At 33.2% G+C, this 72,089-nt stretch overlaps 1 protein-coding gene across 1 annotated transcript; it reads left to right on the top strand.

The window, feature by feature from the left end:
- Nucleotides 1-17,075: 17,075 nt before the first annotated feature.
- Nucleotides 17,076-64,585, top strand: LOC123664008 (NGFI-A-binding protein homolog). Its single transcript, XM_045598639.1, has 8 exons — nt 17,076-17,202; nt 56,894-56,995; nt 59,060-59,817; nt 60,377-60,504; nt 60,829-60,901; nt 62,594-62,655; nt 62,949-63,024; nt 64,107-64,585. The coding sequence occupies exons 1-8, from the start codon at nt 17,076-17,078 to the stop codon at nt 64,215-64,217; spliced, it is 1,437 nt and encodes a 478-aa protein (XP_045454595.1). The 3' UTR covers nt 64,218-64,585.
- The last annotated feature ends 7,504 nt before the right edge of the window (nt 64,586-72,089 follow it).

Genomic DNA, 72,089 nt, shown 5'->3' with positions numbered 1-72,089 from the left:
TCTTTTTCTCTTTGTCTCATAGCTACATTTTGTATATTTTCGTACAATAATTCGTATTTAAAGTAAGTCAATATTTTATTCTTAAATTTTTTATTTGTGACCTTTTCATTATTTAACCGTGAAAACAAATAGCGGCGAGAGATACATGATAATGGTTTTTACTCTTGCTAACTAAATTATTGTATAGGTTGTTCAGAAAGTGAATTCGTCATGTTATAATATACTAAGTAATGACTTATTTGATTGTCAAAAAAAAAAAAAATACGAGTCTGCTTTAGACCACACGACTGAAGTAAAACTTCTTTAGCTCCATCTAACTTATATATCCCTCTCAACTTCCGTTCGCCACACCCGATCATACTTTTCGTAACGCTCTTGTCACGCATTCACCAGCTAACTCCCCAAGTCAAGCGTGCGTAGAGAAGTTTTACTTCGATATAAAATTCCGTGTTGTTAAGAGATTAAAAATTTAAATTATGATTCAGAGAATGGTAAAAGAAAAAGAGGGTGTGTTAGATGTAGGTATTACGAGTAGCAATGAGTGATAAGCCGGCAGGTTATTTGGTTAAGGTATGGCCGGAAAGATTGCATGTTTTGATACTGGTTGTATTGTAACATTTGTAAATTACGTCAGATGAAAAAATTAAGTTACCATCTTTTTATTTGGGTGTTTATTTAATATTATTCTACACAAAAAAAAACAATTAAGTCTTTTTGCCAGCAATTACTTGGTTTCTTTTAAAATATTTTGTTATTAAAATAAGTTAAAAGGTAAAGGTAGCTATTATTAAATTTTTTTCAAAGTCAAGTGATTGGCTGAAAATATTTTTGTGCCAGTAAAAATTGCAAACGAAAAATATTTTGTCATATTATTGAAAGCACTCTACCTACTTTTTTATGTATTCTAAAATAAAAATATACGGGTAAACACTTACAAATTACTCGAATTTTATATAAATTATCAACGCAATTATATAATTCAATCAGATTTTTTTTTCAAGTTATCTAAAAAGGGCCGAATCTGTTACAACTCTATATGGGGCCGCTGTGCGTGTCGATCTACGAAATAGGCAGTGGAATTTACTCGTAAAATAAAATAAAACGTAATATATATAGCTTAGTATGGGAATATTTACCTTTAATATATTTTCTCAAATAAGTACTTAACTGAAAACATGGAGGGTTCTTTGAGAAACGAAAAAAAAAAACAAAAAAAAAAACAAAGGGAATATGGATACATAATATACAAACTGTAACTGTACTGTGTGGCTACGGTACTAAAGAATATAGCCACCCCCTCTCTGCCCGTGGGTGTCGTAAGAGGCGACTAAGGGGCAACACAGTTCCGCTACCATCTTGGAACTTAAAAAGCCGAACGATGGCGGGATAACCATCCTACTGCTGGCTTTGAAACACACAGGCCGAAGACGGGCAGCAGCGTCTTCGGTGCGACAAAGCCAGTACTGCGGTCACCAACCCGCCTACCCAGCGTGGTGACTATGGGAAAAACACATGAGTTCATGTTATTTTTGGCGTAAGCTTGTGGAGACCTATGCCCAGCAGTGGATTGTATAGGCTGTAATGATGAATATACAAAAAATCTGTTTTAATATATTCACTGAATTATTGAAAGAAGTTTTTTTTTATTACTACTAGGGTGGCAAACAAGCTTACGGCACACGTCCACCAGATGGTAAATGGTTATCGCAGCCTATAGACGCCTACAACACCAAAAGTATAGAATGAGCGTTACTGACCCTACCTCTGATCCTCCATGAGCTCTGACCACCTTACTCACGACAGGAACGTACCACTACTTGAGAGAAGAGTTATTAAGATACTTCCTATGTCTGGTTGCTCCAGATTTTAAGCAGAATACATAATTCCCGCTGTGCTTTACCTTAGTGAAATAATTAAATGCCTTAAACTTAACGGCTTCTAGGAAAATTACAAATCTATAACTTTATTCATATAGGCATCAAAACCACCATCATCTATTTGAATTGTTTGAATCTAGAATTAACATATATTTTAATAAATTTATATATAAAAGTAGAGTAAAGTAGAAATGAATGTACTAAATGGTACACCTTATAGGTATTACTTATTCACATCAATGTTCTAAAAAAGATTCAAATGCAATGTCAATTTTTTTATAAAAAAAATCCTGATCTTTGTTGTAATAATAATAAGTCGATAGCTTCGTTGGTTCATTTGTTAGTATTTTGGTAAATATAATTTTATGCGTTATTAGTTTGTTTAAAGATATTTTATAATTTCATTTTTAACTGAGGTAGGGCACAGCAGGAATTTCCTGCTCAAAATATGGAGCAGCCAGACTGGGGTAGTACCTCGACCTTACAGAAGATCACAGCAAAATAATACTGTTTTCAAGCAGTATTGTGTTCCTGTTGGTGAGTAAGGTGACCAGAGCTCCTGGGGGGATTGGGGATTGGTCGGCAATGCGCTTGCGATGCTTCTGGTGTTGCAGGTGTCTATAAGCTACGGTAATCGCTTACCATCAGGTGAGCCGTACGCTTGTTTGCCGACCTAGTGACATAAAAAAAAAATAAAAAAAAAAATGAATACATTATCGAAGTTTTTAGGTAGTGGCCAGTATTGTGAAATGTTATCTACCTAAAACCACCCTATTAATTAATTCTGCGTTCTTAGTAAAAAATCTATGAAGTTATTAAAGCTAGACGTGATTTAAAGTATTCTAATTGTTTGTTTCAATTTTCCATTCAAAAAATGCACAATATTTACTTTACTGTAAATATTAACTAATGTATAATTTATGATGTAATATCATTTCATTCGCAGAAATAATAAAATAAAATGACAAGGTAATTTAATCGAATACAGTTTCAAATAGGTACTAAATAATGTAAAAAAGTACGATTGTAATGTTACATTTTGATCGATTTCTTAGGTGTCCGATTAAATTATTGAGTTACATATTTGGCAGCGCATATTTGTCCCGCGCTTGATAATTTAGACGTATATTCGATATAAATGCTGTAATTAGCCGAACTATGCGAAAAGCACCCGCGTTATGTGCTGGCACGCACATTTAAAATACCATGATTTACTTTTTTTCACGTTAACCAACAAGAAAAGAATTAAACCGGATAAATGAGGAACGTCATTATACAGACAGTTTTTGCGTCTGGCAACACTCATTACACCATTTCCTCCCGCGCTTTCTTGAAGAAAATTAAAGAGTTGCCGCATTAATTCTATCCGTATGTCGCAACGTTTTTGCCTCGGTTAGCCGGCGTTATGGCGGGATCGTTTCGTTTTTGCCGCGGACTGAGTTGCAACGGCGCTGCTCGCTTCCCAGAGTCTCTCAGTGCAAAAAGCGATCGTGCCGCGAACGCGGGAATCTAGACAAAAACAAAACACCGCACAATAACTGGAGACGTCGATGAAATACTAAGAGTTCCCATTTTTTATTTTTTACGAGTTTCCAAAGCGATTTGCATCGGTCGCTCCGCCATCTTGAGTTTTTCCACTCGAAACGATGACGCGTTCCGAAAACTGTAACGTAAAAAAGATATTATTGAAAGTCTTTCTCGGAATGGCGATTTATTAGCGACGGAATTTTTTAACAATTCCGTCGGACACTTTTAACATATCTGCAACAAAAGTATTCGGTCACATTGCGCCTACGTGGTAATTAGACTTGTTTGTTATTTGTAAAAGATTAATGTTAATTATAGCCTACTAATTGGCCTACTAAAATTTATAGGCACTTAATAAATATTCATTCATTCAGACTAATGGCTCCCAACAGTGCCACATCAGTAGATAATTCAGTAAATAATTGATTTCGCCAACGATACGTAGAATGGAGAAGACACACATAATCAAAAACGTCATGTGCAATATTGAATTACTCGTTGTGCTCGCGACTTCGTCTTCGTGGAATTCAACAATAAATTTATTGTTCAGTTCGAAGAGTTATAAAATAAATACATTTCTAAAATAAAAGCAGCCTATGTTACTTCTTACTACATCAGCTATCAGCCAGTGAAAGTCCCGTCAAAATCGGTCCAGCCGTTTCAAAGATTAGCCGGAACAAACAGACAGACAGACAAAAATGGTAAAAAATATTATTTTGGTATAATGTACCGTGTATACATCCACATACTTTTAGTAAAAAGTGGTTATTTTAAAATTACAAACAGACATTCCAATTTCATTTATTTGTATAGATAAAGATATGGACATAAAATGTGACAGATAACCTAAGATTGAGCAATTATAAAGTTGCTAAATGTTAAACATAATATGCAATACAAAATATACTGTTAATTACATTATTAATAAATTACGTAACATAATTAGGTATATAGAGTATCTATTATCTGTTTACGAATTGGTTTCGTCCTATTTTTTTAAAAGAAAAAAAATACAGTTTTATTTATTATCACGGTACTCTGAAATATAAGTGAACAGAGATCGAATTGCTTGATATTGAATCATTTTTAAAACTGCTTTTTTATACACTGCTTTTCTGACATCTGTCGTAATACAATGACAAGCAGAAACAATAAAAATATCATTTCTACTTAATCCTTAACCAAAATTAAAAACCAATTTGCATTAAGTATGATAACGTACGTGATTCAAACTACGTAGAACGATTCCAACAAAATCCAATTAGAATATTCAATGGAATTATCAACAATATAAAACCCAATAACTTGATTCAATTCGCGCCAACAATTTGAACGTCAAACCACTTTCTAATAAGAAATATTTTACAGTTTAAGTCCGGATAACGCGGGTGAAAGGGTTTAGGTTCATGAAGACAAAGTGCCATACGCCTACTACTCAGGGACGGACTCACTCTAACGGCAAATCTAGATCTATAGATCGATCAATTCAGCATGTAACATACAGTGTCCTGTTTTCCGAGCATTGTGGGTTTGATTCCCGTCCCGAGTCTGGATGTAATGTGTTTATTTATTTAAGTTTGCATGTAGGGATTAAGTTACCTATCTTAGTAACTGACAAACGTCAAGAGAGAACTAGACCCTGTTCCTGGTTTTCACGCGGGAAACGAAGTAGTAGTCCTAGTCAGATGCTGGTGGACCAAGGATAGGAAGGGGAAAGGTCGCGTGTCTTGACTATCCTCGAGGCGCAGGGCCAGACGAGTGAGAGTTTCATCGTCATCCAGACGAGGAGTGGGAGGCTGCGAATACACGACAGCGTTTCGCACGCGGTAGTCGCAGTGACTAGACACATCAAGGCCTGTGTCTACTACACCGACGACAGGGATGACGCGATCTGTCGTTTCGTCGGGAGGACGAAAGAAAAAGACATTCTCGAGCATAATCTCAATATGGCGATTCATAATAGAGACACCGCCGTCGTTGAGAGCGTGCTTGCCATGTTAAAGTAAAATGCGAATAGGTTGCTTTTGCTATAAAAATATGTATTTTTAAGAAAATGTTTGCTCTTGTAAATAATGTAGGGTTTAAATATATTATTATTAGAAAAAGGTGTTGTTCGTGTAGATAATGCGTGATATAATTATATAAAATAATTTAACTAAAAAAAAATAAAAAAACAACAAAACAAAAACAAAAAAAAAAAATTAAAAACAGATACATTTATACATCTTGAATACTTAAATAAATGGAATAGTTACAAAAAAATTGCATCTTATACGTTAGAATAAGAACCGGTCGGCGGACTCACATCTCTGTTAGAGACATTAAGATAGTCTAAGTTAAGCAATGATGTTGTTGTATAGCGCCTACTTAGATAAAAAAAATAGCATGTTTTAGGAATAAAAAAAACATGGCTTTCAAAAGCCCGTGGATGTATTTTAATTGTGTAAAAAAAAAAAACTGGCAAGTGTGTGTATGTTATGCCGTAGTCTGAGCGTTTGTGCTTGTGCATTGTGTCATCCAGACTTCTGTAGCAGGAGTAAATCGTTTGGTAATTTTTTACAACAAGAGGGTAAACTATCGGACTGTTATAACCCTGATTAGTTACCCTTATTCCCTATTCAGCACTCCTATTCTGCCTATTCAGTATTTCTATCCTTTAGCAGGTGTTATTACTTATCCGCCACAGTCAGTCTCATTCCCATCTTCCATCCGCGCTAGACGTGTGCTTTAAAATTAATTTTGTTTCCTTTTTTTTAAAAAAGACTCTCGCCTTGAGGCTCCTAACAGGACGAAGCCAACTGATGTTAAAGAGCTACCGTCGCCCATGGAAGTCTGCAGTATAAGAAGAGTTGCGGGTGCGTTGCTGGCCTTGAGGGAAAAGGTGTTCACTCGACACTTGAAAACGCCGCTGAGTGTGAGGCGTTATTTCTTATTTATAAAATAAATATATATAATGTTTTAAAATATTACTATTATTTATTGTATCTCAATCCCAGCTTTGGGGTTAAGAATAATATTTTGTTATACAAGATTACGTTTTTTTATACCAATGTTTCGAATAAGCGTACAGTCCGCATGTTGGTAAGCGTTTACCGTAGCCAATGGACTCGTGCCCCCAAACTATTAGAAACATGTTGGTGACTCTACAGGACATCTCCAGGAGTTCTAGCTACTTTATTCACGACAGAAATATAACACCACTTAAAAGCAGAATTATTAGTTTGACTGTGGTTTTCCGTTAGGTTATGTACTTCTCCAATCAGGCTTTTTCAGATGTAGATCAACATATTTTTAGCTATACCTCATAACAATGGTAATAGCTCCTTGAATAAAGATGAAAAATCTCTTAGGGTTAGATATATGAGAAAGAAAGTTAGTTAACTTTGATGATTTTCTAATCATAATTTTTTTGATCATTTATAAAAATATGTATTAAATTACGGCTAAATCCATCCCTGGCTGTACTGGTCTTCGATTAGTATTGAAAATGCGATGTTTGCGCCTGAGCTTTCGCCTAGGCGAGGCCTACCGTGAGAAAATACTCATTCGAGAGTGTGTTACTATTTGTTAAGGGCTAGGAGTACAGCGGATTATTGTAATTTAAAAATGTATTCATAAATAAATTAACGCACTAAGGACGCTGTGAGGTGAATTGTTGAATTAATGAATTTTTGTTATAGTTTAACAATAAAAAAAAAATATTTGCAAAAACTAAAATTACCTATATAGATAGATTTGATGACGCGTTGGCGTAGCGGTCACAGCACTGGCTGTTGCGCTGGCGGTCGCGGGTTCGATCCCCGCTCACAACAGACATTTGTATTGACCATCTAAATCTTTGTAGTGGTCTCGGCACAAGCTGGCCAACGCCTCGCTTAACATCCGGTATGTCGTACACTTGTATGCCGACCTAGTTCTATAAAAAAAAAAGATTGACTAGGAGCTAAGTTTGCTGATTTAAGTAAGTAAATCCTAGTTTGCTGCATATAAAATTGTACAAATGTGGATTACAATTAGGTATATTTATTTTCTTTCTAAAATCATCTTTAAGAAATTTTATAAAGTAATGTCCCTTTAGAGACAAACAATTGAACATAAGATAACGCGTGCTATTATATAACGCTGTATAGTAAATAACGTAATTTTCAAAATAACAGTATCAATCAATCAGTAGTTGTAAATACGTGAATAACTTGCAAATAAATATTTTTGGTTCTGTTAGAATACATTTCTAAATTTGAAAATTATAGATTTCGTGTAAGAACCGTTTTTATTTTTTATTTTTTTCTTTTCAAGATACTTGTTCCATGACTATAATTTCAATTATCTATAACGTAAACTACGCATGTTTTTTAAAATAATTGAAATTCTTCTTAATTGAAAACTTTGTGTGTTAGATCAAGGCGATTTAATGGCCTAAGTTTTTCTATAACTAATATGAGCAGTGGTTAAGGCAGAGTCGGTTTTTCCTCGAGACGGTGAAAGGTTGTCTGAAGCGGTAGCGGGAAATATGTCGATATGATGGTCGGCTAACGGCCGCTCGTTCTGTGGGAACATGGCTTTTTGTGGAAACCGCGGGAAAAACGCTCGGTTCGCTTGTTAGTAAAGAAAGGGCGATTTGATTACGATTGAAAAAAAGAAATTGTTTAAATATTTTTTAAAATCGATTTAGTAGAGTTTGAGTTTGTCTATTACAAACAAATAAAAGTTAAATATTTTCTCATTATTATATTAGTATATGTATATAATCTATTTTTATGTTATTTATAAGGCACACTAACGTCACATGTATTTCCAATCAATCTGTGTACCAATGTTACTTGCATTACAATCCGTCCATCATCATAATTACAGGATTCCGATTCCGAGCGTCACCCCAATCCATTTTAATTTTAATCTTTCAGTTGATTAAGCTCCAATTCTTCTCCTACGTGGGGAAAGAGGCCTATGCCCAGCAGTGGGATGTTACTGGCTGAATCGAAAAAATCGAATCTCTTAAATCTAGCGACCAAACAATATACTATCTTATATATAAAAATGAATCGTAAAATGTGTTGGTAAGCGTACTCAACAACGCCTGGACCAATTTTACCAATTCTTTTTTTTATGTTCGTTGAAGTCCAAGGATGGTTTTTACGGCGAGAAAAATTCGAATAATTTCCATGAAAACCCTAAAAACAGCCCTTTTCTTTTTTTTTTCTAACTAAAATGTAGAGTCAATTTGAACTTTATTGCTATTCAATAAAGTTCATGTTAAATAATATATTAGGACGCATTTTACGTAAGTTATTAATGATTAAATTGATCTTATTCGTAGACCGCATTTTAATTTAATTTATATACAGTAAAAATTGCATTAACTAGCTATTTCACATTACTGTATTTTCTACATTACTATATTTTCTTTTTCGGTGTAAAAATTTATTTCTCTGATAGTGTACAATAAAGAGTATTTGTATTGTATTGTACTGTTGCGGGGGCGTTAACAATGGAAAATCCCCGTTTTTAAACTATCGAATCTCCTATATGTGATCGATGAGCGGATTTTAGGATAACTCATGCTCAATAAGAATTACGGGGTGGGCGTTAACAATGAAAATTTTAAATGCATGTAACTCCGAAACTACTGAACCAATTTTTATAAAATTTTGTACGCATCTATAATTTTGTCCAACTTGGGAGACAGGGTAAATTTTATCACAATCTGACCTGGTAGGTGGCGCTGCTATCAGTATGCTATCAGTATGTAACTCCGAAACTACTGAACCAATTTTTATCAAATTTTGTAAGCATCTGTAATTTTGTCTGACTTGAAAGATATGGTAGTTTTTATCTCAATTGGACTTGGTAGATGGCGCTGCTATCTGTATGTAGCTCTGAAACTACTGAATCAAGTTTTATCAAATTTTGTAAGCATCTGTAATTTTGTCTAACTTGGAAGATATAGTAGTTTTTCATGAAAACTCTTTCACTAACAGAAAGCTAAACTATTCCGGAGTGACATAGGCTATATTTTATTGTTATTTACAAAAAAAAAATAAGTGAAAAATAATAGTATATGTAAATATGACTAGCCCGTTGGCGCAGTTTGTAGTGGCCATGCTTTGTGTGACGCGGGTTGCGGGTTCGATTCCCGCCTGAGTCTGGGTGTAATATAATATTTGTATTAATCTATAATATATATAAAAGCGAAAGGTCATTCATCACGAAATCTCCGAAACTATAAAACCTAGAAACTTGAAATTTGGCAGATAAGTTCCTTATAGAGCGTAAACATCCGCTAAGAACGGATTTTACGAAACTCGACCCCTAAGGGGGTAAAACGGGGGTTGGAAGTTTGTATGAAAGTCCTATGTTTTTAAAGTAAGAGACTTGAAAATTAAAATGTATACCTTATAGGTGGTGAGAAGGTGTCCAAATAATATTTCTTTAGAAAGCAACTCCCTTTTGGGGTTAAAACGGGGGATAGTAGATTGACTCACTCATCACGAAATCTCCGAAACTATAACAGCTACAAACTTAAAATTTGGCAGGTAGGTTTTCTATATGGCGTAAACTTCCGACAAGAACTAATTTTACGAAACTCAACCCCTAAGGGGATAAAACGGGGGTTGGAAGTTTGTATGAAAGTCCTATGTTTTTGAAGTAAGAGACTTGAAATTTAAAATGTATGCTCTATGAATGTGAGGAAGTGTCCAAATAATACATCGCAATCTATATATATATAAAAGAGAAAGATCACTGACCGGATGGTCCATCCATCCAAGATGGACAAAGGTGAAATTTGGCAGAGAGGTAGATTATAGTTAGTAGACGTACGCTAAGAATGGATTTTGCGATATTCCACCGCTAAGGGGGTTTAATTGGGGTTGATAGTTTGTATGAAACATATACAGCAGCTATAAGTTCGCCTGATAGGTTATTTATACTGCAGCCTGAAAATAAAACTAAAAATGTGGTGTATAGAGAGGTTTTATGAAAATAACTACTAAATTATACTAAATTGTGCCTTTGAAAAAGTTACTCAGAGTGATAAGCATTTCGAGTGACTGAAATAAAAAAATAATTTGCGTTAAGCATCTTAATAGTCGCGGGCAACAGTTAGTGTATTATAAAACAAAGTCCCCAAAAGCGTATGTGATCGATTCCCTCAAAATCTACTAAACGGATTTTCTTGCGGTTTCACCAATGGAGAGAGGGCTTCAAGAGGAAGGTTTACGGAATGGCTAAGCCGCTTTTGATGAGAGTTTCACTGGAAGTTTGCCGGAAAAACTTTGTGTCAAACTGATTTCAACGCGGGCGAAGCCGCGGGCACAGCTAGTATATTTATATATGTATTATTTCTACGTATACTTATTTATAAAAAAAAAAATAGTTATAACAGTCGGCTGTTACCTGTAATACAAGCATTAAGTTGCTTACCATAGGAACAGACGACCGTGTGTGTATGTTACATATATGAAATTTATTATTTATTTATAAATCAAGTTGGAGAAATACGAGCGAGAGGAAAACTTTTCTATACATATATTTGTATCACAAAAATAATAAACGCCCAACGAAGTGGGCACGGCTCGTCTAGACAGTGATACTTTGAAATTTGATTACTAGTAGTTGACAGATTATAAATTAAGAATGTTTGCAAAAAAACAGTTACATAAAAACGTTACAAGATAGAGTTAAAATGCATGTTTTGACATCCAGTTGAAATTAAACTAGAGTACATTGATTAGACCCAGACACCACAAAACTTATAATGTTTACGTATAAAATTACGATTCATTAATAGGTGATATGTGAAAATTAGAGGCATTCGGGGCAAAAGCACGCAATTTTTTTTCCAAAGCTTATAAAATTGATATAGGTGTAATACTGCGTACGCCTTCTATTCCATGATTAAGCACATGCATTAAACCTTATGTAAATAAAGAGTTTGGGACCATTTGGTTCCCGTTAATCCATAATTAGCAATTTTATTTTTTTTTTCCTTCTGCGTACTTTTACCTCAACTTTTGGGTAAACGTACGCAGTCCTTTGGGGTACGAGTACGCGTTGCGGGTAAAAAAACGCATACAGATGCATCAAATAATTTGTAAACGTTTTTTGTCTGAAAGCTCTTTTTATTAAAATCAAACACAGACAAATCTATATCTGATTGATATTCATCAATAAAAAAACTTATTTTAATAATAATCATTTCAAAAAAGTTATGTTAAAAGCAGTCTACTTATAACATGATAAAATATTTTTTTCGATTATCGAAACATAACATGATACTCTTCTAACGATAACGTTTAACAGACGATACATACTATTTAAAACTTGAAATTATCTAAAACAATTAACAAAAGGTTTCTTACAAATAATATGGCAATCAGATCTTAAGTTTAGCAGTCAGTCTCAAAGTTACTTTTTTATTAATTTTTCAGACTCGTTGATAAAGCTTTGAATCTATAACCTATATATCTAGCATATAAAAGGTAACATTATAATCTAACAAAAAAATAAACAAAAAAGTCTCAAAAGCTTTTAAAATAACATTTTCTTACATTTCTAATTGGTGAAAATCAGTCTCAAAAACTTTATGTAATACCTAATATCTAATCAAAACAGGAACTTTAAAAAAAAATCTTACAACAAAATACCATAAAGTTATTCACAAAAATCACAGACGTAATTACTCATGCCTGGTTCGTTTGCTGTGCAATTTTCATGGAACCATCTTCTACACATAATACATATAATCCAGTCTTCGTAAAGAGGCTCTTCAAATTTTTCATCACAAACTGGACAAAAATACTCTTCAACTTCTTTCAGAGATCTTCTTTTAGATCGTGATCGAGATGTTGAAGGTTTCGGTTGCGATACCGTGGCTTTAGTTTTACCCGCAAGGCGTGTTTTGCGCTTTTGAGTACCTGATGGTCCAGGGGAACCTAAATCATCAAAATTGACTTGCTTAACATGGCGTGTCTTTTGTTCCATCAATTTCTTTTTTTCTTCCAATTGCTTTTTATATGGACTGGATGTTATAATTTCTGATTTTAAGCAAGGTCTTGTTCTATTCTTCTTTTTTTTTCATGCGCGGTAATGGACTTAATTGAGCCACAGTAACAATTGGAGCATCTTTTTGTGCCGTTGTTGTTGCCAAATCAGGGTCATCTCTTTGTAAATCAGCAATATTCTGAACGTTGAAATCGTTATCATCTTTTTGTGATAAATCTCCTCGTTCTTTATTGCTGGAAGCATTATTACTAGCCTCGTGGCAAGCAGACATATTAAACCGAGCAGTCACTTCATTTTGGTTCATACTTTCATCATCTATAATTGTTGTATCTGAATCAATACAAGCTTCTATACAATCTGCATCAGATGTTTGTAGTATTGAAGGACTTTCTGGCAAAACTATGTTTTCAACAGAAGTTGGTTGATCACCTCGTTTGTCCGTGATACAGCTTGACAAGGTTTGAATATTATCATTATTATCAATCATATTATTATTTCGCAGAACGGGACTTTCTGGCCTTTCAGTTATTTCTACAACCTGGTTAGTAACTGAAGCCGGAGCAAAATCTGTATCATCAAACAAATCATCTGCGAACGGATATATTCCTGTTGCTTTGAAGCCAGACTCAGCGTTGGCTATAGTCGCTGCTTTTTTAAAAGCATTATTGAATAGACCGGCCACTTGAAATTGGGTTATACCTCTTCCAGGGTGATGGTTCGTCTATTTTTCGCATTCGATTGCATATTTGGTTTTTAAAGGACTGTGAACGGCTACATCTAACGGCTGGAGCTTGTGGCTTCCATGAGGCGGAATAGTAAGCATAATAATATTGTGCTCTCTAGCATAATTTAATGCGTCCAAGCTTATATGGGACGAATGGCTGTCCATAATAAGTAGTACGGGATCTTCCTTAGATGGACGAGCGAAATCTTTAAAATGGGTGAGCCAGTTGATAAACAGAGTTGAGTTTATGTATCCACTATCAGACACCATGCAAATACTTTCTCTTGGGCCACCGTCTAAAAGTTCGGCTTTTGGTCTTTTGCGAGGGAAAATTAATGCTGGCGGCACAAAATGTCCAGTCGCACTCATACACATCACAGCAGTTATTGTCATACCTCTTTCTGCAGACACAATTTTACCGACGACTCTTTTTCCCTTAGGAGCTACTACTTTTGGTGTCTTCTTGGGAACAGTGCTCATTCCGGTCTCATCCATATTATAGATCCGGTGCGGCCGAAAATGGTACTTGTCGTATATCTCTTTGGGGTTGGCATAAAACTTTTCTACTTGCACTCGGTTAAAGCCAATTGCTCTAGCTAAGCTGACTGGAGCTGATTGCCGCACACCAAGAATAGGGTTTCGTTTGAGGAAGCCTTCCACCCAGTCACGGCCAGCTTTTTTAGTCGAGGGATCAAAACGGTGGGTAATATTGTTAGCCTCAGCAAATTCGTAAGCTAACCGACGTAAATCACTAATAGTGATTCCGAAAAATCTTTCATCCATTAACTGGCAGTGGACTGCAAATTCAGCCTCTTGGTCTTTTGTAAAAGTTGGTTTAAATCTACCCAAAGATGTAGGCACATGACCAGTTTTTAACCGTTTTCTTAGTGTTGCTTCATGAATTCCTACGGCATCAGCAGCAAATCTTTTGCTTTTTCCTTCAGCTATAAGTATTTTTGCAGCAATTATTTTTTCTTCCGGCACTAAAGTCCGATTGGGTGTCTTTTTTATATAAGTTCGAGGCATAGTTCAGCATTCTGAAACAAATAAATAACATCAAATTATTATAAACAATTTCAAATTCAAATTTCTTTATTTTGGTCATCAGATTACACTTGAACAATCACACTTGACTCGCACTTTAAAACAATCACGAAACTGGTTATCTGTTAAGGTGACTTCTTAAACTTTGTTCAAAATAATAGTAAGAGGGGTATAAGTACGCGCGTAATACTACCCCCGTCCTTTTACCCCCAAAGACCGAGTTCGAAAAAACACTCAAATGCCTGGTACTAAATAAAGTTAGGTTATAAAACAGCATTGTAACAAATTGTCTAATAATCATTAAAAACAAACGAAAACACGTATCTTCTATAATTGTCTTTATAATAATGTGACACACTTTTCCCTATCACAAAAAACGTTCGAAAAACTTACCGATTTGTGTTTTTTTTAATTTTTTTCCGAACCACAACACGCACTGCGCAATAAATGACTGCTCAATATGGCGGCTCAAGCGCCGTTGTTTTTGTCAAGAAACCACCCTCTCGCCCCTTACCGAGATATTGGTACTGCGTACTTTTACCCAGTGCGGCGTTTTACCCCAAATGCCTCTAATTGATATCAAGTTGTTATTATAGACACTTGATAGTGATCGTTACTCGTCGTACGAAAATTATCCGCCAAACCTCAGTTGCTTGCCATTTTTTGTTTTATTGAAAAAATATAATGATATAGAAACTTTTTCGTATTACACACACACAACATACACGAAACACACACACTAGTTACTGTGTCTACACAAGCTAAACGCACCCAGTCCCAACATGATGATTTGACTCATCAACCCTATGCTAATATTTTTATTCGTCGGAAAGGGTGATTTTTAATTCTGTAGTTTGCTTTGATATCATAACTTACAAAATCGCCATTTCTTATATTGGTAAAATCCGACAGATATTATATATTCATATTTGTTATTTAGTTCATATTTTATATATATATTTTATTAATAAATACAGATTAAACACAACCGTTGTTTAAATTGCTTTTGAAGAATAGCGGACAGAAAAATCTCACGCTTTATATATGTATATAAGAATATGAGTTTCTAAAAACATTAACTTTCCTATTAATCACATACAGCTATTAACATCCCACTGCTGGGCATAGGCCTCTTACTCCATATAGGAGAAGGATTGGAGCTTAATCCACCACGCTGCTGCTGATCGCTATCAGGAGTCTATGATAACAACCGAGATCGACGACTTAGCTCTAGTCCCGATCTTAACCCGCTGGATTATGATTTGTTGTCAGTTTTAGTGAGTATGGCTCTAAAAGTCATGTTGATTTGGAATCCCTAAAACAACCCATACGACTGGCAGTGAAGAATTTTCCCATAGAAAGAGTGCGTGTTTCTATTGATAACTGACCTCAACGTTTAAATTAAGGACTGTAACCAATGGAGACCACTTCGAATAAGCTTTATATATATATTTTAATGGATTTATATTAATGTATTAAAGGAACACACTGTAATATTACTAAATGTTAGGTTCAATAGAATAATTGTGTTTGCAGGCAAACAAAAAAATACCGACTTCAATTATATCGACAAGTAAATACAACGTAGGTAGAAAAAAAAACAGTCAAGTAAATACACATTAATTGTTGTAATCAGATCTCGGTGAAATTTAAATGTAACCACTTGATAAACATCGGCTTTCGATTAAATTAAAAACCATCAGAATCGGTAGATACATCCAGTAAAAAGTTATGCGGATTTTCGAGTTTCCCTAGATTTCTCTGAGCTCCCATCATCAAATCCTGGTTTCCTTATCATGGTAACACACCAGGGATATCTCCTTTCCAACAAAAAAAGTATTATCAAAATCAGTTCATAAACGACCAAGTTATCCCCGAACATACATAAAAAAATATATCTAATGGTCGAATTGAGTAACCTCCTCCTTTTTTGAAGTCGGTTAAAACTGTTTCTTTCTTTGTAATATTATTTAGGGCAAGACTATATAAGAATATATTATAATTTTAGTAACACTATCTTTCGAAAATCGAATTTAACATTCATCAAATAAAATTTAACCCCAAATAATAAAAAACTGCGGAGCCCCACCATACATCTTTCGTGCCGAAATAAATTAAAAATGATAATCAGTTTACAAAAGTTTAATTCGCGGCCGACTCAAAACCCGACCATTTCGTGGTAACTATAAAAAACCTATAAAATGGCCGCCACCAACGGTACCTACCGCGGTACAAAAAACGCGAATTAAAGACTGAAATATAGGTTACAAGCGTTTCGCGTCTACCTGCTTTCATGCTATTGAAAAAAAAGTATGTAATTATACTTTATGTATACCTAAAATAACTGCGCAACCAATTTTCAATTAATGAACTTATATTTTCCCTAAAATGTCAATATAATGGTTTACTTTTTTTGTTTCATATATCTTTTTAAATTTTCATCTGTCAAAAGAAAAATTTTTACTATCTATAACGTTCGTTATTATGAGTAACATATTGTGAACACAATTTAAAAAATTCAAAATTCGACTCGTTGTCCCTTACCCTTTCGATCCCTTCACATAAAGGCTCAAAGGCATACATTAGCAGAAATTCGGTTTGTCCTTTATATTCTTTTTTATGTAAGTGAGGGCAAGGAAATTGTGGGGCCACGTGGAGGGGCTGTGGGGTGCTGGGCGGGGCGTTGCAGCTGCACCGCAACGCTGGGGCTCCACTGTCGCCCGATGCGTTCAGTCGCGACGCGCACTCCACAACGTACACGTCACGACTAACCGAACGCGAGAGCGCGGGAATTCCGAATTCGAACAACTTTACACTTTAATTTTTTTTTAGTTTTTAATCGTGTCAGTCTGGCTAATATGGTTTATGATTGAGTAGTGAAGTTCGTAATTGGCGCGTTAATGTGTGCGAGTGAGAAGGGCGATATGGACAGTCCAGGCGAGGAAACGGGACGTGGTGCTCCCCCGCACGCCCCTGCGCAACCGAACGGATCCAATAAGATCATCGGTCGTAACGTGAATGGGACCAGTAAGTCACAATTGATAAACAAGTTCTTTACATGTACGTTAAGATTATTGAAACTAAAAAACAGAGTTATTTTTAATAACCTACTGTAATGAGCAAAAAATTGTCTCAAGGGTGTAACTTTATTGTGAATAAACATCTTACAAGTATTAAAAAATAATTAAAAAAAATTTATCATTTAAGGCTGACTGATAAAAAAAAACTCCTATAGGAAATAATCATATAAGATATACGCATAGCAATAAGCTGTGTATCGAAACTGTTGGATTATCTAATAAATAAACAAATATACGTGTGTATATCAATACGTTTTAATGTACCGTATAATATGTATATATCTATACCTACAATATTTTAACTATAAAAAAGCATTCCAAATATCAAAGTGAGAGCAGAGTGCTAGCTACTCTCACTTTAAAAAAGCTTAACACCCCCTAAAAGCTTTGGATCTTAGCTTCAGTTTAATAAAAAAAACTGAGTGACATAACGTAATATAAAATCCTTATTCATTCTATAATTTGGAAGTAATGCTTATTATATATTCTTTTTTTTTATTTAAATAGAATACATAGTCCGTTAGTATTACCTACTCTATGATGATATTTACTTAACACAATACAAATATACTTTATTGCACACCCAAAAAATATATTTTAATACAACATGGAAGATATCTATTATTACAAGAACTATAAAAATCCAACAATATGGCAACTCCAATGATAATTTTTTATTTACATCTAGCACCGTAAATTTTTAGCATAACTCATCGCCTTTTGCGTCATGAAAAGTAAATAAAATTTATTATTAGAGTTGAATTAATTAAGAAATTACTTCAGTATTTGTCGCCTTTATAAATTAAACATACCATATAGTTAACACCATAATGTAAACATTATGGTACGTTTAATTTGTTTTCAATGGATATTAAGGGCCGGTTTCACCGGCTATGGAAAGGTTTATCTTGAACATAAGTTACGAATTGACTTTGACAGAATGAGGCACAAACAGGCCATTAGGATCTATTTTGCCTTAATTAATAAACTATAGCTTTTAGATCCATATTCATACTGAAATTCGATGGTAAAAAGTAATATCAAAACTTTTACCTGTTGGTTACCGTCATCCGTCAAATAGCGTTATTCACGACCGGTGAATCAGGCCCTAATTATTATTTTGTTTACAACTATGAGATTTTTTTTAATATATAGGCTTTTTAATGTCAACTATCTTTGTATAGCCATTTTTTCTTATAAACCGTTTTGTTTTTCTTTACATAAACATTTTCTGCCAATAACAAGCGCAAAGAAAAAAAAAAAGATTTATCCAATTCGTTGCAGTCATTCAAAACTTTTACATACATACTTATAAGTATATTACATACATATCGACAGTTAATTTTTGTATATATTGTTTTAAATACAATTATAAATTAAAATTATTATTACGTTATCGTAGGTAGACGAAAAAAATAGTCACGTAAGTACTTTATCGATATCTCGAAAAGTACTCGTTAAATCTCGATCTTTGAACGGGACCACATGAACAGCACCAGCTTTCGAAAGAATCATTAATATCGGTTCACCCAGTAAAATGTTAAGAGGTACATAAAAAATGCATTCGAATTGTGTCCTCCTTTTTTGGAGCTGGTTAAAAAAAATCAATCAAATAGAAGCAGTACTTTAAGAACAAGATAGGTTTAGATGTAACAGACAAAAACGCAGGTACCAGCTAGTTGCTCTGTATAATTACGTCTGTTACCAAATTCGGAACAAAATGGCGTCCATTTATATTTCTAGACATTGAACAAATAAAGATATTTACTACGGCATTTGGCACCTTTGCAAATTAATTGCGTGCTATTGAATTATTAATTAAATATAACTTCGCTTTTTGTTATTTGTTTGTTTGTCTCTTTTACTGTAAAGGTCTCATTTAAAACTTTAAAGTATGTAGGTACTACTTTGTATGTGGTCAAAAAATTACGTTTCGAATAATTGTTTTTTTATCAAATACACTTTAATTATAAAATAAGTTAATTATCTCATCAAAGTGTAAGCATTCAACACGACAATTGTCACTTAATAGTACGGAATCCAATTACGGCTAATATAAAAAAAGTAAAAAAAAACATACATTCAGTTGTTTTAATGTAACTTTCTCTTACAATTTATTAAAATATTAAAAATATAAAGAAACAAGTTGCACGGAATGCAATTACGGTTTATATTGCGTTTCAGAAAAAAAAGAACAAAAGTTGAGAAAAAAAAAATTCAAAGTTCTACATAACTTTCTCCTACAAACTCTTGAGCATTATGAAAAAAGAAATATATATTCATATAATATACTACTTTTCTATATATAAAGAAATGTAGATTCTATTTAAATATAATTTCCCTTACATAATATTATGTATATTACTAACAATAAAAAACGCACTAGATATACAAAAATCAATATATTAAATCAAGATAAATTACAGTAAAGTAACGATTACGTCATTGTAAATAATCTGCAACATTCGAATAATAATTCATTTTGAATTTTTATACGATTAAGATAGCAAACAAGCGTACCGTAGCCTATAGACGCCTGCAACTCCAGAAGCATCATAAACGTGATGCCGACCCTATTCCCGAGCCTCCCCAGGAGCTCTCTACCTTACTCACCACAGTAACACAGTCATCACTGTGTGACTTATGGTAATAGACATTTGACTTTCGAGGACAGTAAAATTAATTTCAACATATTTGTAATTACTCGCTTTGGAAGTTAGAATTAACAAAGCAAATAGTCCAGTGGCGAATCAACCCTTCGTGTATTTAAAATTGATATCAAAATTTTTATTAGAAAACTATCATTTCGAAGGTTTACTACACTAGAATTTGCTTATTAATATATTTAAAAAATTCCACTACGAAGCGTCAAACTATCATGAGTGAAACCGGGAAACACATAATACAAATAAATAGTCGTATTCCACACCACGGTCTCGATTGCAACAAATGAAAAGGCATTGTTTTTGCCCGCATCGCATTTCCTACAACAATCAGTGTGTTTTTTACGAGACGTAATTCCGAATGATAAACATTGAGCAAAAACATGGAACTAGTCGCGGAACAGAGAATCACAGAAGAGACATCGGCTTTATATACGTTTTAATAGTATTCTGACTAGTATAGTTAATATGTTATTTAAAATGTATTAAAAATATTTCATAGTAATTGTTATTGTCAATAAGTCGGCTAGTTACCAAGTTTTCTAAATTGATTTATCTGTGACTGTGGCTTGCCGTGTGTCGGAAATTTATTCTGTCTAATATTGCTAATGTTCTTCCCCTTTCCCTTTCTCCTTATAAGAAGGACTTTATAGAAGTTGATTTATTTAGTGTATTTATTGTGTTTGTATAACTTAGAATAATTTTTTGTAACAATATTTTTATTCAATAGGCTGATACTTCTAAAATATTTGTTAATCGAGAGTAATATTTTTAAATCAGTAGTTTGTTTTTAACAAAAATACTGTCATATTAAAAAAAAAAACATCGTTTTATTTATTTATACTTTATTGTACACCACAACCACGTTTTAAACATAAACATATTAAAGACATTTACAGACTGTGAAGTACAATGGGCGGACTTATGGGTATTTAGCCATTTCTTCCCGACAACCCAAGTAAAAGAAGGCTTAATTTATTATTAGTTCGAGACATATTATTTTACTATAACGTATTAAAATTGAAGCGATTGAAAATACATTTTTATTTTTTGTTTTTTGTACCTACTAACGAAAAAATCTCTATACACCCCGTTAAAAATTTCTTAACTTTTTCTAAATCACCTTTACAAGTATATTTGTAGATAAAGTAATAAAATAATGTCATTTTAGCCTCACTCTGTTCTGTGATACGTTACAAAAAGAATTCACATCACATGCGATGGGATTCGAAGCCGTTGCGAGGTAATTTGTGTTTTTCTGCGCCATCGGGGCCGCTTTGTCTTAGTATGACTTTTTGTGTGCCACTCTGCTTCTTAGTGCTCCTCGGCTGGACGAGTTTTGATATTTGTGTTAGAAGTGAACTATTATAGATTACTTAATTTTTACATAAAATGTAAATAGGCAAGTGATTACACAACACATTAGTATAAATATATATTTGACTAGCTGTGCCCGCGGCTTCGCCCGCGTTGAAATTAGTGTGTCACAAAGTTTTGCCGGCAAACTTCCAGTGAAACTCTCATCAAAATCGGCTTAGCCGTTCCGTAAACCTTCCTCTTGCCAATGGTGTAGCCCTCTATAATGGTGAAACCGCATGAAAATCCGTTCAGTAAATTTTGAGCGAATCGATCACATACACTTTTGGGGAATTTGTTTATAATACACTAACTGTTGCCCGCGATTACGTCTTCGTGGTTATGAAGATATGCATTACTATTGAAGATGTTTAACGCTAATTATTTTTTTATTTCAGTCACTTGAAATGCTTATCAAACTGAGTAACTTTTTAAAAGGCACAATTTAGTATAATTTAATAGTTATTTTTATAAAACCTCTCTATACACCACATTTTTGGTTTTATTTTCAGGCTGTATATGTTTCATACAAACTATCAACCCCAATTAAACCCCCTTAGCGATGGAATATCGTAAAATCCGTTCTTAGCGGACGTCTGCTAACTATAATCTACATCCCTGCCAAACTTTATTTATGTCCAACCTGAATGGATAGACCACCATCCATCCATCCAGCGGTTTTTGAGTTCTCGTGATGAGTGAGTTAGTGACCTTTCTCTTTTATATATATAGATTACGATGCATTATTTGGACACCTCCTCACCATCTATAGAGCATATATTTTAAATTTCAAGTCTCTTACTTCAAAAACATAAGACTTTCATACAAACTTCCAACCCCCTTTTTACCCCCTTAGGGGTCGAATTTCGTAAAACCCATTCTTATCGAATGTTTACGCCCTAAAAGGAGCCTATCAGCCAAATTTCAAGTTTGTAGGTGTTATAGTTTCGGAGATTTCGTGATGAGTGAGTGACCTTTCGCTTTTATATATATTATAGATTACGATACATTATTTTGACACCTCCTCACCATCTATTGAGCATACATTTTAAATTTCAAGTCTCTTACTCAAAAACATCGGACTTTCATATAAACTTTAGGGGTCGAGTTTCGTAAAATCCGTTCTTAACGGATGTTTACGTCTTATAAGGTCTGTCTGCCAAATTTCAAGTTTTGGCTATTATAGTTTCGGAGATTTCGTGATGAGTGAGTCAACCTACCAGCCCCCGTTTTAACCCCAAAAGGGAGTTGATTTCTAAAGATACATTATTTGGACACCTTCCCACCATATATAGAGCATACATTTTAAATTTCATGTCTCTTACGTCAAAAACATAGGACTTTTATACAAACTTCCAACCCCAGTTTTACCCCCTTAGGGGTTGAATTTTGTAAAATCTATTCTTAGCGGATGTCTACGCTCTATAAGGAGCCTTCCTGCCAAATTTCAAGTTTGTAGCTATTATAGTTTCGGAGATTTCGCGATGAGTGAGTCAGCGTACCATCCCCCGTTTTAACCCCAAAAGAGAGTTGATTTCTAAGAATACATTATTTGGACACCTTCTCACCATCTATAGAGCATACATTTTAAATTTCAAGTCTCTTACTTCAAAAATATAGGACTTTCATACAATATTCCAACCCCCGTTTTACCCCCTTAGGGGTCGAGTTTCGTAAAATCCGTTCTTAACGGATGTTTACGTCTTATAAGGTCTGTCTGCCAAATTTCAAGTTTTGGCTATTATAGTTTCGGAGATTTCGTGATGAGTGAGTCAACCTACCAGCCCCCGTTTTAACCCCAAAAGGGAGTTGATTTCTAAAGATACATTATTTGGACACCTTCCCACCATATATAGAGCATACATTTTAAATTTCATGTCTCTTACGTCAAAAACATAGGACTTTTATACAAACTTCCAACCCCAGTTTTACCCCCTTAGGGGTTGAATTTTGTAAAATCTATTCTTAGCGGATGTCTACGCTCTATAAGGAGCCTTCCTGCCAAATTTCAAGTTTGTAGCTATTATAGTTTCGGAGATTTCGCGATGAGTGAGTCAGCGTACCATCCCCCGTTTTAACCCCAAAAGAGAGTTGATTTCTAAGAATACATTATTTGGACACCTTCTCACCATCTATAGAGCATACATTTTAAATTTCAAGTCTCTTACTTCAAAAATATAGGACTTTCATACAATATTCCAACCCCCGTTTTACCCCCTTAGGGGTCGAGTTTCGTAAAATCCGTTCTTAACGGATGTTTACGTCTTATAAGGTCTGTCTGCCAAATTTCATGTTTTCGCTATTATAGTTTCGGAGATTTCGTGATGAGTGAGTAAACCTACCAGCCCCCGTTTTAACCCCAAAAGGGAGTTGATTTCTAAAGATACATTATTTGGACACCTTCCCACCATATATAGAGCATACATTTTAAATTTCATGTCTCTTACATCAAAAACATAGGACTTTTATACAAACTTCCAACCCCAGTTTTACCCCCTTAGGGGTTGAATTTAGTAAAATCCGTTCTTAACGGATGTCTACGCTCTATAAGGAGCCTTCCTGCCAAATTTCAAGTTTGTAGCTATTATAGTTTCGGAGATTTCGCGATGAGTGAGTCAGCGTACCATCCCCCGTTTTAACCCCAAAAGAGAGTTGATTTCTAAGGATACATTATTTGGACACCTTCTCACCATCTATAGAGCATACATTTTAAATTTCAAGTCTCTTACTTCAAAAATATAGGACTTTCATACAATATTCCAACCCCCGTTTTACCCCCTTAGGGGTCGAGTTTCGTAAAATCCGTTCTTACCGGATGTTTATGTCCTATAAAGAGCCTACCTGCCAAATTTCAAGTTTGTAGCTATTATAGTTGCGGAGATTTCGCGATAAGTGAGTCAGCCTACCATCCCCCGTTTTAACCCCAAAAGGGAGTTAATTTCTAAATATATATTATTTGGACACCTTTTCACCATCTATAGAGCTTACATTTTAAATTTCAAGTCTCTTATTTCAAAAACATAGGACTTTCATACAAACTTCCAACCCCCGTTTTACCCCCTTAGGGGTCGAGTTTCGTAAAATCCATTCTTAGCGGATGTCTACGCTCTATAAGGAGCCTTCCTGCCAAATTTCAAGTTTGTAGCTATTATAGTTTCGGAGATTTCGCGATGAGTGAGTCAGCGTACCATCCCCCGTTTTAACCCCAAAAGAGAGTTGATTTCTAAGGATACATTATTTGGACACCTTCTCACCATCTATAGAGCATACATTTTAAATTTCAAGTCTCTTACTTCAAAAATATAGGACTTTCATACAATATTCCAACCCCCGTTTTACCCCCTTAGGGGTCGAGTTTCGTAAAATCCGTTCTTACCGGATGTTTATGTCCTATAAAGAGCCTACCTGCCAAATTTCAAGTTTGTAGCTATTATAGTTGCGGAGATTTCGCGATAAGTGAGTCAGCCTACCATCCCCCGTTTTAACCCCAAAAGGGAGTTAATTTCTAAATATATATTATTTGGACACCTTTTCACCATCTATAGAGCTTACATTTTAAATTTCAAGTCTCTTATTTCAAAAACATAGGACTTTCATACAAACTTCCAACCCCCGTTTTACCCCCTTAGGGGTCGAGTTTCGTAAAATCCGTTCTTAACGGATGCCTACGACTTATAAGGAACCTACTTGCCAAATTTCAAGTTTGTAGGTGTTATAGTTTCGGAGATTTCGTGATGAGTGAGTGACCTTTCGCTTTTTTAGATATTATAGATAAACGAGTTACATCCAACCAGTTATTTCATTCTGTATTTAAGGAATAATAATGATATAAACTGACTATGCTATTAATAGTATATATATAAAAAAAACTTGTATTAAAAAACATTAGATATTTATGCTATTTTTTAATTTTAATGGTTTTTTTACTAAAAAATGATTTCAAGTATTATTAACTGTTAATGTACTAAATAAAATGCACTTAAAAATTATGTATAAGTTAAGTAACCTTAAACGCAAAACCATATATCAACTGCTGTGTACAAAAAAAACTACAAACTTTTTTAATTAAAAATATTTACGACTTGCAACACTTAATTAACTACGTAAAACGTTACAACTATCAAAACTGGTCGGTCGATGTGCGATACAAAAACACGAGTCTGTATGGAGATCGGAAAAACCGTGGAAATGTTGGAAAAACAACGCTCACATGCTACGGAGCAAAAAACTTGCACTCACAAGTGTAGCGGTCGACTGTGTGTGTGTGTGTGAGTTTATAAACACTGCAATTTATGTATTTAACTTTACTTGTATGCGTATATTCTATTTGTACTTGCGTGTATACTTACGCTTTAATTGTGTGTGATAGTAAAACAATTTAATTTTTTAAGAACATATTTACGAGTAATATGAATTGTGTTGGTGTGCGTATGTATCTTTGTTTTTGTGTGTTTAACAGTAGGTACAATTAAAAAATCTGGTGCGAAATTGGGGAGGCCTATGTCCAGCTGTGGACTGTAATAGGCTAAAGTGTGTGTGTGTGAAATAAAAAATTTTTCGTCTTTCTTAGACGGACCGGACTAGGCATGCCTGATCAGGACTAGATAAGGCATGTAACGCAGATAATTGGTCTGGACTTGATCAGGATGAGATGAGATTTCCTGATCGGGTCCAGATCTTTATTACACATAAGATAGTTTGTGAAACCACTGAGTAAAATTGAAAATTAACTCAACAAAATTAGCTCAACTTCCCGAGTAGAATTTTTTTCGTCTTCTTTAGAAGGACCGGACTAGGCATGCCTGATCAGGACTAGATAAGGCATGTAACGCAGATGATTGGTCTGGACCTGATCAGGATGAGATGAGATTACCTGATCGGGTCCAGATCCAGATTATTTATTTATATTTTTACTTTAAATATTAATTATTTTTATGTTATTAATTAATTATTACTATTAATTAAATTTTATTTATTAACTTCTAATAATTAACTATTTCACTGTGTAGAAATGGACTCCCTGCTAGACTATCCTGATAACTGTATATATACTAAGTGTGCTTAAAAACATTAATAGCGCAATTCAGGCTCAGTTCCCGTAATTTCTTTCAGGCTATCCTGATCTGGACCGGACCGGGTCCTGATCCAATATGCCTTACCATACTTGATTATATTTTACATCAGGTTATCCTGGTCTGGACTGGACCGGGACCTGATCCAGTATGCCTTACCATACTTGATTATATTTTACATCAGGCTATCCTTGTCTGGACCAGACCTGGTCTTGATAGAGCTTGCCGGATCTGGCATGCCTCATTCTATCCTGATTCGGTCCAGATACATGATCTGGTTGAGCCTGACCTTTTTTCTAGTCGGGTTGTTTTATTACACGTAATATGTTTTTTTTTTGTCTATACGTGTGTCATTAATGTTTAATCCTTTTATCAACTGCATAATAGTAATTTATCACGTATATAGTGCTATGACCCCCCCGATGACATTCCTCCTTTGATGGTTTTAAAATGTGCTAAAAGCTTTGTTACCCCTTTGAGTATGCTTTTTAGACGATCATTGGATGAAGGCTATGTACCAAACATGTGGAAGTCGGCGTTTATAACCCCTATATATAAAAATGGCGATAAAACTAACATAAAAAATTATAGACCAATCTCGAAACTTTGCATTTTTGCCAAAATCTTTGAGAATATCGTTTATCGACAGGTTTATGCTACAATTCAGGCTTGGTTCATTCCAGAGCAGCATGGTTTTTTGAAGCGTCGCTCGACCACATCTAATCATCTTCTTACATATGACTATGTTAGCTCATCAATGGATTCGGGTGCACAGGTTGACATAATATATACCGACTTTAGTAAGACTTTTGATCGTATTGACCACTGTATTCTGCTTCAAAAGATCTATATGGCGGGAATACACGGAAATCTATTCCGTTGGTTCTCCTCATATATAAATAATCGCTCCCAGGCAGTAGCTTTAAACGGCTACGTCTCTGCCTGGGTGTCTGTTCCCTCTGGAGTGCCGCAAGGCTCATTATTGGGGCCACTTCTCTTTGCCATATTTCTGAACGATGTATCATCATGTTTTCGTCATTCTCTTTGCTTATTGTATGCTGATGATGCTAAAATAATAAAACGTATTTCTTCAATGGATGACTGTCGATTACTGCAGGAGGACCTAAACAGATTCAACAATTATTGCCAAATTGAGTGAGATTACGTCGAAATGTTTCTGATTTAGTATATCTAAATAAAATTATCAACAATATTATAGATACCACAGACTTGCACAACATAATTAAATTTAATGTACCCAGTAGGTTCCTTCGTAATTTTGCCCCATTTTATGTCCCACCTTGTCATAGTAATTATGGTCGAAATTCCTTTATTTGCAGATCTACTATGCGATTTAATGACTTTTTGCGCGACCATCGTGACGTTGATGTTTTTCTCATTAAACCTTACTCTATCAGACGATTGGTGACCACAGAATACTTCTCTTCCGATAGTTAATAATGTCTAAGCAGTTTAATGATCCAGCTAAGTTCTCAAACCATCCTAAGTTTAATTTTTGTTTTACTCAAGCTCTTAATTAGTACAGCACTCTTTTGTTGTTAATTGTAAAAACTTATAAATGGCTTTTAGTTTTGTACCATAAAAATTTTAATTTCAAAATTAAATGACACACAACGTTTACCAGTTTAGTAACATTAAAATACATTTTAAAAATGTTACATTTTTTCCCTTGACTCCGTACGTGTGGTCGAAAGAAATTTTATGTAAATATTATTGTTAAACCTACAAAAACGAATCATGCCTCGCCGTATAAACTATAACTATGAAAAACACGAAACAAAATGGCGGACGATTAAAAAATTTTCATCAAGTGCGTTGCGAATGTATTGTGTTCCGTATGTTTCTTTACAATTTAAAATTCGAATGTTTAAATGATTTTTTTTTAATTTGGATGATTGTGAAAAAAGTTTTTATAGAAATTGAAAGACGCATTGCGTAATAAAAAAAAAATCGTAACTTAAATTGCACTTTTTAAAATAATAAGTGTCTACTGTATAAATTAAATAAAAGTAATTAATATCATTTACTTTCTAACAATTTTCAATGAGGAAAATATTTTACAAATAACAATGCATCTATGATCGGAATTTATTTATCCCCAAGATAAGATTAATTTAAATAAATAATAATTTTTAACTCCTAATAACTAAAAATATTAAATTCATAATATCGAGTCACCACAAAAACAAGCCGATACGATTGTCTGCTTCTCTGTTACCTTATAAATATAAATTGCATAACATTATACCGATGCAGGTTGTATAAAACCATAATGCATGGAATTAATTTAAATTTATTTATTTATGACATTTCGAAATATCGGTAAAAAGTATTTCTGTTAGCGATAAATAGCTTTTAAATGTATAAAGTTAAAAAAATAAGTTATTTTTTGTTATAAATTGTGGTTGTTTAGGCTGTATACATACTGTATAACCTACATGTTAGAATAATTAAAAACTATATATATTTATATTCGTACCATTTTTTTCCCTTCAATTTCTAACAACTAATAATGATGGCCTCTCTGAATTTATATAGGTAATTTTAACATTAAAATAAAAAATTACTAACCAAAAATAAATAAATATATTTGACTATGTTTCCTGTACACTTTATAGTTACTACGTTATTTTTTTTTTAATTTTAATTTCTGACTAGCGAGCAAAATTTTTATTGTCTTGAATAAATAAGTGTATTTAAATTTAAATTTTAAATTAATTACTCTATATATTCATTTTCAACAATTCTTTTGTTTAAAATTTAATTCAAAATATATGCATACAAAAACCAAGTATATGTAACTAAATCTTTTTCTTGTAAAGGTGTAAAATAAACATAATCCATGCGCCTGTTTTTAACGGATTTCTATATCGAGTAGGTGGTATACTTGTGTTAGTTTTTTGTTGGCAGACGGCGCGGTGCCTCCGCCGCGTACGGAATAAGGAATCCTTATTAAAAAAATATTTGACGTTACTTTTTAACCAACTTCAAAATAATTATGTTAGTTCTCAAACATAAAATACCGGCTTTAATATACTTCAAAAGTTAATACGTATAACGTTGGTAGTCGAAAAAATAATCAATTACGTTTTATCAGAGATAACTCAAAAAGCACTTTAAGACCACGTTATAAGCATCAAAACCTGTGTGTAATAAAAGTGTGTGAGTGACGATTTCCCTTTTTTGAAGTCGGTTAAAAAGGAGCTAAGAAGTTCTCAATACGACTGTAACTTTTTTTAACGTAATCTAATCATTTTTAATAATAATAATAAAAGGGAGATATAAACATTTGATTAAGTAATTATTTATTTCATTTGAAATGAGTCAAGTTTTACAAATTAGGTACAAAAGGAATGAAGAAAAAAATAAAATAATATGCGTAAAATACTATTATTAGCTACACCTTTTTTGTTGATCCAGGGGAAATCCGTTAGGGGTGCCTCCAGCCATTATGTTCGCCCAAACTAGGGTCCGTCGCAATAAGCAGCTCCGGAGAGGCTTCCTCGAACACTAAGGTCATCCGCCTCCTCGGGACCCTGCAATTCGGACGATAGATCCCCCGATCCATCTTCCGCTGGTCCAGCGTTACGGCGGCAGATTGGCCAGGTTTGCCCTGCGTGGCTAACAGCGCCTTTCGCGATACATCGGGAGTATATAACTAAATAGGGAAACCAGTAACACAACGTAGGTAGACGAAAAAGTAGTCAAGGAAATACGCGTTATCAAAGAATAGTAAAAAAGTTGTAATTAGATCTCGATTAAATTTACACCGTAAAACTAAAAGCATCAGATTTGACTTAAAACAAGAATCATAAAAGTCGGCACACCCAGTTAAAAGTTATGAGGTATAAGTACAACATAGGTTGGCTAAAAAGTAGTCAAGTTTTGGTAGCGAGAGGAACGTGGTGTGAAGAAAAGGGAGCATCCTCCGACCAGAAGGAGTTGTGTCTGAGGGCTAATGCCCCGACGGTTGTTGTCGGGTTCTTGTATATATACTCAACCACTTTGATAACTTTGATAGCGCGATGTAGGTAGGTATGTAGGTCAGTTTTTCTCTAGTTACGTAGTTCGTAGTCGCGCGATAGATATCGCCACAAAGTAAATATTCATTTTTAGCGATAAATCGAAAAGTACTTGTCAGTTCTCAATTAAATTTAAATCAACAACAACCGCTTTGATGTGGTGGTGCATGTAGTCACCTAAAACACCGACAGTTTTCCGGGTTCGATTCCCGCTCGGAATGGATGTTTATATTTGTACAAATATTTCTTTCTGGTTTGGATCTCTGTCCTTGTGGTTCTCTCCACCGTGATATAGAGAGTTCGTTGACATATCCGCCAACCCGCAGTAGAGCAGCGTGGTGGATTACGCTCCAATTTATCCCTTACACGGAGAAAGAGGCCTATGCCCAGCAGTGAGATGTTACCGGCTGAATCGTGATTGTAATTGGGACCTCATGACACGCACCACCTTTTGATTTAAAAAAAATCCTATAATCGGTCCACCCATTCAAAAGTTTTGAGGATACATACATAAATAAAAAAAATGCAGATGAATTAAGAACCTCTTCCTTTTTTTAAGATCGGTTAAAAATTTAGTTGTGTTTCTTAATTTTCGAAATTTAACAATGTTATACATACCAGCGATTATTTAAGAACTAGTTATTATTTAGAGGTAATTTTGTTACAAACTACAAGGTACCTAGTGAATATTTATAATTAATATTGATTGGTAAAACGTGTCATTCACGTTTGGACTTTTGCTTGAACCATTTCAAAAGAAGTGATTGTACAAACAACTGAAAAGCTAGTTCGCGGCTTCGGCCGAATCTTGCTCTTTGACTGTTGAGTTGCCCTCCCTTAAAATATTACTATGATAATAAAGAAAATTTTCCATAATCATTAAAAGGTAAGAAAAGTAATCAATCGATCAAAAACTACAATATTTATAATTATAGACCAAGAGCCCGGGAGGGCCAGATTGTCGTTATTACATAAAAGCTGAAAATTTATCAGCCCACGGTCACAACACCGGTAGGAAGCAACGGCCAAATATGAAGTAAGGTAAGGTAAGGTAAATTTGCACGGCCAACCTAAATGTTTGACTAGTCAGGGGTTGGAAATGTAGGGACAGTCGAAATGACGAAAGTGAGTTGGCACTTTGTACGTCTTTTCTGCCTGGTATACCACTATGAGTTAAACTTCATAATTGACTATAGCTTCTACCTGTGTTTGGAGCATAAGATAACTTTCACTTTTATAAAATGATGATGGTCGGGCCCTCGCTGGCTCTTGGTCTATTATACTTTCGTCAGTGTCATTAGACATTACATTTCTATTACGTTACCAGCTGCACTAAATAATTACAACAAAGCTTACAATGAAATTAAAATAGTTACTATAAATTGCAGTATTTTTAAACTGTATTTATATGAAGAATTATGAGTTGCTATTCAGATGATTTTTTTTAATTTAAATATTCAAAGTCTTGATGACTTGATTAGCTTAATGACTTTTAATGAATCTTGAAAATAAGACAAATTGTTAGTTTAAAAATTCTATATCGACTAGCTGTTTGCCGCGGTTTTACACGCGTAATTTGAGGGGAAAAATAGCTAAAAACTTTTTAGCTTTATAATATTAGTATACGATTATCAATAAAATTAATTAAAAAAATAAAATCGCTTAGTGCCTTACTTTGTGTACACCCTGTCTGAAAAAGCACATTATTTTTGAATAAGCAGGCTCTACATTGTAGAGTCTACAACTCTACGATGTTAACAAACATATTTAAAATTCAGTTTTACGTCTTAACAATATTATTATTAGTAATTTTGAATTAAAGACAACTGGAGTGTAAAAATTTGATTCATATTGTCCAGACAATAGTAGTTTAAAAACGTTAAGTAAACATGCATCAGTAAACAGTACAACACTACTTTTTTTCATTTTTTTACGATTCCTTTGTACGTCTGAAGATGGGCCACTCTACAATGCATCTGTGAATATGCAAATCGTGTTTAATTGTCTCGCGGTCGCTTTTTTATTGTTTGTCGTAACGTCCGCTCGCTTCGCTAGGCTTGTTCGAGTGACGCATCTGTCATTTTAAATATTAAAACGGATCATTTGCGACATTTGAAGCTGGAATACTGTGGTGTTTTTTTTCTTAAATCAACAAAGAGGTTTTATTGTATTATTGAAGTAAAACTTTTTTACACACGCTTGACTTGGGGAGTAAGCTGGTGAATGCGTGACTTTTCGTGACGTTTTTGAACGTTACGAAAAGTGTGATCTGGTAAGGCGAACGAAAGTTTATAGGGGGATATAAGTTAGTGAAGATAGAAATTAGAAAGAGTTGCGTTTCGTATATTACTATAGGAGCTAAAGAAGTTTTTATTCATTCGTGTGGTCTAAAGCACACTCGTTTTTTTATAATTTTGTATCGTTTACGTGGAGTTTTTAATTTATTCCAGTTTAGAATCAAATTCCAAATAGAGCATTGTCCAATTGACCTGCTATTTGGCATACCTACGTGATTTGAGTGTAAATATTATTATTAAAAACATTTTTAATGTTAAACGTTGTTAAATATGATTATGCAGGTATAAAAATATCGAAAAACACCTTAGGTTTGCATATCCTAAAAAAAAAACTTTATTTTTCGGGATGAATGTAGTTTATGTTAGTTCTGTAAACTATCACGGTACAAAAATTATCTTAAGTTCAATGAAAAAAAAAAATGTCAATTCCTTTTTTTATCAAAAACTTTTTCCGTGAAAAATAGTCCGTGATAAGGGGCCTAATTGTGCTATTCCAGACAAAGCCTTTCTCTACGTCAATTTCATCTAAATCCCTTCAGTCGTTATGGCGTGGTTGAGTGACAGTAAATTTTCGCATTTATAACATTTAGTTATAATAGTATTAAGTATATAACTCAGTAAGTAAGAATATGATAAGGTCTTCCATTGTGCATGTTTGATGTAATTTTGATGAACAAAAGCGTGGAGTTTTTCAGGCGCTCGACTTTCGACTGAATTTTCATGAGCGCAATATTTATATAGACACAATTATGTCCGCCATCGCCCTCGCCATATACTCCCCATTTGATATTACAAAAAAAAAACGTCGCCGACAGCACAAATATACCTTTATCGAATCGGTGTTTTTTTCACCGTTGTTAATTCCGCACATAATGGCCGGAGTCAAATGACCGGGCGGTAAGAACTCGCGAGAATTTCAGCGATGCCCGCGCAGTCTTTTAAGCGCGTTTTTTGCTGGAACGGGTTCGGACGATGGCGGTTTTCGACGTTTTTTGCAAAACCCCGATGAAAACCGTAATGGCATTTTATCGTGCATAAGTCAGGACGGAATCATTAATTATTTATAATAGGCGGCTAGTGCTGAATCGCGACCGCCATGTTAATTTTGACCACCGATTTTTCTCGAAGGACATTTTCGCGCGCTGTCATTCCGTCGTTTTTTTTTTCGTCAAAGTCTAGGCACAGAATGTTTAGTGTTAAGTTTTTGTCGCAGACAAGCCTTCGTAAGCGCTTTGAAAGTGGGTCGCGTCAATCATAATGTGGGTATAATAAATTCCTATGATTATAAAGTATCGATTTGAGTCATAGTTGTTTTATTGCACAAGTAAAAGTATAATTTAAAATTTTCCAACAATATTTCAATTTAGTATTTCAATGTAATGTTTACACAGACTGTTACAAGTAATATAAATAATAACAAATTAGGTTTTTTTTTTGCTTAAATTGTTTTATTTTTATTTTTAATCAAATAGAACTCGTAGGTTGTGATTTACTTGAAATGCAACAAATGTATATAAATAAATCTCCTGATCTGATGATTACCTTTTCACTAATCTTTGATAACATGTTTATATTTGACAATTTTTTCATCTACTTTGTTTTACCTACTTGTCGATGTAATTGAAGTCGGTTTTTTTCGTTTACAAGCAAACCCAATTATCTAATAGAAACAGTTCATTTTATCATGATGTCTTATAAATAAAGAATAATAACAGTTTCCAAAATTGATTTATAAGCCAGTTAAATTCCAAAAACCCGGTTCTCATAGACGCGATGACCTTATAATAAATATGTCGAAGGAACTATCCTTACATAATGTGGCATATAGGTATATATACTACATATTTCAGTAGATTATCACATTTTGATTGTTCGTGTTATTCTAGATTAATGAGATAAAATATCTACCAATTCTAGTCTTAACAATTATTTTAAGGTTGTAATCTCGACCGCACGGATCAATCTCCTTCGCGTATTCCTTATTGGCGCTAGTGAAAGCTATTAATTGTAATTAAATAAATATGCTTTACTTCAGAGTAAATTAAAATATGGAAAGCGTCATATTTTTAACATATCACAGGTACAACAAAAAGTAACACATATTACTTAACAAAAAACGCAGAAACTTTTTCGTTTAACCTTAATTAACGTATGGATAAAAAAGATAATTGCGCTTCTCCGATAAAAATTAATAATATAAACTGCTTATTAAATTCTTTTACAAAAAGTTGTTTAAGTTCGCAATGACGGAAGGTTTTTTTCTTAATTGTTAGTAGAAGAGACGAAAATTGCAGATAATGGAAAATCTATATAAATGTGAACCGGTAAAAAAATCTTAAAGCACCAAGCACTTTTTTATTTTTTTTTAAATAAAAAAAAAATCAAATTAAATCTAACAAAAAAAATCAGGCCCTAAATAAAATAAACCTTAATATTATAAACAGCTTAAATAGATACTGGTTGTTTTGTTCTAGATAAAGTCACGGCAAGTGTGATATTTCGCTTAGCACCGACTTCAAACCTATCAGTAGATAGCACATACAAAATAATAATAGAATTTTATTATAATTGTGTTTGCTCGCAAACGAAAAAAAAACCGACTTCAATTACATCGACGAGTAATACAGCGTAGATCGACGAAAAAAGTCAAGTAACTACGCGTTATCAAAGATTACTCAAAAAGTAGTTATGATGAAAAGTAGTTATCATATTAACATGATAAACACCAGCTTTCGATTAAATTAAAAATTATCAAAATCGGTACACCCAGTAAAAAGTTATTGCGGATTTTCGAGAGTTTCCCTCGAATTCTCTGAAATCCCATCATCAGATCCTGGTTTCCTTATCATGGTACAATTTGGTAAATTTAAATGGGACCAATTGACACACTACCTTTCGATTAAAAAAAATTGTCGAAATCGGTCCACACGGTCAAAAGTTCTGATGTAACATACATAAAAAAATAAAAAAAATAAAAAATACAGTCGAATTGAGAACCTCCTCCTTTTTTGGAAGTCGGTTAAAATGTAGTAAGTAAGTTTGCATAATAATTGTGTTTGCTCGCAAACGAAAAAACCCAATTCAATTACATCGACCAGTAGTAATACAACGTAAGTAGACGAAAAAAATTAACAAACGCACTAGTCGTCACTATGATTTTGGAGGGTTCCCCTCGATTACTCGGGGATCTCATCATCAGATCTTGGTTTTCCTACCATGTTACCATCCTTGGGATATACAAAAAAAGAATTATGAAAATCGGCTCATAAACGACGAAGCTATCCCCAAACATACATTAAAAAAAATATACACGGTCGAATTGAGTAACCTCCTCGTTTTTTGAAGTCAGTTAAAATGAAGTGTTTCAAATAAAATCTTTATCGAGTTTCTTTTTTGTTGTTTTCTAAACTACAGTAGGAATTCTCTAGATTAGACTATAGTAGGTTTCGTTGTTTTTTACTAAAAAAGCCGTACACAAAGTATTGTGAAATTGACATCGTCGAAGTTAGCAAAAATCCTCATAAAATAAAAACTTTTTTTTTGAACCAAAAGGCAACTATTCCGTATCGAAATTAACAAAACAAAAACACGTAAATCGGATCGCAAATCTAGGCCATAATCGGTGTACCTACATAAATAAAAAAATACCAACGAAATTGATAGCCTCGTCATTTTTTAAATCAGTTAAAAAATAAAGGTGGTATAAGAATGAACTATTTAGAATGTACTACGCTTGGCGTTAGACTCTAATGGAGACAGATTATACGCATTAAATGTCAACTTTTTACAAGTCATTAGTCCACCATATCTAGTGTAAACTCACACAGCACGGTCTGTACCATAATTTTATCATGATATCGATTCAAACCACTTATTTTTTTTTACAGTTGCCGATAAAGTAAACTTATATTACATAGGTTTGTAACCCTTCTGTTGGTTAGCACGTACTGTGTTATGTGTAGTACCTATATTTAGAAGTTGTGTGTGTAGTACGATGGTAAAAATATGAAATAATCGTGCAGGAATATATTCCTTATATTATTGTTATTTTTTTTTTTTTTAAATAAAACTAGGTCGGTAAATAGGCGTAAGGCTCATCTGATGGTAAATGTTTACCGTAATTTATAAACGCCTGCAATTACAAAAACATTGCAAAAGCGTTGCCGACCCTTCCCTTGATCCTTCCCCAGGAGCTCTGGTTACATTACTAATCACAGGAATACAACAGTGCTTGAGAGTAGTATTATTTAACCGCGCTCTTCTGTAAGTTGTCCTTTACCAGCCAGGCTGCTCCATATTTTGAGCAGAATATTTCCTGCTATGACCTCATTTTTTTTTATTTTCTTATTAAGCATTAATGCACACAAAGAAAAGAAGATACATTTTAGAACAATTTGATACAAAAACAAATATTGTATGCAAAGGCGGCCTTATCGCTTATAGCGATCTCTTCCAGGCAACCTTTAATAGAAGTAGTAAATGTATATGATAGCTATACTGCTACTATATAGCATTGATTGTGTGTAAATTTATTAATTTTAAAGAGTGAAAAAGGGGTCCATATGTATGTTTGTTTGCTCGCTGGAGAAATAACTCAATCTTATAGAAAATCAAAGCTAAATAATATCGCTATCAAGTAGTCCTGACTAAGTTTTAGTACTGATAAATATAATAAAGTTACAATTTACCACATAATAATAATTCAGTTACATTTATTTTATTGCATTACATTTGGCAACACAGCTTTTTCAACTTTACTCAAATCAGTTCTTCTAAATGAAACTTCAAATTGAACGAACAAATTGAAGTTGATAGCGCACTGGACCATCTTAATAAACACATTTCAATAAAAAAAAACCGTAAAAAAACTATTTACCCCTTCTAACGTCCACCCTGATTTGAAGGAATGGCCAACGCCGATCTAATCTCAATTTGGCAGCTGCCGGGCAGATGTTCTTACGTTTTGACGGACTGTGTTACAAAAAAAAACCTAGCGGACAAAGAAATTTGAACTTTATGTGCATAATGTTAGACTCTATTTCACATTAAAAGAATAAATAAAGAAGATAATAGTACCTTTGTTAAGTTTTAAATAGTAAAAAGAAAATGAATTCTTTACGTTTGGCAGAAGATTGATATTAGCTTGGGATGTGTAGTACGAGGTCAACGACCTTCCCTTAGAGTAAATATTGATAAACTGTCAGATCGTCTTGACTTTTGACAGGTGAAGACATCAGCTTTTTTGCGAAATTGTGATTAGCTTTACTTTTTATTTATTAAACACAATGCTGCTAATATTAAAAAATGGAATTTTTTTATCGTAATCAAAATCAAAAATTATTTAATTCAAGTATGCTCCATAATTGTGTTTGCTCGCAAACGAAAAAAGAACCGACTTCAATTACATCGACGTGTAATACAACGTAGATCGACGAAAAAATAGTCAAGTAACTACGCGTTATCAAAGATTACTCAAAAAGTAGTGATCAGATCTTAAAAAAATTATATGTGACTACATGACAAACATCAGCTTTCGATTAAATTAAAAATTATCAAAATCGGTACACCCAGTAAAAAGTTATTGCGGATTTTCAAGAGTTTCCCTCGATTTCTCTGGGATCCCATCATCAGAGCCTGGTTTTCTTATCATGGTACTAAACTAGGGATATCTTTTTTCCAACAAAAAAAGAATTGTCAAAATCGGTACATCCAGTAGAAAGGTATGCGGTACAATACAACGTAGGTCAACGAAAAAAGCGTCAAGTAAAAACGCATTATTAGATATTACTCGAAAATTAGTTGTTAGATCTCAAATAAATTTAAATGGGACCAATTGACACACACCACCTTTCGATTAAAACAAAACTTGTCGAAATCGGTCTACCCGGTCAAAAGTTCTAATGTAACATACATAGAAAAAAAAAATATACAGTCGAATTGAGAACCTCCTTCTTTTTTGGAAGTCGGTTAAAAAGTGCTTTTGAATCGTCGTTTAATAAATTACAGTCTAAATTAAGTACTTATTAAGAAGAATCGGCAAGGAACTCCGCAGATACACTCTTTTTTAATGATGTATGTTATTCTTTTGAGTAAAAACAATTAAACAGATTACTTTGTAGATAGAATTTAGTTTAACACGTCAAGCAACTTCTTTTTTTTTATGTAACTAGTTCGGCAAACAAGCGTACGGCTCACCTGATGGTAAGAGATTACCGTAGCTTATAGACACCTGCAACACCAGAAGCATCGCAAGCGCGTTGTCGACCCTATACCCAATCCCCCACAGGAGCTCTGGTCACCTTACTCACCAACAGGAACACAATACTGCTTGAAAACAGTATTATTTAGCTGTGGTCTTCTGTAAGGTCGAGGTATTACCCCAGTCGGGCTGCTCCATATTTTGAGCAGGAAATTCCTGCTGTGCCCTACCTCACTTCTTATCTTAACATTATTACAATTTTGTAAATTATGCGGGTAGACCCGTGAGTCGTAGACAGTCAAGAGATTAATAAAATATTTATTTTCTAATTTTCATAAAAATTAAATATTATCAATATGTTTGAATTTAATTTACATTATTATCATTTACTTTATTAATAGTTTAACAAAAAAAGATAATAAATACAAAAAAAAAATTACAGTGCTTAGAAAATATTTGCCTAATTTAAATACACAGATATAATTTAATATTTGCAAAAATTTAAACATTTCTTTACTCCATAAATTTATATTATTTAACAATTACAAAAAAAACAACATCCTCTAATTTCCTGACATCGAGTTTTTAGTTAAATTTCGTTAAATAGTTTTTTTTTATTCATTTCTGTATAATTAATATCCGTCAAAAACTAGAGAAAGGGTAAAACTTTCAATTTCTTATATTAATTAACGATCTTAACATATGTTTTGACTGTCTGTTTGTCACGCTTTCTCTAACCAATGAACTTTAAAATTAGTAGACTCAACCCTTTGCCACCTGTTGTTGAAAAGAAAAATAACTTATTAAAATTGTGCTATTTTATCTATGAAGACAATTTTACTGGTCACTGATATATTTCGTAATCGAGTTGATAATAGGTTATCAAAGACACAGGCGACTAATATAATACAACTTTGGTTTCAAGGTTGCGTATAGAAATATCTAGGAGATAAATATGAATGGTAAAAAAATAATAAGAGCTACTTTATCTGTCAGATATTGTTACCTTTTAAATAATACTATCAGCTACTATTGTGTTGCTCTAATAACACAATAGTAGCTAAACAAATATTTATAACAAAAAAAAAAAAAAACCGATATATTATTTAAAAAAAAATAATAGTTCTTCAAAGCGTCAGTTGTTCATCTTCCCGCCTTTTTTGACGACCACAGAGGTTTGTTTTATTTCTTTTTAATTGTCATCTGAGTTTTTACAGGAGGATGCGTGTTTTTTATGCTTTTTATGTGATTTTGGACAACGTATCGGAAATACCATGTGTCCATGTTCAATCATTCCGATTTTATTGCTATATAATTTGTTTTTGAGTTCCGATTGTTGAAGAAGTTTGTTTGAAAAAAGGTTTTATAGGTTTTTAATTGTAGATTAAATTGAATACTTTTTGTGGATTATTTTTCTTGTTAGCTTTTATCCGTTATAGAATTTAAAAAGTAATGTTAAGTATATTAAAATAAAAATAAATACGTATTTGTTTTATTGTAAAATTATTTTTCTTTGACTTTCGTTTACATTTTAATTATTATATAAATTTTTGTTCTATAGTTTAGCGTAACGTAAGATTACTGTCATTCCAAAATATGTTTATATAGTATGTATTAACAATGACTAGGCGTTGGCGCTGCAGTCATATCATTGGTTGGCTGATACGGTAGTGGTTGCGGATTCGATTTCCGCCCATGCCAAACATTTGTATTGGTCATAAAGATATTTGAAATGGTCTGGGCGTTTGTACTTGCTTATTGTAAGTTTATTTTTTTATCGACCGCGGACTACATAGCGTCAAGTTAAAAGCCGAGTGTGTCTATATTGACTGTAAAATAAAGTTCACACCACATCACACTCAACGGAATTCTCTAATCTCAAGAAACGAAATTTTATTTTCAAGTGTATTAATGACCAATAGGCCAATTTTTTTCATTTTTTATTACAGAATAATATTTAAAAAAATTCATAGAACAGACAAAATTTATTTTATTTTTATTTTATTTAAATGTTAATGAATTGGGAAATGGGAATTGCAGAAAAATATATTAAAATAACAATTATAAAAAAAAAATCAATAAGATGAAATAAGTGCTGTGTGGCTACGGCACTAAAGAATTTAGCCACCCCCTCTCTTCCCGTGGGTGTCGTAAGAGGCGACTAAGGGATAACAAGGTTCCACGACCACCTTGGATCTTAAGAAGCCGACCGATGGCGGGATAACCATCCAACTGCTGGCTTTGAAATACACAGGCCAAAGACGGGCAGCAGCTTCTTCGGTGCGACAAAGCCAGTACTGCGGTCACCAACCCGCCTGCCCAGCGTGGTGACTATGGGCAAAACACATGAGTTTACGTTATTTTTGGCGTAAACTTGTGGAGGCCTATGTCCAGCAGTGGACTGCATAGGCTGTAATGAAGATGAAATAAAATATACGAAATCTAGGTATATGAACTATACAAACATTTTTCACGAGCGGGAATTGAAGCTTGGATCGTTTTTGCTCTTATCAGCTTTGATTACTAAGTATATCAACGCGTCGTCAACATTCGATTAAAAAATTTTAGTTTCTTTTTATTTGATAAAGAAATAACAATAAGAAAAATGTTTGTAAATTCTGACAATCGTTGTGTGCACTAAAATAAATAAAATCATATAAAACATGAATTGAAATTAAAACAAAATTAGTAAAAGTACTACCTAATATTAATATCTGTACACCACACGAACAAACGGTTAGAAAGAAAATAACACTACATAAAGTATAACCAAAGTTTTTTAAATTGATTATTACAAATAGTGCTGATACCAAAATATTCTTATTAAAAAAAAAGAAAAAAAAAACTATAAAAGGCCAGTGATATCACTAATCAAAAAAAATATATACGTTCGGTCCGTACATCAAAACAACTTTTCATTTAACCCTCCACTCACCGTGGTCATATTTTTTCTAAATCGTCACCTGTAGCTGAGGAAGAGGCACCGTGAGGAACGCTAAAAAAACTTATAAAAACGCTCTAATGATTCAAACGTGGGAATCGGATTTTGTATGAAATAGTTTTTATATCAATGCACTGGGGAACTAAATCATTTGCTTTTTATAATGATATTTGTTATGATCATGATGAGGTTTTAACTTTGAGCTTAATTACGACTCTATTTGTGAATTATATTTTTATTCTATAAAAATCATTATTCTAAGTCTAATTATTACTTTATTTTAGGTAGGTTAGGTAAATATTTATTAAAAAATGCGTTAGAAATAAATGTATAACACCATCATCGTCACTTCAGCCTATCGCAATTCACTGCTTTACATAGGCCTCCAACTCAAGTTCGCGCCAAAAATGCGTGAACTTATGTGTGTTGCCCATAGTCACCACGCTGGACAGGCGGGTTGGTGACCGCAGGGCTGGCTTTGTCGCACCGAAGACGCTGCTGCCCGTCTTCGGCCTGTGTATTTCAAAGCCAGCAGTTAGATGGTTATCCCGCCATCGGTCGTCTTATTAAGGTGGTAGTGGAACTGTGTTATCCCTTAGTCGCCTCTTACGACACTCACGGGAAGAGACGGGGTGGCTATATTCTTTACTGCTGTAGCCATATAGCAGAAATATTTATAACGTAACGTACAGATTATTAACTATTACTATATGATGTATAAAGTTAAATAAAAAAGGAAATTTGATGAGAACATTTTTATCTTATGAATGTCCGGCATCAAGATACATCTGCTCTAATGTATATAGAGCTTTCACAGTAGTAAACTTAAAATTTGGTGTGCGTTCTCATTATGATACACTGTTGGAATTGGAGTTATCCTACTAATATTCTGACTACGAAAGTTTGTCAGGCTGGATGGGGATGGACAGATGTTTGTTACTCTTTCTCGCAAAAACTTGTGAACTGGCTATAATGAGACTTAATACGTATATAGCTGACGATTTAGAATAACACATAGGCTACTTTTTTACTACTTCAGACACATATTTAATAAGCAACGCAGACAAAATTGCATGAATTAACTAGTTACATGTAATTGTGTGTTATATTATTAATCTTGATATAAAAACACATTTGAACAGACCGCAACTCATTAAAACAACGCACCTTCAACATTCGAATCAGATAATCCTTTTTATCGGCCCCATTTATTCACTCCTCAAGCAATAACTCTTTTTATAAAGACAAATGTCCACTCTCGACCCTATTTTAATATTTTTTATACGTCTACCTCTTTTTCTGTATGGTCATATTTGATGTTCTCACGGAAGAGGCTGAGGTCTGAATGGACTATCACATGACTTTAAGAAAAAAAACACGGAAGGGTTGCTAGTATTGAAATTATTAGTTTGTTTATAAGGTGCACTCGGTGGGAATAAATGACCCCTGTTTTATTTATAATTTTTTGAACATCCGGGAAGATGTTTAAACGGTTTAATGAGAGGATATAAATAAAAAGGTGTCCAACTGGACTGTGATTTAATGTAAATTTTTCAGTACACAATTAGCGCGGTTATGTTTGAGTTACGTAAATGTGGGGAAACTTATATTTTAATCTCTGATTTTTTTACCTGAAGTACAAGTAGTCTAAGGCAAGGTAATTTTTTTGAACATTGTATTCCATCTTGGGGTGAATTTTAGAAAATTGTTTCATAGTAATTTTATCGGTCACAAAAATAAACCACTTTACAAAATATGTTTGATTAGTGCTTTTGTTTGAATGAAGATAAACTTAACAACTTTTGACAACAGGAAACTGTAAAAAAATCCAGAATTACTTACATACTTTCATACATTAAGTTGTTCATAAAATATAAAAAATCAACGTATCGAATTAATTTTAGAAAATTATCGACACAATGATCGGCGGAAATACGTGTGTATAATTTGGTACATAATTTGTCATTAAAATTAATTTCTCCGTATTGTGACTTTTGTTGTTTCATTTTGATACACATATTTCGCTAATGTCACATAAAAGAGATTTTTATCATCGTCTTGTCATTTTTGATAATTCATTTTCCTTTATAGTTAGTTTTTTTCCAGCACCAGGAGCATCACAAGTGCACTACCAACTCTGCCCGCGGTGTCATCACGGCACATCCCCAGAAGCTCTGGCTACTTTAGGGCCCGGCCCCATGTCCACGGCGCGGCGCCGTGTCGCAGCACGGTGCTGTGGACCGTGCGCCGCGCGCAACTTGATAGTTGATATTTCGCAGTTTGTGTGCTCGGGCGTACTTGTCTGGATAGCCATCGCAAAAAAGTTATTCTACTATTTTTAATAAGACGACAAATGAAAAAGAAACAGAAAGGACCCGTGCGGCGCCGTGCCGTGGACATGAGGCCAAGCCCTTACTCGGCACAGGCACACACTACCTTTAACGTAGGGCACAGCAGGAATTTCCTGCTCAAAATCTGGAGCAGCCCGACTGGGGTAGTACCTCGACAGACTACAGAAGATCACAGCTAAATAATACTGTTTTCAAGCAGTATTGTGTTCCTGTTGGTGAGTAAGGTGACCAGAGCTCCTGGATTGGGTCGGCAACGCGCTTGCGATGCCTCTGGTGTTGCTGACGTCTATAAGCTACGGTAATCTCTTACCATCAGGTGAGCCGTACGCTTGTTTGCCGACTTAGTGATTTAAAAAAAAACCTTATATAAATTTGAACATAAGCATACAGGTATTTTACAAGACTAGCCTTTCTCAATTCTCAATGTTTGCCCAGATAAGTATGCTACATTATAATACTGAATTTTTTGTCCAGATTGAAGCCGAGAGAGAGGTTTTTTATACAGAACACAAGGTAATAAGTAATAACATAGGGATTCATAATACTATCCTTGCTTTTCCTCTTAGCGAAGGAGCAAAACAATTGTATAAAATTGTACAAATATATATTAAGCATCGTGTGTAAGATTTAGTGTGTAAAAATGAGGGTGATATGTTCAACCTGTAAACAAACCCTCTATAAAAAATAAAGATTAAAAATATATTATTATTTTTTATAGAGAATATAACCAAAATTATATTTAGAATCTGTCTCTCTGATAAAGACTCCTATAGTTAAAATTTTCCTGAATATATCTAGCGTATCGAGACCAACAATGTTATTATATATATAAACACACTCAAAACTTAAAATATTAATATTGTCAGTGTCGAGTGCGGACGAAAAGTAAACATTTGGTTAAACAGTTCACGACGCTAACCCTTCCGCTGCTGACAGATGGCTGGCTAATAGCAGGGCTGTTCTAAGCTTCTGAGGGATTTCCGCATTTTGTATTGAAGCCAGAGGACCGGTTTGGCTTTACTTGCGCTGTAGTACGTTTATGAAATTGTATTATTAGTTATTAGTTCGTTTACCTACTCGCTGTGAATAGAAATCAGTTATTTATGAATATAATTATCTTAATACTCGTATAACAAAATATATAAGTTAAAATATTCGTTTGCTTGTTATTTTTTTACACAAAAAACTAGACAATTTGATGCTTAGACCAATTTAAATAAATTCTAAATTATTTAAAATTGTAACTAAAAAATAAAATTTCGTTTGAATAACAACAATTACTTAATAGACAGAGCCATAGAGTAGTATATATAATTTTAGTACCTCTAGATTTAAAAATTGAAATAAAAATGAATATATTTGTTTTAGTTGTTTTTTATTATTTACGTATAAAAAAATAATTGATATGTAAAAATAATATCTTAAATTAATTAAGTATTTAATTGTTTATAATATAATTTATATTTATATTCAAATTAACTAAAATTATATAAAACTATTTTAGATTAAAAAAATTATTTAAATAAATTAACTTACTAAAAAAATCGTTTGATTTCAAAATGACAAATACTCATAAATTGTATACAAAAAAAAAAAAAAAAAAACTCGCAACCCTATACCTGACAATTGCTGTGCCTCTGAGGGGTGGTCAGGGGTTATAAATAATATCCCCAACAAAAAACCATAGCTATGGCTGAGGTGCTAACTGCGATACCTTGATGCCGCAAGGTATCAATTAGAAAGGCTTTAATAAAACATGTGTATACTAAGTGGCGCCTGAGGGTTAAAAAGTTTGTTATTAATTACGCCTTTTAACCGACTTTCTTGCTGTTGAGGTAAAGATGCCGTTTAAAAATAATTGAAAGACAAGTAAAATAGATAAAACTTTATTGAATCTATTTAAATAATCGATGATGAAATAAAAAAAATAAATTAAAAACCTATCATAAAGAATAGTAATAAGGCGGTCTTATTGCAGTAGCTATTTACAATTTTTACTTATGCCTTTTCTGATACTAATATTTGATTATTACTGATGGATTATTGACTATGTTCCTCTGCCCCTAGGTTGCCTGGAAGAGATCGCTTTTTAGCGATAAGGCCGCCCTTTGTGCCTGATGATACTCTATTTAAGTTCATAATATGTATTATTTCTGTTTTGGTGTACAATAAAGTGTATTGTTATGTTATGTTATGTTATGTTTCGTATTCTTAATATATATTCATATAACATACAATATTATTTACCAGCTCAAACAAACTTAATTCCTCTGATATTGGCTAACAATACAGACTTAAACACCCGCCTGGAATGCAATGGTTGGGAAAAAACACTTAATTTACTCTTACAACTATTTACTTTTTATACCGACCCATTTAGTACCACTAAAGACATAGAATTTCATCGTATAAGGCTAAACGTGTATTGAAATTGACCGGTCTGACTAAATATAATTAAAGCGCGCGCACGGTGTCTTAAAAAAGCGCATTATATAAATTGAATAAAAAAAAGTATTCAAATGTATTGACTACTTTTTTACCGTGTGTGTGTTTGGAACAGTTTCATTAATGTGTTACAATTTTATTATCTGTAATTACATTATCAAATGATTAACAGTTAAATTTTAAATATCACTTTTGTTTAAAATAAATCGGTGAGAATCGGTTTTTATGGTAATGAAATTGTAAATAAAAAGTAAAATACTCTTAGAATATTAATGTTCGCCTATTGCGGTAGGTCATATCAAGAAATATTACTCAACTATCAACTCAAATCTAGAACAGCTCGTCTGAGAACCCCAACCTTACAGAAGATCAGGGCTAAATATCACAGTTCTCCGGTAGTGTTGTATTCCCGTATTCCCGTGGTGAGTGAGGTTGAGAACTACAGGGGATACGGTGTGTTAACTGTGGGGGTAGGTAGTATCAGTGACTACAGTTACCGTCAGACGGCATTTGTTTGTTTGTTGTTGTAAATAATAATCGGACCATAAATTATTAATTTGAGTTGTAAATAACAGAATACATTTAATTTTCAATTAGTTTTCGTACGTAATAACTAAATATGTAGGTACTATTTATATGTAGGTATACATTTATTTTTATAGAATTATTCGCCATCCCTAATGTCAAAATGGCGTCTTACATTTTGCAATATTCTTGTACAAAGTAAAATAAATTATAGTATTACGCCTTTAAACCCAGTATAACTCGGTCAAGTTATGGTATATGATATTTATCTAATGGTAAAAAAACCGGTATGGTGACCGTGCCTTATTGCAATACTATTTTTTTTAAGTTTGTTTGAAACCAACTTTTAACTTAGATTACTTGTTTGTAATAGCTTTAAATTTTAATAAAGTAAGGTTTTTACAGATTATTTAAAAAGTAAAAAGAAAAACTTTTGACCACCATGTAAATATATTTTAAATTTGTTACTTTAAATTATTATAATTTCCGTGATTGTTTTTTATATAAACTAGCTGACTCGACGGACGCTGTACTATCAAACACGTGAAACTTAAATAATAATCGTACGTTTTCTATTTTTTTATTCATAAGAACCTATAAAGTATAATGTTGTAAAATTTTGTTTACAAAAAAATAAAAATAATTGTTGTCTTGGTCCAGCCATTCTCAATTCATCATGCACTTCATCATGCACTTAGCAACACATTTAGGGACTAATTTTTATTTATATAATAAATTACTAGCCGACCTGGCGAACTTCGTACTGCCTAATTATTTTCTTTTATATAATAATTATACATATCTAAATAAAATATAGCCTATCTTTCAAGTTGGAACAAACTGCACACGGATGGTGGTAGGAGTCCATCGCAGACAAACTATAGACACGGACAGATTATTAACCAGTTCCTACATCTAAATAGACGTTTTAAAATTGTCAATTTTATGGAATCATATAACACCTATAGCTCCTGGAAGATTGGGGATAGGGTCGGCAACACGCTGCGATGCTTTTATTGTTCCACTGTTGCAAGCGTCTATAGGCTAAGGTAATCGCTTACCACAAGTGAGCCCTTCGCTTTTAGCCGACCTAGTTGTATAAAAAAATCCAAAAACCACATCAGCAAAATTAGAAACACATGTTTAACATTTAGTAAGCAAAACGAATTTAACGAACGAAGTTATTTAATATAGGAATAGGGATTATTACATTTCATTTCTGTGCATATTAATCCTAGGCCATCTAAATATCTCTCTCTATCAAAGATAGCCTGAGAGAGTCGGCGAACAATAGCGTTTGTTTTTTGTCGAAAGCTCGGGATGAACTTACGGATTTGGTTAGGGTTGATAGAATTATAATTTACACAAATAAAATAGAAGAAATAAATTTTAAGTTATTGTGGTATTTCTATTTAAATTTCTTAAGTTTGAAAATATTAATGATGGTAGTTTTATTAATTTCGAATTCTTACAATTTCGTTAGTTTATTGAAAACAATATATTTACATAAGTTATTGTGTTATAAAAATGTAACTAACAATTATTTTTCAAAAAATTCCAAAAATGTCAAAAAAAATATTATCCAATTCATACAAAGGTTTTTTTTTTTAAATTAAATTAATACATTATTTCTAATCATATTTGACTAGAAACTACGCAATTTCCGCTTCCATTAGAATTATTTAGAATTACTTTAAAAGATACATTTATATTAAAATTAGTTTCTATTATTAATATAAAATTCTTAAAATGTTTTTAAAATATCTAAACAAGCAACAACCCTAATACGACAGCCCTAACGATAAAAAGGGAAGTGAATTTGGGGGACAAGAACCAATATAGGTCGGATAGTTTTTGTCCCTCTGACCTTAGAGGTCATTCGTTGATACAGTTCATATTTAATATCAGAAATAAAACTTAATTATTAAAATTTTTAATTATTTTTCATAACCTTTTTTATAAAAAAATGTATTGCCGAAATGTACGTGCATAGCTTCTAAAAATCAATTATTTATTGATCACAATAATTATTGTAAGTACAAAGTTTGTGTAGAATAAAATTTAAAAAAAATATTACTCATCATTAAATCTTATATCAATTCAAATGATAAAAAACACTTTTAAAAATACCCACAGATAAAACAGGAAAGTTTCCCAAACAAAATTACAACCTGCGTACAGTTACAGATGTCCGTCAAAACGCCGTCAAACGTTAAAATTACTTTATTATATTTGATTAACCCTTCATATTGAGGTTTTATAATTTAGAACAGATGCAGCCGAGATTAATTACTAGAAAAACTATATCCACCTGCCTGATCACTTTCCATAGATAAAAAATTCTTTTTTTTAAACTTTTTCTTCAATCGCGTATGTAAATCGAAGAGTCATTGTCTTTGGTAAAAAAATCGACGGAAGTCCACTTGTGATGAGGTTAATAATCTACTTTTTGGTTTTTGAGCTTTAAAAAAGTTTACTACGCAAGAGATAATGTCCTTTTATTTTAAGTTTTTACTGACTTTAAAAAGGAATGAGACTGATTTTTAAATTAATTCATTTACTAAAGACGATGTTTTAGTAATAAGAGTTACTATCTGTTGCGCTGGCAATTGCAGATTCGATAACCTTTATCACAAATATTGGTTAGCCATGTAGATAGTTGGCTTATTCTGGGTATTACTATGTTTAGTGTATGTTTCTGGGCACCTAATAGAAAGTCTTATCATCCTATGGGAAAGGAGAAGTCATTGAATGATTTTACGTTCTGTTAAAGTTCTAAAAACCTAAGAGAGATCGAGTTGTGTAAGGCAAAAGCAACTAATTTATCAATAATCGAAAATGCAAGTGACTCCGCGACTCAATCTCATTTCATTTTCATATGAAAATAATTAAATTTAGTTGTTAATTACGATTTTACAACTCGGTACCATTCTAGAATAATCTATATACTTTTCATGTGATTTGACATTCTACTTTGTATTAAGAACTAACTTCAAGTCTTTACAAAGCTTATTGTAACTTATAGCAGGTTTAAAATTTTTAAGCAATCCATCACTATTGTGACCGACAAAAAAAAAAAAAAACAAAAAAAAAAGGAACTAAAACACAGTCTAACATTCCGAGACACGATCTTCGCACGGAAAGCAAGTACAATATTTAAAAAAAAAGTCGTTAGCGACATTCATTCTATTAATATTCATACCAAAAGATGCCATTGCGCATATCAATCACAGCGAAAAAATAGCTAATCGGATGCGCGCGCACATCCCACCATCTTTGTCTATCTGTCATTAGCGCCTTTTTTACTCTGGGAACGGTTTGTTTCGTCTTTGCGCGAGTTATTCAAATTTCGAACGTGACAATGGCGCGTTTTTGTTTATCAAAGAAATTGTATTATACGGTTTATTCAAATTGGCGGGTATTGAGGGTCTCAGGTACTAATTACTATCGTATTTCGTATTAGGCGTATTTTTCGCACGATGATTGCACGTGTTTATGCTCTGCGGTAACGAAATAGCTAATTATACGTGTTTTTTTTTGTCTGTAACTGTTTTTTAATATGTATGACCTGTTTTGAAGTTCGTTTTGTTTGATTGTTTTTTTTTTTTAGTAAAATATTCGAGTGTAGTTCAAAAACTATTCATAATTTTCATTTAATGATTATATATCATCATATCATATACGCTAAGGTTAAGATCTTTGCTTCCCTTTTTAGAAGAACCTAAAAAGGGAAGATCTCATAAATTATATATCATTTTATAGATAATTGCTTACTCTATCAGCATACACAACTAAATAATTTATTATTGGTTTTGTTTTATTTTTTGTTTTATGGTGTATATTTATGGCTTAGCTTCTGTAAATTAATTAATTATTAAAATTATATATATTATGACGGTTTAATTTTGAAACAACGTCAACATGATTGACGGTTGGTAAATTTTTACTATGATATGCTGCGGTTTTTGGAATAAATCTTATTTTCTGATCAACTTTTTCCCTTTTCCCGTTACCGGCGTCGTGCTCACCACTCTGTCTACTTGAGGATTAGTGTTTTTTATTTATTATGACAAAACTCGATACTTCTCGAGTCGGGCTGCTTCAGGTTTTAAGTAAGATATTTTCTGTTGTGTCCTATTTTTTTTACTCGGGGAAAATCCATCATGGATACAAACTGGCACCCCCGCTTCGGATTCACGTCAGATTCATACTGACTAAAAAACCACCACGTGTGAGCAGTCGTCAGCCTGGGTGGGGCGAGATGGGGTCGCGCTAGCATTCGCTACCTCGCCCCGCTTCCTGCTGTGCCTTACCTCAATGACTACTCTTCTCTTGACTGTGACTGTGACTGTGTGACTTGATAACCCAACTTTAAAGAAAAGAGGAGGTCCTCGATTCGACTGTATTTTTGATCTGTATTGCCGCATAACTTTTTACTTAGTGTACCGATTTTGATAACTTTTTTTTCAATTGAATACTAGTATTTTTCATGTAGTGTGCATATATGATCGAGACCTGATGAGTGCTTTTATTGATTTGTTGAGTTATCTCTAATAATGCGTATTTAATTGATTATTTATTCGAATACCTACGTCGTATTACGGCCCATTTTAAAATCTGGAGCAATTCGACTGGGGAAGTACCTCGAACTTACAGAAGATCACAGCTGCTTTCAAGCAGTGTAGCGTCCTTGTGATAAATAGCGTGATCAAAGCTACTGGTGTGAATAATGTAGGGTCGGCAGCATGCTGGCGATGCTTCTGATGTTGCAGGTGCCTATAGACTACGATAATCGCTTACCATCAGGTGAGTCGTACGCTTGTTTGCCGACCTAGTTCAGCAGTGGGATGTTATTGGCTGAATCGTGATAGCTAATTCTATTATGATTGACAGAGTTATTTTAAGGGGAGGTTTGTGTTTTATTCTGATGTCACAGCAGGATCTATCTTGTTTAAAGTTGAGCGAGGCTGATGAGTAGTTATAAATATGGAGCAGCCCGACTGGGGTACCTCGACATTACAGAAGATCACAACGAAATAGTACTGTTTTCAAACCGCGTTGTGGTCTCTTGGTGAATAAGGTGACCAGAGCTTCTGGGGGTATTGGGGAGAGGATCGGCAACGAGTTTGCGATGCTCCTGGTGTTGCAGGCTTCTATTAGCTACGGTAATCGCTTGCCATCAGGTGAGCCGTAGGTTTGTTTACCGACCTACACAAAAAAAAAATCGGTTGTCTGTAAAAATGGTTTACGGAGGTTAGTTAACGTGACAACGTCATAACAAAACATCTCCTCGGACATATAGGCCAATCGAGTGATGTGGTCACTGAGCGTAACGGACAATGAGCAATGAGTCATTCTTTTTCGTGAATGCCGTGTGCGTTTATCGATTTATTAGACGTTGTCACGTCAAGAAGTGTATGAGTTATCCCTAATGATGTGTATTGTACTGTACTTGTCGATGTTAATTGAAGTTGTTTTTTTTTTGTTTCCGAACAAACACAATTGTTTTTATATAACTCCATAACTTTTCATGATATGCATGATCGCGAATCTAAAAATGTAAAAATGATCGTCATAGGTAAGGAGCGGTAGACAGATGGATGACAACGCATAGCTTTATCCCTGTCTACGCATATTTAATTTACGTTTAATATTCATGAAGCCGTCTTATATCTGCATCTTTTAATTATAAATTCAAAATTAATACGCCATTTTTATATATATAATAATTATGTTTGCTTGCAAATGAAAAAGAAATTCAATTACATCGACAAGTAATACAACGTATGAAAAAAAGTCAAATAAATACCTATTATTGCGAATAACTCAAAAAGTACTCGTGTACGATCGATCGTGTAATATAATATTTAAAAAAGTACTGATCAAATTTAAATGGTATCACCAGCACCAGATTTCAATTACAAAAGACATACAAATCTATCCACCCAATAAAAAGTTACAAGGTAAACACATATAAAACAAAAAGAATAAATAATAAAAAGTAATAATAATAATCTTTGAAGTTGCTTAGTAAAAAGTCTTAATATTAGATTAAATTATATCGAAAGGTGTTGAAATTGTAAAATAGTTTCATTGGTAAAAACTGAATTATCGTAAAAAAAGTACACGTTAAAGAAAAATATAGCAACACCTGACATTAATTTACATTTACGGAGCGAGTTAATGAGTGCATTTTTTTGGAAATAGTTTTGCAATGAACTTTGTTTTGCCTGTTATAAAAATAAAGAACTTTTTTATTACTATTTGTGCTCAAACGGTAACTTATTTTAAATTAATTATTAAATTTAAATGGCAATTTTAAAATAATGTCATGTGACAATCAATCAATAAAAAAATATTGATTTGGGATGTTTTCATAATAAATAAGACACTATACCGAAAAACAAATGAATAATAATATTTAATAATAAAATTATTAAAAGGTTGAAGTTTCAAAAAATTACATTTATTAGTCATTAGCTTTATAAGTAGGTACGTACTACTATTGCTGTGTTATAGCGAGTCATCAGAATTATAATACTAACTAGTTTTCCCCCGCAGTTTCACCTGCGTTGATTGGACGAAAAAAGCGTAGGTACTAAAATATGTATACACAATGTATGTATGTAGCCGTGTATTGAAGATCAAACACAAAAATGATTTTTCAATTCGAACTAGTATTTCCTGGGATTATCGCATTCAAACAAACTAACGTTAAAATTTTAATTTCTGAAATAATTCAAATACATAATTTACAGATATTTATCTGTAAAGTGAGTTCAATTTCGTAAAAATTATAATTTCATTTTTAATAACAAAATCTATAATATAAATAAAACTAACGACTATAAATAAAAATATTAAAATTAAAAAAAAAAGATAAAATTATCATATGAAAAAGGCATATTTAAATATAATATAAAAATCAGTGATGTCAAATGTTTCTAAATTGTATCTTTCTTTTTGTGTGCAATAATGTTTTAATAAATAAATAAAATAAATTCACCAACTTTGTCGTTTCAGAAATTTATTAAAACGTTTTTATTTGTCCCAACACAATTAAAAAATCATGATCATGATAAATGAAAAAAAAAAACTCCTCGCAAAAATAATCAAAAATATTCTCAAGATAAAAAATAGTCTAAAAACTACAGAGAATCGTGGGACTAGAATAAAATTAAAGAAGTACAATTTATATTACTCAAACGAAAAACGTGACCAATTAAAAAAAAGATTAAAAAAAAAACAATAGACAAGCCACATGGCCGCTTCAACCCCTTCGCTTGGTGCGAAATTTGCATACTACGTTAGTGGCGATTTTTTATACGCATAAAGATTATGCAAATACGTTTTTTGGACACTACAGTGAGAAGACTTTTTTCATTTGAGAAAGTTCAAGAATGATCTTATAAAAACTATTAACAATCAAGTTTTTTAAGTGTGTGAATATTCTTGCTGTTATTATTATTTTTTAATTTGAATTTTTTTTTTCAGTTTAAGATAAGGGTTAAATGGGATTCGATTAAAAAAAAATGTTGCCTGTGTTAAATGAATTATATTTATATCTCATAGTACCGAAAAAAAAAATTTTTTAATCGAAATAAAATAACATTGGTTAAAATTAATATCATTTGGTTTTTAAAATAAATCTTGGTTTTCGTCTTAAATATTTTTAACCTTATTCAAATTATTTCTTGTTTAACTTTGAAATTTAGCAGCAAAATATAAAAAAATAAGTTATAAGTATTATAAGTAAAGAAATTGTAAGTAATATTGATATATATATATTATAATTCAGCTAAATATAAATATAACGTTAAATACATCTACATTAAAATATTTACTAAATATATAATCTAAACAAAAACTAGTCAAAACATACACCACAGAAAACGTATTACAACCCAAAACTTACGTAGAAAAAAATATACATATATACATATAAACTTGGTGTTACATTTTTTTAAAATCTACCTGCCTGGGGTGGAGTTTGAACCCACCCCACGATTTTTTCACAACCATAAAACCAATAGTGTACTAAGGGTGGCAACTATTTTTTCTATGTGGCAACTGTAGATCGATATTTTTCCCGCGCAACGACAGCATTGGCCCACAACTCGTTCGGTTAACAAAGGAACCCTTTTATATAGAAATTTTTATTCATCTTTTCGTCCGGTAACGGTTGGAAGCGATTCTTTCGGTAATAGCTGGGGTGTATTGATGTAGGGTTGTTTTTTGTGGACGTCTCGACACGCGATTTGGGATATTACAAGCACGCACTGTCTGGTTTTGTTAAATTTAGTTAAATGTTTCCGATTATTGATCGACAGTTTAGCAGTTTTGAGAAATTTATAATGATTTAATTATGTTAAATATTAGACAATTATACGTATTTTGTATTACCTATATTGTACACCTACTATAGCTTTCCGCCCGTCGATTGCGCGATTTTGGCACTTCCGTTTCCTCTCGTTAAAATTTAGGCTATATTGTGTGCAGGCTCAGTATAACGTATTACCAGTTCTACGTTCACGATCTACCAGTGAAAGATTTTTAAAAGCTGCCGAGTGTTTTTTAAGTTTATCAATTAGGTTACAAACAAACAAATACACAAATAAACAAAAATCAAATATTTGTAATATTAGTATAGATTATTTACTAAACGAGTAATATGTATGACATTCGATACAGGTTAGTTTAGGAGAGGAAAAACAATATAGTTAGGTATATTTAAGTTGAAAAATGTATTTGTTTAGGTCTCTGAGTTTTCATTTTATTATATTGTACTATATTAAAAACAATTACGTTGCAATAAGTCGTGGATTAAGGCCTGTTTCGCTGGTTGATAACGCTATATGGTAGATGTCGGTATTCAACGGATTAAAGTTTATGGTATATTATTATTTTTACCATCGAATTCCACTATATTTATAAGATATCTTTATTCGCAAATATGAATCTAAAAGTTGTAGATTATTAATTGAAGAGAAACAGTTCGTAATGTTCTATTAAGCATAAACTTTATCTATAACAAAAGAAAGAAAGAAAACCTTTTTATTGGCCATTCATAGTTTACAAATGCTGAAATTGAACATATATTATTAAAGCCCTACATCATACGTATATTATTCTAGAGCTTACTAGTAATACAGGGACATCTGGAACACCTGCCATAGGCCAACAATACACTTCTCAAGTAGTATTTCTCGGGGATGCGCTGTGTTTACGTTAGGGGTAGCGTCGACAACGCGCTTAAGATGCTTCTGGTGTTGCATGTGTCCATAGCATACGATAATCGCCTACCATCGGATGGACAGTACCCTTATATGCAACCAATTATAAAAATTAATTATAAAAATGATTGACTCTTTTTAATCGTCGTCATGAGAAAAAGGTAACGTGTTAACGTGTTAGTCGGCCAGGTTAGGCAAAGCAATTTTTTTTGTTTTTCTAGTATAGGTAATACTAACATAGTTGTAAGGTTCCTTGTAAGTAATAAATGGATTGTTAATGTCTTAAATAAATATTATTAATAAATATTAATTTTATTTATTTCTTTAGTTCTCCAAAAGTGTGTACGCAAGACCAACAATTTTACATACAACAAAACTTATATGTAACTGTGTATTACAATTATTTATAAGAAATCAAGCGTCCGTAAAGAAGTTTTAATTCAAAAACTTACGTTTCTCTTAAAATACAGCAAAAAATCGAACTTTAGGTATTGAAAGTCTATTTTTTTTTAGTGGTAGTGACGTCAGCGCCAGCCAATGAAGCCGAGTTACAACTCTACAGAGTAATGCAGCGTGCGAGCCTTCTGGCCTACTACGACACGCTGCTCGAAATGGGTTAGTATCTATACATATAATAAAATGGTAGGAAAGTCAAAACTGTACATTGAATTTTTTTTAAAGAATACTTGGAGTGTAATCTACAATCGACACCGAAGACAAAAATATGGTTTTTAGAATTTTTGTCTGTTTGTCTGTGTGTATGTCCAGGATAAACTCAAAAAGTACCGCATGGATTTACTTCAAATTTGCCACAAATATTATTAAGAAGTCGGGTCAACATATAGGATACATATTATCACGCTTTCACCTACGGGGAACGAGCAGTGAACCTTTATTTCTTCAACGCATTCTGTAACAACGCGTAATCTAACGACGCATATTTGAATGTTGTTGTTATTATGTTAACAATCATGCTATAAGCTAGTTTAACACTATAAATAAAGACATTCTGCAGTATATTTAGTATCAGCATTGCACCCGTGCGAAGCCGGGGCGGGTCGCTAGTTTATATAAACAACTATATCTGTCTGTTTGTTAAATTCTCATCTCTATATAAAAGAAAAAAAAACTGAATTATATTTACACTGACAAGTAATACAAGGAAGGTAGTTGAAACTAGTCAACTAAATACGCATTATTAGGGATTACTTGAAGAGTACTCGTCAGATCTTGATCAGACACCATAAGCATGAGCCATAAATAAAAAAAGAATCGTCAGAATCAATATACCCAGTAAAAAGTTATGAGATAACATAACAAACTACGGCTGAATTGAGAATCTCCCCGTTTCGTCGTAGTCAGTTAAAAATAAATAAATAACTTTAACATACTCGCACACCATCATATACATATTTCTAGTTTTGATAAATAGCACAAATGTAATATAATATTTAAAAAAAATCGTACCTACTAAAATATATTTTAAATATAATAAAGAAGAAGAAGTTAAACGCATATTCAAAATAGAATAATTTTAAAAATAAGACGCGTTTTAGGCGTTATTAGGTTAATCTTAACCCTATATGCTGAGCCTATATGTAACAACATAACTAAAAAACCTTTCAAATTTGACAATTTTTGTTATAATTTTGTATGATTTTATCATAACACATAAAATGTTTGAAAATAATCTAATAACTCCCCTCCCACTCATTTTAATTTATCTGTAAATAATTTGGTCGTTAATTTCAATATTTAACAAAATTTAAATCTTATTAAATTCATTTCTTATCAATCAAATTATTATATTCGTAAAAAATCTCATTCGTATCAAGATTTTTTTTAATGATTTCGATAAAAAGGTTTAATAACAATTATTTTTTCTCAAACATGTTTATATTTTAAAAGTATTTTACAAAAAAATAATAATAATAATTAAATTTTAATACTATTTAAGTATACAGTAATTAGTTAAAATTACAATTAACTTCGATTTTCTATAGTAATTCCTGTTTACTATTTGTTTAATCATTCAAATGGAAGAGTAATTTTTAAACTGAAAAAAAGTAAGGAACTTTAAAAAAAATAATTTCTCATCATAGCAGATTAAGAAAGACGCAAAAAAAGTAAATTTCCATACGCGAAAAAAGGAACGCAGACATCGTATGCAAATTATTTTTTTTCTATTTTTACTTTTTAATTCTGGCAATTATCCACTGCGAGGAAGGGTTCGTCCGCTCCTTGGCCCCTTTTGTTTTTTTCCTCGAAGCCCCTTCGCAAAATGGTCACGTAGACATTTGCATATTCGCCTAAATTAAGACTGTGAGCTGGACTTTTTTTTAAGAATCACACGTTTTTGCCGCGAACAATAATAGCGGAATGAACTCGACTTACTAGATGCATGTTAATGTATGTGTCTTGTAAGGTTTTTTATCTGGTACAATTTTTGTTGTTCCCACTTATTATATAGTAAAAAATTGCTACAAGAAATTAATTTGTATTCGATGCTTATAAACAAAAAAAAAATATACATACCAAGTTTTAAGTGGATTTCCGAAAACTGTTTATGCATGAATATTTAGCGTTATTTAGTTATTAAGATTTAATGAGGCACTAAATCTTAAGGTCAAACAGAATTAGTATTATCAAGTATTTTAATATACTGTATACATATTTTAGGTGGTGATGATGTTCAGCAGTTGTGTGATGCTGGAGAGGAGGAGTTTCTAGAAATAATGGCACTAGTCGGCATGGCCTCGAAGCCGCTCCACGTGAGGAGACTTCAAAAAGCACTACAAGAATGGGTTAACAACCCAGCTCTTTTTCAGATACCCATCGTCCCAAACCTATGTCCCACCGAGAATCCCTTCATGCAATGCAGCCAAAGACTCCTAAATATTCCTCCTGCGATTCCAAATTTACCTAGAACTGTGGCCTCACCAGAGAACAACAGACCAATGTACAGTCCTTCCCCTGGCGCACCTGATAATAGTTGTGGATCGAATGCTTCAGCCCCGAATGCAAGTCCTGTACATAGTCATGCAGGAACATTTACGAAAATTGTCCTTCCCCCTTCCCCAGCGCCTGCCGCTCCAGTTACAACTACAGCGAGATCTTTCTCCCCTCAAAGCGCTTGTCCACCAGCCTCATCAGGCTCTAGTCCTAGTTCCGTTACCTCTCCAGTACAACTGACGCCAGTACTTTTAGATATCCACGTCCAGAAGTTAGCGGCAGCAGCGGAGAAGTTGAGCAAACATCTGCCCCAATTGGAACCAAAGCCACAGAATACGAAAAAGAAGATGTGTAAGGATTTAGAGTTGGTGATGATGATGCCGGAGTCAGATCCGAGGAGGATGGAGGAGATAAGGAAGTACGCTGCGATATACGGCAGGTTTGACTGCAAACGTAAGCCGGAGAAGCCACTCACATTACATGAGGTTAGTAGAGTTACATGCTATTCTGTATTATATGTAAACGTCCCACAGCTGGGAAAGGAGAGTTCTTCTAACTTGTTATTTCAATTAATAAGAAAGGCATCACACTGATTTTTACGATAGCAGAGTAGTAGATATTAACGTTGACGTAGATTCACAATGACCGTCTAGTCTTTACACAATACCACCTGACCAGGAGAACTTCGTGCATCTATATTTTTTTCTTCGAGTTACATAATATCGTCTTTTTTTAACTTCTTACAAACTTATTCCTGTTCTTATGTATTATAATTCAATTCAATTTGAATAATTTTTTTCATAGTTGCTCATATACATATTCGTGATAAACATTCCGTGATTCATTTTTATTTATACTCAAGCTGTATTGTGTTCCTGTGGTGAGTGAGGCGACCTGAGCTCCTGAGGAATGAAGAGGAATGTGAGTAGGATTGGCAACTGGCTAGCGATTTTTCTGCTGTTACATGCGTCTATAAGCTACGACAAACGCTTACTATCAGGTAGCCCGTAAGCTTGTTTGCTGACCTATCGTATATACTTCCAGGTGATGGTCAATGAAGCGGCGGCTCAGATGTGCCGGTGTGTTCCGGCGCTACTCACGAGAAGAGACGAGCTGTTCCCGCTCGCGAGGCAACTTGTCCGACGCGCTGGACTGCACTACTCTAAGCACGGGTAATCGTGTATTTTATAATATCTCCTTTCTCACCAAGTCTTTTTAATAAAGGCGTTGTATGAAAATTAGCTTGTGATGTCATTTAGTTATGGATATATTTTTTAAATATTTTAACACATGTATGGAAGAAAAAATTGGTGGTAATCTTTAATGAAAAATAATAATAATGATTGATAGATAACTCGTTATAACTGAAATCTCTATTGATCAGAAATTGGGAATTGAATGGATAAAATATGACGACTTACTTCTTTCGGATTTCTATTAAAATATGATTTCCGGATATTAATTTTAATATTTAAAATAAAAATAAATAATTCCAGTTTACCGCCCACCGCTGCGGCCGAAGACCGCGAACGCGACGACGACGAGACGCCCAGTAAACGACCGCGGCAGGTCGTCAGTCAGATAGACCTCACCAAATAACACAGTCTAACAATAGATATAGCACATTAAATACTAACTGTTTAACAAATGGGAAAAAGTATTCAAAAACAGTATTTTTTTTAGCATGACAAAATTAACAATAATCGTGACAAAAAAATACCTAATTTATAGGAAATTTTGAGATCATAATACTTCAAAAGGATCTAATTTTGATAAGATTACATTATTTTGATCTAAAAGAAAAATTTCAAGAGCAGAATACTTAATGATCATTTAAAGTTGACTTCTAAGAAGTTTATCATAACTTAGTGAATGAAATATTAAAAATATTTCCTATTCTAATCTATTTTTTTTTTATTGTATAGATATTGTAAAAAATATTATAGAGTAATATATTAAAATGTACATTGTTCAAAATTAAACAAAATTTATAATTATGGACCTAAAAATTTACCAAGTAGTAACACTACTCCTGTAAATACTAATTTTATTGATATGTAAGAAGTAAAAGTTTTACATAAATATAAATACTAACAGTATAGATGAAAAACAATTTACTTTTGCTTATCATAAATTATTTGTCAATTCAATTTCTTTTGCTTTTTTATTCCCGGTAAAAGTAAGCATGACAACGTCGAAAGCTTTGGTAAAATTTCTCTTTGTATAATTTTCATTTTTCTCACTAACTTTTATTTTTTTATTATTTCAGTTGCGGTAAGTATATAAACTTGAGTATATATTTAATTAGTACGCAATATGCACAATAAAATTATTCTAACTGCTTTTTTTTGCTTGTCTAGTCATTTTAGAAGGAAATGATGCCATAATCAAACTGGCTGCGAGCTTAGCGTTCCGTCGAAACATTAAAACCTTACTTGCTTCTATCGCAGAGATACTGATAGACAGAGTTCTTCCATTGCAACGGAACGTAATACACGACTTGTGCGTTTTGATTTTCAAAAAATGCTGCAACCTATATAATGTGCACGCGAATTTCACTCATAATAATGAAACAAATTTTTCGGGTTTTATTGCGGTTTGTTAAGTTTTTTAGATGCCCGACGTTTCGAATACTTTACAGCAACCATGGTCACGGAGGAGGAGGAGTTGAAAAAGTTGTTTCACTATAATGTTGCAACCAGTTTGATCAAGGCATTTTGTCGCTTTATTTGTATATTTTCGCACATGTAAATGATACTTCTAATCGGATTTTGGTAGTATGAAACTGAACTAATACTACGAAATGGCAAATAATAAACGAAAAAATAAACGAAAATGGCAATACTGAGGATTCAAATGTCAATAACAAAAAATACTTGGGAATTGCGAGCTAAACGGAAATGAATAACTCACTGCTTAATATGTGGATTCTTATCCGATGAAGTTATGGCTAAGTATTTTACAATGGCTAGTGTAAATTAAAAACTTAGTTTTTAATATTAAATTTAGGCACAACGACATGGAATGAGGAAACCACGCATGGGCATTCCCCTTTTAGCTTTTTTTTTTCGAGAACAAACTAATTTGGTACTTCTAATGGATTTGGAAAAAATATCATAGTCATGACTTTGCCAGAGATTATTCTAGTCAAGTCTCGCCACCAAACAAATTTCGACAAAAGATTTTTATTTCAACTTTGATTTAATTAATGATTCGATGTAAAGAAAAAGAATGACTGAAATAGCTTTTTATTCTAATTAGGACGGAGACGACGGCAACGGAGTCAGAGCCAGTCCGGATACGGCTAGAAGCTCAAACCACAGGTTGAATTCAGATAATATATAATTTTCTCAAATAAATCTATTCCTAAATTAATAAGGGCCAAAAAATTTAGTCCTATATCATTTTTAATTCTTCTTTTTCTTCTTTTTTTACTTTCGATTATGATTCATACGGTCACAACAAACATTTATTTATAAGCCATACAATTTTTATCGTGGTTTAGGCGTTTATCCTTATGTTGCATTTGTTTCCGTGCCAACAATACAGTAACAAATTATACTGCGGGCCGTTGAGCATGTTTATTTACTATAATACATTATTCTTATTTTTCCAGCTGGTGGGGGATGAAGACTGAGAGTGACGATGCTGATTCCAGGTGTTCATATTCCAGCACCAGTACTCCACCACCTGTAAGTTCTAATATTGAGCTGTTAAATCTTCAAATAAACTCCAATTGACCTTAATTCTGCTTCCTACAAGTGATTCTACTAGTCCTTTTTCTACTTCCTCTTCCAAATGTGAATTCCTAAAAATGGATTTATGTTCTTTCACTATGAACGTATCTCTTTTTTTAAGTAAATCAGTCTGAAATTGAAATTTTAAATGCGTAGTTGGAGATCTGAGATCCAGAAAAGATTACGCACTGTTTGGTACACATATTCTTCGAAATTAGAATCTAAGACAAAGTCATCAAACATAGTCATAGTTAGCTATTTGTAATTCTTGTTAGCGTCACCTATGAGAACCTAATAATTGATAATCTTATTAGAATACTAATCAAAATGGAAAAATACATCGACAATATTATGCGTACGTAGAATCGTTCACCAACACGTCAAATACTACCAAAGTGGTAGTTCTTATATGAATGATTCTTTTTACAAGTAAGTGTGAAAAAATCTATATTTAGTAGTCGTATGCTAATGATTTTAAGATATTTTTTAAAGAATATTTGTAATTGCCTGTATCAGTGATTTCGTCTGTGTTGTTTTCTTTTAAATAACGCAAACGTTAAAAATATATCCTTCAATATAATAATATATTAAATAGTCTATTGGTATAGATATTATTACTCGTAGCCTTTTTATAACTTATTATTCCAAAGGTGGGAGATAGAAAGAGAGACAGAGAAAAAGAGTTTCGACAATACCACGCTTGGTGGGAGAGGAGGTGGTCTTAGGTTTCCGTGGCACTTTAGGCAGTAATATTCCAAAGGTGGGAGATAGAAAGAGAGACAGAGAAAAAGAGTTTCAACAATACCACGCTTGGTGGGAGACGAGGTGGTCTTAGGTTTCCGTCGCACTTCAGTCAGTAGTATCCCACTGCTAGGAATAAGCCTCTTTTCCCATGTAGGAGAAGGATCAGAGCGATCCACCACGCTGCTCCCATGCGAGTTGGCGCATATATTCCCTACTATGAGTATCAGGTGTATAACAACCGTCCTGTATCCCTGTAAGTAAGTATGTAGGATAGTAACAGCCCCTCCCCCCAGCAGGAGTCGGAGGAGCGGCCGCAGGTGGTGGCGGCGCGCGGCGACAGCATCATCGCCGTCGCCAACCCCGCGCTGCAGCCGCCGCACCCCGCGCGCAACCACTCCAACTGACCACCGCACACCACCCACCACCACCACTCACGCCACCACACGATCACTCCAGCGGTCCTGGCCGACATTGCTGCTGCAGTCCTGGCCAACTTAGCCGACATGAATGTATGAGCCACGTGGCTGCTACGATCGCATTGGCGATACTCAACAAAAATAGCGTAACCAGTAGGTATAACGAACATAAACTATGGCCAACATACCAAGGTAAATAAAATACAAGATCGATATCATTGTTATTAGACCAGTTCTTTTAAAATGGTAAAAAGAGAAAAAACATATAGTAGGATGAAATCCATTAGAAAAGAAAGAGAATACAACGAAAATGAAAGGAAAAATAAATTACGGGCGAACTGAGGTCGGGAAGTTTTTATCTATTATCTACATTTACCATAGTAATATATATATTTTTTGTTTATACACCATCAGAAAGTAGAGATTTCAACAAACCAAAAATTTCACCCATTTTTTTAAAAAGCTGATAATTTGACGTGAGAATTTTCGATGGAAAATTCGGGTGCATTTTCGATATTGAGGTCAAAAGCAGGTGAAAAAATAATAATCAAAAAAATTACAGTGTGTGACATAAAAAGGTAAGTTTTCATTAAAAAGTGCGTAAAAAAAATTTATAAGATAAAAATAAAAAAGCAAAATTTGGTTTTTTGAATTTTTCACATGAATTTTGAGGTTATGTGAAAAAAGTGTGAATACAAAAGTTGTTTTAAAGTAAATCTTTTTATTACCTACAACTTTGCCATTTAACTTTTTTCCATAGGCCTGGTAGTTTAGCTGGAAATTGAGATAAACCGTTTTTTACCCTTAAACCACCCTTCCCTACCACTTCCCGACCTTAGATCGGCTGTAATTTATTTTTCCTTTCATTTGCGTTGTATTCTCTTTCTTTTACAATTTTAATTTTATTTATTTTTTCTTTCTTTTACAATTGGTTTGTTGGATCTACTATAAAAATTTTTTGGTTTCAAAAATTATCGGCACAGATTATATATGATTACTGTAAATACAATTATTAATTGATATGCCTAAATAACTTTGATAAGTTATTGCCATGTTTCTTATTTTAATTATAGACATGGTTTGTCTATTCTACTTTGAAAATAGACAAGACAAGCGTTGGCATGTACACAAAATCTTCAAATGTATAACAGATAAGATATTAACGAGTTCAAAAAATAACATTTCTTATAAATAAATGCCTTAGCCTCAAGCACTCCAGTAATATGACAATCTGTATCAGGAATCTGAGAACATACAAAACAAACACAAACAGCCATACCATGAAAAACATTTGTATTACTCATCATCATTATTATCATCACTTCAGCCTATCGTAGTCCACTGCCGGACATAGGCCTCAACCAGTTCACGCCAAAAAACGGCGCGAACTCATGTGTGTTGCCCATAGTCACCACGCTGGGCAGGCGGGTCGGTGACCGCAGGGCTGGCTTTGTCGCACCGAAGACGCTGCTGCCTGTCTTCGGCCTGTGTATTTCAAACGACAATGTATGACTCATACAAATGTTATAATTGGGGAACTAATCATTCTAACGTAGCAGTCAGTTGCTTTGATCACTCGATCAATATTATTATTAGCTTATTATCTATATATATATATATATATATATCTAAATATAAATAAATTGCTATGCTTTTTTTATCGAAGTCTGGTGCTTTTCATGTAACCCTATTTAAAATTACTTTTTGCATTGCCCGTAATAATGCTTATACAATTGATTGTTTTTTGAAGTCATACCTCTTTTGGCGCCTGAGGAAAAAAATATGAGAGTAAATTTTTACGATGCACGCGCACACCGTCACAAAAAAACCGATACCCAAGTTATCTAATTAACGAAGTAGAAGTTAGCAACGTGAAGTTAGCTAGCCAGTGAAAAATGATATTTTTCTCCTTTTTGCTATACTAGCTATGTGCCGCTACTTTAATCATAGAAGATGTACGAATAAAACGAGATTACATTGCAATAGTTTATAGCGGAATAATTCCATTTCTAAAATGTGTATCAAGATGGACTCTGTTACGCTTAATGAATTTGTTTTTAGTAATGTCGAAGTTTGTCAGAAATATGATTAAAAAGATTGAAAGACTTATTATCGATCATTAAGATACACCATTTGACGTAATGGTGACGGAATTGAAAACACTTTAATTTTACCAGACTTAACAAATAATTGATGTAGTAATCACAGCAACTGGCATTTTGCACTAGAAGTCACGGATCTGTTATCTTTCCTTATCTATTGTTTGTATAAGAGATACTCTTATGTATGAGACATGCAGATGTTTGTATGAGACATACAGATGTGTGTATGGGACATACAAATATTTTTCGAGTTATTGGCGTTTGTGTTTGGTTTGGTTGAGTGTGTGATATTTATTATTATACAATGAAATCTCTTACTCTAGTAGCCCTACAGCTTAAAATGAATGTTACTCCAAAGGGCATCTACTAGCGAAATAACATCTCGGCTTAGGACGGAATCTGAAATTTATTGATAATTATTAAAAATGTAGCACTGGCAACGTTAAAAAAAATTATGACTCAAGAATAAAATATTGATTAAAAATTAAAAATAACATCAGTATTACTGCAAGCACGTGAAGTGCATCTAATCGTTTATTTTAAGTACCTATACGAAAAATAATAAATTTTAGAAACAAACTTTATGTAAGAATTATTAGCTGTGTCAAATTAAAAAAAAAAAAGTTTTTTGTACTTTTTATATAAATTGAAATCTGACGCGAAAAGTGTAGGTACTGTATTTGGTGAATAATATACTGTAGGCTGTTTCAATTAAGATATTTGCAGTCTGAACTTAATTAAAAAAATGTTTAATTCTCTGTACAAAGAGAGAAGCAAATATAAGTCACCGTAATATTTTTGACATCGTCAGCTTACAATCTAACTAGTGTAAATCGTAAAATGTTCAAATGTTTTTGAACGTAGGCCTCCCCAATTTCGCGCCAAATATGGCGCCCGACAATATGGCACCGCTTGACAATTAAAATTATCAAACCACCATATTAGTGCACAAAAAAACATATTTATTAATTTTATTGCTATAATAGTTGTTCACCCGCGGCTTTCAAAAACAGTTCTGTTTTCTCCCATTGAAATATAATGTCACTCAGTGATAGTGAATCATTTTACTGGTGACGTTGGTTTTGCAATAGATAAAATATAAACTGACTGTAAAAATAATACGGTGACATATACAAAGGAAAACGATTTCCACCAAATAATTAAGATAATTATGTAAAATTTACATATGTAAATATTATAGTAAATAGTTATTTAAAAAGCCATATATGCCTTTTAGTCATTATATAAGTTAATGTAATAAAAATAAGCCTGTAATATATAATTAATTTTAATTTAACTAAGCGCAAACTACTTAATAATTTTTTTATTTAATTAAATACTAATTAATGTAATTATAGTATTTAGTAATTAATTTATCTTTTTTAAAATGATACCAGTTTTTTAAAGAATAATAAATATAAAATGAATAACACTATGCGAATTTTACTTGTGTTAATTTGTTTATACAGCTAATTGTGTAGGCGAGGACTCGGTATTTACCTATGTAAATATGTCTTTGCAAGTAACGGCGTTTTAAAATCTTTAACTCGAGTAAATATTGGCGCGAAAATGTTGCTGTGTTGCTATCAATATTAAAAGGGTTATTGAATAAAAAATATTCGGTCTACGATATTTAATTTGACAAATAACCTGAGCTTTTGAAATTTTGGCTAATTCTACGTGACATTGGTGAAATCATCTGTGCTCATTTGGCACTATTGCTTTCAATAACCCTGAAGAACAAGAAATTTTGGCTATTCTATTTAATAGAAAAATTTTCATACTCAGTTTTTTAGTAAACGAGTACTGAGTATATCTCTCGCTCATTTCCGATATTGACAAAGTGAGATGGGTCATTGTTAGGGGTGGGGCCAATTGGTAGACTACATTTCGAAAATAGCTTTTCTTAAAATCATCATATTTGTTAATAGCGCTCAAGCAATTTCTTTTCGTTTTTGCTGATCGCTTGGTACGCTTGAAAACATGTCCGCCATGACTCACGCGCAAACAATATAGCTGTGGGTTCGATTCCCGCCCGGAATCTGTGTGCAATATACGTATATCAATGGCAGTCTATTGTGGCACAGGGATCAAGCTGCCAATCTTAGAATCAGGTGACCGTTTGTGCTACGCTCAGATATTTATAAGTCTCTTCTCAACGTATTGAAACCTTGAAAGATATCAACATAACTAATTCAAACTCTAAAACGCATCCGCACTTGCCCGTGTATCGAATGTTTAATGTGATCGCGGTCTCTAATCTAAATTATACATTAGTCAAGGCAATTATTCTCCACGTTTCCTTCGAAAATAATTGCGTTAATTCGCGTAAAACTATAGTTATATAAAAAAAACATAAATGCTATAAAAAGTACACATTTTAAATCGAATAAAAACGATAGAACTATGTTTCAAAATACAACATAATGTAAATACATTTATTATATACTATTTCTAAGCTATAACGAGGACAGACAACTAGACCGGAAGGAAAGATTCCTACAAATACAAATAACCATCTCAAGGGGGAATAGAACCCACAATTGCTGGTAAGTGAGCGGCTTACACGGTACGTGCAGCGCTACACTAGAGCGATGTCTAAACTATAAACAAAATTGTTTTACTCGTAGCCTTGTAACTGGAAAGAGTTTTACCAGAAGAAATACTGTCTTGACTCAGGCCAAGTTCATTATCTCATCAATGAGATAATTATTTTGTAAATCTATCGCAGTGACAGCTAAACAAAATAATACGTGGAGGTAACAATTAGATCTTTAAAAATGTATTAGTTTTTAAACGACTTTAAAAAAGGAGTAAATAAAAATGAATGTTGCTAAGCGCATGACTCGAGAATGGCTCGACCAATTCTGCTAATTTATTTTTGTATGTTCCAAATATTTTAACAATATGTAATTCGTATTTAAAAATGATTTCTAAAAACAAGACTTACTAAAAAAACCGAGCTAAGCTCGGTCACCCAGATACTATAAAATTAAGGCGGCAAAGTATAAAAGTCAATGGAAAAGGAAAAGCCGTGTATTATGACAATGAAGACAATTACAAGTACTAATACATTCTAGAAACTTCGATAGTAAATCTTAGAGACGTAATGTGTAATTATGAATATCACTACATAGTATAAAGCAAAGTCACTTCCCGCTGTCTGTATACTTAGGTCTTTAAAACTACGCAACGGATTTCGATGCGGTTTTTTTTTAGTAAATAGAGTGATTCCAGAGAAAGGTTTATGTGTATAATACATGCATAAAATAACACTGATAGTTTTAGAAGTTTCTAATGTGATGTCGTAAATAAACACACATTTTTTACGCTTACATAGCAAATATTTATTTTATATTTTATATGTAGTATCAGCATTGCACCCGTGTGAAGCCGGGGCGGATCGCTAGTAGGTTGTAAATTGTTCGTAAGTTAAACGTCGTAGATTTTGTCTTTTATATTACATCATAAGCAGTTATTACGTAAGTCATTAAACCATAAGTGATTGAAACATGAAATAAACATCTCATACTCATCGGCCTTCAGTAGGATAAAAACCAGTCTAAGGGTACCGAGAATATATCTATTAAACATTAGGACAAATGCCCAAATTTTGACGGAACAGATTTATAGAGGTACGGCATAGTAGAATATATTCCGTTCAAAATTTGGAGCATCCCGCCTGAGGAAGTATACCTCAACCTAAAGAAGATCACAGCTTAATAATACTGCTTTCAAGCAGTGTTTTCTTCCTGGTGAGTAAGGTAGCCAACGCTCCTGGGGAGGATAGGAACAGCAACGCGTTTTTGATGCTTCTGGTGTTGTAGGCTACGGTAACCGCTTACTATCAGGGGGCCGTATGGTTGTTTGCTAACCTAGTGGTGTAAAGTAGACCTGTCAATCGCTGTGGGCTATATTAGTGTATTGTATTTCAATTTGGTAAATATAATATACTATTTTTGAATTCGAATTAACACATAATGAAGGAATCATATTCTGGTAAGGCAACGCATATTTGTTCAAGTTACATATTGGTTTTGCACCAATTAAAATTTTGTTGTATTTAAAGGCTAAAGGAAAGATAAATCGATAATTCTTTCAATGTTCTAGATATTACAAGATACGTAATAGTCAGTCAGTCAGTTCAGCCTATTGCAGTCCACTGCTGGACATAGGCCTCCCCGAGTTCGCGCCAGACATCCCGGTTTTCCGTACGTAACAGTCTAGGGTGAATTATTTAGATTCAACATACTTTACCTACATATTATTTGAGGCACGGCTCGGAGACCCACAATGAAATACACTTAAAATGTCTGCTACCGGGCGGCAAAATGAATTGAAAACCCAAGTGCTTAGACAACTATATGCATCAATACACCAGAACAGTTATCATACTTATATTAAGCATTCAAAACATTCACGATTCAAGGTTCGCCAAATAGAACATTGGTCGTTACCAGTAATAGACATTGATATATTTTAATTGTGTCTAAGTAGCTTTAAATTGCTATCAATCTGCATTTTCGTTACGTAATCGAATGATTTATTATGTCAATGATACGTGCTATGTTTGTTTAAATATCTAAAATGATTAGATCCTGAAATGACTCAGATTTAGAAGGATCTGTAGAGAAAATTTCACAGAAAAGTGTAATTTATTTTGACTGAGTCATAACGTCATGTGACAATATACGCCTAGTTACCTCAAGGGTAATTTAAAACGGATTTCTTATTGAACTCCGAATTAGAAATATATTTTAATTAATAAATTGTAAGATATTTTATGAGTTTAGTTAATATTTAGATTGCAGTTTTTATGAAATTAAATGTATATAGATTCATTATCTTCCCCGTGTTGTTTAAGTTATTCCTAATGATTAATGAGTATTAATGAGATCAAAACTACAATAGAGATTTGAGAAATTCCGTTCTGGTCCATTAAAAACTAATAACTTGAAGAAACTACGAAGTTGGTATGGTTTTGATATTGCTAAGGAATTTTGTATAATGTACAGACTAGAGGTCAAGCTATGTTTGTATAGGTACTATTAACTGAAAAGCAAAATTGTATATACTGAGATAATTTTGCACTTATACCTAAAAATATTAGCTTTATCAAATATTATATAAAATTCTCGTGTGTGTTATGTTAGTTAACATATTTCTCCGAAACGGCTGGATCGATTTTTATGAAATTTTGTATGTATATCGAGTAGGTCTGAGAATCGGCCAACATCTATTTTTCATTACCCTATGTTATAGGGGGGGGAGGGGGGGTTAAAACATATGTGGCAAAACAACGTTTGCGGGGTCAGCTAGTATACTATGTGTATAGATTATTCGTTTTAGATTTTTGTTTTTTGTTTTTCAGCAGTTTCTACAATTTGATAGATTGATTCAGTCTCTGTAAAGAGTAAAGAGTAACTGAGCATTTACTTTCCGATTTTTTTCAGTAGAATCTACATTCCTTCATAGCTTCACCTTTAAAAATAACTATCACTTAAAATATTAATTTGTAAAATGACGATTTAAAGTATTTTTGAAGACTATTTGGAAAAAAGGATTTTTGATTTTGATTTTGATAATATTAGTTCTGGGCATAGACCTCTTTCTTCATGTGGGATAAAGATCGGAGCTTATCTAATCCACCACGCTGCTCCAATGCGGGTTGGTGGACATATTCCTTACTACGAGTAACGATCGCTATTAGTGATCTTCGAGGCTTAGTAGGAAGCCCCCAAGAACAAATCCATGATCG

Source organism: Melitaea cinxia, chromosome 21 (assembly GCF_905220565.1).
Source record: "Melitaea cinxia chromosome 21, ilMelCinx1.1, whole genome shotgun sequence".
Classification (NCBI taxonomy): Eukaryota; Metazoa; Arthropoda; class Insecta; order Lepidoptera; family Nymphalidae; genus Melitaea; species Melitaea cinxia.
The sequence above is the reverse complement of the archived record's forward strand: the minus strand, read 5'-3'. Positions and strand labels throughout refer to the sequence as shown.

Excerpts from the sequence above, each read along its gene's own strand:
- LOC123664008 (XM_045598639.1), top strand. The coding sequence starts at position 17,076 with ATGTGTGCGAGTGAGAAGGGCGATATGGACAGTCCAGGCGAGGAAACG. Across the intron at positions 17,203-56,893 it reads TCGTAACGTGAATGGGACCA|TGGTAGTGACGTCAGCGCCA; the intron begins GTAAGTCACAAT and ends ATTTTTTTTTAG. Across the intron at positions 60,902-62,593 it reads CCAGTAAACGACCGCGGCAG|GACGGAGACGACGGCAACGG; the intron begins GTCGTCAGTCAG and ends TATTCTAATTAG.